Source organism: Molothrus ater, chromosome 4, assembly GCF_012460135.2.
Source record: "Molothrus ater isolate BHLD 08-10-18 breed brown headed cowbird chromosome 4, BPBGC_Mater_1.1, whole genome shotgun sequence".
NCBI lineage: Eukaryota > Metazoa > Chordata > Aves > Passeriformes > Icteridae > Molothrus > Molothrus ater.
Window position 1 is genome coordinate 45,664,681 of NC_050481.2, and position 60,948 is coordinate 45,725,628.

Here is a 60,948-nt window from a genome sequence, read left to right on the forward strand (position 1 = left end):
CCCGCCTTTCTCTCCTCGGCCCCAGAGGGCAGGGGCGTGAAGCCTCTCTCCGGAGACCGGCTCGCAGCCAGGGAGCTCACATTTGCGGGCTGACCGCGGGCTGAGGAGAGGGAAGGCAGCTTCTTCCCTTTCCCCGCAGATGCAGATCCCCGGTGCCCTTCCCTTCCGTGAGAGATTTCCTTTGCCTCCATCCCTGGTCATAAATTACCCCACCTAGAACTTGGCACGGCAACCCCCTTCCCCCTCCAGGAAACGGGGCCGTTTCCGAGGGAATGAAGGGGCACTCCTGAACTCAGGAGGGACAGGGCCCCGGCTGCCCTGCCTGGGACTGCCAGCCCCTCTTGCCCCAGTGCCCTCTCGCACCTCCTGGAGTAGGGGTGGTGGCGGATGGCGGGACACGGAGCTCCAGCTGGAGCGGGAGTGGCCACCTCTCTCTAGGAAGAAACCTGCTACCTCTTTCAACCCCTTCCAGCTCTTGGAGAGATGATGCTACTCCACGCTGTTGGTGCTGTACACAAAGTTACTCATTCGCACGATTAATAGCAAATTTCTACATGAGTCCTCCAGGGCAACTATGATCCCATATGTTTGACTGAGAGTTTTCAAAGCGCTCCAACAGCAGCCTTCATCCACTCTTCAGTGCCTTTTGCTTTCACCTGCAGGCCCACAGACACAACTGTCTTTCATGTAAAGAGCACCCAGAAGGCTTAATTCTGTTATGTATTTTATTTGGGGGGGGAAATTCACGAGGCTCTTCCTAAGTCAATCAGGTCTGCTCATATATATGCAGATGTAGGCCTTAATTCTCTTCCTCTTCCACCCTCTTAAAAAGAGTGTTAGCACTTTGATGGGTTCCCTTCAGTGTCTGGAAACAAAAATCTTTTGTCTGCATCTCCTCACCAGAGCGCCCTTCTACAAGAGATCATGTGAAGGAGCCTGAATAAGAAAATACCCAGTGAGATTGTTATCCACAGTCTTGTCTGATATTTCTCTGAGTCTGCCATGTTTCTAGTACTCTTCAGGTATGGGGCAGCATCAGGCCAGACACTACAGGGGGTCTGGGCCCTGGTTTCATTAATGGCTGTTGTTTACAGCTCTAACAGCTAAAGTTGCTAGCTGCTACACATGATATATGTGAGAGAAAGCTGTGATGGTGTATCTTTAAAGGGAATAAAGTCAAACCCCTGCAGCAGCCTCAGTGAAGTTTTATGTTGGGAGATGGAGATGAAACCCCAAGGTTATATGAGTCAGAACAAGGATTCAAAATGCTGCTGTGGACTCTTGAACACACCAGCCACGATCTGTTTTGGTTGTACAGTGATGCACCACAAATCAACACAAGAGTGATACTTTGTAGTGACACAGGCCCCAGTCCAACAAAGAACATGAGATTCTGTGTAATACTAAGCATGCCACTCCATTTCTCTCCTTGAAATTCAGACCTCATGAATTTTGATCCTCAGGTGTCACGGTTAGGTTGAAGCATTCTGCCTAATAGTGACCAAGAAGCAGTCTTTTGAATTTTCTACCAGAGGAAGTACCACATTTTTAAAAGGCAGGGTTAGCAGGAATGGACATTCAATGCTGCTGTGAGAAAAATGAAGAGGTCATCAAACATATCATCATATTGTAGGAGCTAACTATTTCACAGTCAGAAAACTGTAAATTTTGACTTTAATTCACGCAACCTAAACAAATAAAATGGTTTTAATTTCTTTATTTTTCCTGTAATGAAAGTATGGATGTGGTATAGAGACCTGTAGCTTGATGAAGGAATTATCTAAGGAGAGATGATACCACTCCTCCAAATTCAGAAAGCAGAGAGGAATAGAGTTATGATGGAGTTCTTCAAGGATAAGTCTCAGAAGCAGTTGAATTACCTTGTTAATTTGTTTCCTTGCCACAGCCAATAGGACTTCACTATTCATAGGAAAGAGGTGAAGTCAGTACCTGTGGAGGCTGGAGTGCCATACTGGGAGAAGTGCAGTGACAAACAACAAGCTAGGAGCTCCACGGCTGAATGTGACATTAACGACCCAGACACATCTATCCATGTTTACAAAGCGTCTCTGTGGTGTGGTCAGGTGACAGGCATGACAGAGGTCAGGTGACAGGCAAGGCCACTGCACTAAGCAGACAGAAATACTGTGCCTGTGGACTCTGGAGCACGTCAACCATACACAGAGAAACCCATATAGGTGGTCAAAGCCTATGACATTGTGTGTGGAGAAACCTCATCAGTGATGGCTGACAGATTTCCATGTCCATCTCAGAAAAAATTAAATCAGAGCACATCCAGTGAACAGCTTTAGAAGTATAGCATCAGAGGAACATGGAACCCCATGAGAAGAGAAGACTCAGAGAGAGGAGACATGATTTTTGTTTATACCAGTGAGGTAAATATCCGAAAGAGAGAAGAGCTACTCCATACAAAGAAGAGTATCATCATAAAAACAGGTGGATATACTCTGGCCATTTAGAAATTTAGCAAGAAAAAAAAAGCAAAAATCCCCTTCTAACTATGAGAGAAATGAGGTTCTGGAACTCCTTGTGGGATCTAACAATGGGAATATGAAATAGAAGTAATTCTAAGAGAAAACTTGACACATTTCTGACTCTTATGTAACAGTCTCTGACTTTACATGATTTTTTCTGAAGACACATACAAAATCTGCTTAACATCCATTTTGAAACAGTACTGACTTAATTTTTATTTGTTCATTATTTCAGGAAATGTGTTATCTAAAAAATATGCTGGATTTGTACTCCTAAAAACTAAGGTTCAGAGAGCACCTAGAGCAAGTGTGGAAGTAGTGCTCTGCTGCATCCTTCCTGTCCTCTACCCTATACCATCCCTGCTCATTGCCTCTTCAGTGTTCTGCCTCTGCTCCAACAGGAACTGTTGCTTTTGTTTGGTCTTTTTCTGTTTCTACACTTGTTGTTACGACATGTAATAAAAGCCATATGTGCCAAAATGGTCAGAGATTTTCATATGTTAGAATAAACTTTGGTCTGATTTTGATACAATCTGTAAAGCTCTACAAGAAACTAATCCTCTCCTTTCTTCAGTTCTATTTTCACAATATAGTCCTAGCTTTGCCTGAGCAGCTGTTATGTGAAAACAAATATCTAATGCCTGTAGCTGGAAGCAGCCCTTTATCACATTCATCTTTTTACATGTATTTTTAGCCTCAATTTAAAATACAGGAACATACCCAAAAGTTTCAGGAAGCAGAGTCTGAGTGAAATACAGGCTAGAGGTACCCCACTCCTGCTTTCCTATGAAGAATGTAACATATTGAAGAAGGACACAATATGAGCACGTCCAAATGAAACCAAGATGAGGGTTTTTATTAAAAAAATACAAAAAGGTTTTGCGAAGTCTGCCTCTTCTTATTTCTCATGAATACATTGTCTAAGCTTGTATTTGAAGCTTTCTATTTGAAAAATCATGGAAACAAAATAATTTCACATGTTTTATGACCTTGTCTAAGTATATTAGTTCAAAGCTTACTTAATATGCTATAATATTGAGGCTATGTCAAAATATAATCAAAAGAAAATTATAGAAGTCTTAAAAATCATTTTATAAAGTTAGGAAAAAGACGCCAGCACATTAAAATGAAATAAACTCCCCAAAATCAACCAAATAATCTAAAACAGTATGAAGCCTCTGAAGAAAGAAGTAGTACTGGAACCTAAGCTGGTAGAAGATGTAACCATGAAGGTATAAGTCACAAATTTATTGTGCAAAAAAATTACTATGATACATAGACCAGATGAAAAAACATCAGCCAAAAAGGAGTCCAAAGTTTTATGAGTACTTCAGACACAACTCTGTCCACATTAACAGTCTGTGTTCTCTCACTCTTACACTTCAGCTGAGCCAAGGAATGAATATTCCTATTAAAACATGCATGTGTCTAGAATACAAGCAACACTACAGTGTATAAGAGGTGTGGCTGTCTGCACTCTCAGACGTACTAAGACAGACTAGTACAAGTCAGAAGATGGAAACCCTTGGGTAAAATACTACTCTCAGTTCAGAGCTGTAAGACAGAATAACTCTTCAGCTATTTTGAATGGTGCAGTGGGAGTAGAATTTGGCCTGGTGTTTTCAAAGGTTAGTTAAACAAAATATGACCTTTTTCAGGCTAGGGGAACAAAAGAGGTCAGCTCATTCTCCAGAGCTACAAAAGGTCTTTCAAGGATACCAAAGAAATAAAAATAAAAGCCATGATCACACTTCCTAGATGCACACATAGAAACAACACTTGTACGTTAAGATATTATCCAGTGGAAAAACCCCTGGGAGTGTTCCAATTAATAAAGAGTCCTGCCAGTAATTCACCTACTGTGGGAAAGGTGTACATAATCAAACAATTTATTTTGTCCAAGGTGCCAGAGCAAGACAGTTGCAGAACTGAGATTTCACCCAAAATCTCCTATTTTTCAGCATCTTGCAGTATTTTACAGTGCTTCATAAGGCACCTTGAAGAATTGCAAAGAGTCTGCTGAATCTGATTGTACTTTAATAACTCGTTGGGCAGAGGTAGCCTAATGCAGCTTTCCCATTCCTTTGTGGGTAAGAACTGACATGGGTTATCCTCCTGCTTGCAAGGACATTCTGGTACAAGTTGGCCATTGTGTACAAACAGATAAGTTACCCAAACTTCACTGATTTAATTCTCTGCTGCAGGATGGAATTCATACTCTAGTCTCTTTGAGGGGAGCAAAACTCTGCTCCAATGTCTTAAAGGATTCCCCTGCAGTGAATCTGATTACAAAGTACCTTTGAATCAGATGTGCAACTTTTTCCTCTGCTGCTTCTTCACATGCATATCAAGAAACTGTAGCACTCACATAGTGATGGAATAAAGCACAGACTTGCACTGAGCTGCATCAGGCAATGCTTAGGGTGAGACTGCCAGCAGTCAAAAATGAAGGATCTGGATGCTGAGAAAGGATATCCTTCCCCAATGTCTCTCTTGGTTTGAAAGGAAAGTAAGTTTCCTTTGAAGTTGCAGATTATTCCCCTCTCTCATGCTTTGCCACAGAGGTTGGAATTGTTATTTGTTCTCTACCTTCCTCGAGGAAATCATGCTCTAGGAATGTAATATATTCCAGCATACATTAATTTTTCACACTTTAAACAACTCATAATAATAATAACGACTATTTTTTCATTATTTAAGGATATGCCCAATACTGTCAGAGAGAAAAAATATCTACTTGGAAGCAGAAAGGAAGCTATTTTAAAGATTTTCAAAAGAAAATAAAAATTGACATTTTTGAAAGAGACTGATGCTAGAAATTTCTCTTTGCTTATATGCAATAGGAATGAGCATTTTAGCATTCCCAAATATAAGTGAACTTGAAAGTATTCAGAGGAAATCTCAATTGTTCATGTTTTGATCATTTTAAATTAAAGATATCCTTCCCTGTTCTCTTTAGATCCACATTTGTCACAGTAACTAATGAGGAAGTAATTATAATGTAATTTATCAGAATAATCTGACAGGCAAAGAATTATGTTCTCAATCCTAAAGGACTACATAGTTCTAGTTTTCCAACAGATTGGGTACATGTGGGTGGCATAGCAGAGGGTATTTGTCTTTAAGCAGGATAAAAACTTTAGCACTTTCTATTCTCAAGCAAAAATGGACAAAGGCATTGTCTAATTCTCTAAAATATGTTACATGAAGGCATTTCACCTTAATACAGATTAGTAGATCTTATTTTAACAATTTCATCATATAAAACCTGCTTCTTTTTACAGTGACTTTGAGATTTACAGTTCAGTTGCAGTAGTTAAGTAGTCACCCACTGTTTCTTTAAGGCAGTAAGTAAACAATTTAGTCATTCAGTCATACTTGCTAAGAGGAAAATAGCTGTCCTCAGAATAAATATAAACTACAAGAAGGCACTGAAGGAGGGAAAAACAAATAAACAAGAAAAAATAAAGACATTAGTTTAAAATCTGTGCTGGTATTCAGGGAGGTGTGATTGTTCACTCCAATAGCAGCTGGGGGAGGCCTGCATTTGCCATTGACCATTTTGGTGTGGGGCATATTTTAGTTCAATTTTTTAGAATAGAAGTTGACCACAGCTTTATCCAAGTTACAGTATCTGTATCTCTGATACATACAGCAGAGGACTCAGCCCACATTACTCCTTTATACTTGTTTTCAGCACTTCCAGCAGATACTGTTCTTAAAGGTGACTTTCTGAAGAAAGGATTTATATTGTACATCTGCTGTTTTAAGAATGTCTTTAAAACCTAGAACTTGCTGTTCCATTTGCATGTTTATATAATTTCGTTTATATTTTGCTTTAGTGGACTTTATGCTTTTGGTCTCCCAGCACTGAATAAAACCCCATCAGTTTCAATGCTAAATTAATCTTAAATCAAATACAAAAATGTTTGTGTGTTTCTGTTCAATTGATGTGATTATAGGAAAAAAAAAACAAGCAGCATGTTGTATTAGATTCTAATATTGATAGACAGAGAAGAAACAAATTGCCAGGTATGTTTCATGTCAATGAGTCTTCCAAGAAGAAAACAAAACCCAGTGTAATGCCTAAAAACAGCCAAGAGTTTATCCTGCCTGTAGGTTATGTGAAGCACAAGTAGGTCTTTAAGTCAAGCATATCACAAATTCTTTATGGATTTGGAGATTCTGCCTTCAGAAATGTGTAGTCATTTGGTCCTTGAAAGATCAGGAGTATCCAACCCCACCCATCCACAGTTTTAACAGATTTGAAACTACAAGGACTCCATTCTTCGTTTTGTTTTATGTTATGGGAATTATGAAAAGGAAGCATCTGCTTTTCTCTTTACATGCAATCTATGCTTTCTGTACTTTATTTATGATATAAAGAGTCTCTTTCAGAAATACTATCTTCTATATAGAGGTATCTTTTGAACTCCTCTCATTAACATTGTGCAATATAGGAAGCTGGACCAAAAGGAAAATAAAATAAATTGAAGGAGGAAGGAAAAAAAGACTAATAAAAAAGGACATGAATTGGAGCGATTCAACATACCTTTTTACTCTAGGAGCTCACTCAATCCTGCATCATAAATTCAGAAACGGGAATATGACTTACCATAATGGTCTGGTGCCAAGATTTCCCTCTGATTTTTGCACAGAAAATCTTGGTTTGTTTATTTGGGGTTTACAGGGATTTTGCAAAATAATCAGTTAATCAGCAAGAAATGACATAATGAAATTGGTCAGACAAACAAATACAATGCCGTGACAAACAGTAAGTTCTGTTGTGTGAGTTTTAGCTATGTGCCCGTTCCTGACTTTGCCTTTCTATGTTTCTGCAATACTGTGAATAATTTTTTTAGAAATTCTTTTGATTTACCATTAGCAGAAACATGTACATTATCAGATACACTTTATCCAGATTTGTCAGGAGCAATGGGACATTTAAGCAGGACAGAGTAGACAAGCCAGAGGTGAGCAGCTCTGTGTCAAGAGAAGGGACTGATGACCAGGTCCCAGAGCAGACCAGGTCACCAAGAAAAGCACAGCCTGATGTGGGTGCCCTTGGAGGTTTGCTGTAAATGGCTGGTTTGCTACAGGTCTGTAGCTTTGTTAAACTCCCTCTGCAGTGTACATTATTTCTATCTCCTGGCTTCTGTACCATCCCTGCTTGCCCCCTTCCCTTGCTGTCACCACCCACTCTTGTTTTCCTTCTGGCTACCTCTCTTCTCCTAATTAATCAGGGAAAGAGATGCTGTTCCTGCCAGCTTTGCTTTGCTATTGAGTAGTGGTAGGAGTTCAAAGAACAAGGTTACGCCTGCACCTGCTGCTTGTTCTTTGATGCCCTGTTGCGTGAAACAATTTCCTTCAGAAGTTCCAACAATGTACTAATTAACCAAGGGAAAGACAGGGAGAAACAAGACAAAGACTGTGAGAGGAATGAGGTGAGTAACAACTGCAAGATGTCAGAGGAAAGCAGGGGAAAGAAGCAATTACAAAGGGGGAGCTGGGATAGAAACACAGAAAAAAGGAGAGGGACAAACAATAAAGGAAAGGAAAGTTAAAAAAAAGCAGAAATCAGAAGATGGGGAACTGGAATAAAGAGTTGCATAAAAAGAAATTATTTAAAGTCTCCTTTAGATTACAGTATGCAATTCTTACAGAGCAACTCTGAGGACAGTGAGTACTTCTGATAGAGACAGTACATGGTATCAGTTCTCCCCTAATGCAGTAAGGAAATACACTGGGGAGGGAGGGCATTCCTACCTGGAACAACAGCACAATGCTTCCCCATCTGGACTCTAAGCCTAACATCTTTATTTAGATATAATGAGAGTTAAGTTGCTTAAAAATTTAATCAGTATGAGCCTGGCATTACTCTCACTGTTTCCAAAGAAAAGATAATGAACTGTAAGTGGGAGTCCCACAGTGCCAGGTCAGAGTAGACACCAAAAGAGTCACAAGCAAACTCTGTGATGTGAAGGCATGGACTTGGAAGTACGTGGCTGGTGGCAGGGCTGGCACATAGCAAGGACACATCAGCAGTGGAGAAGTGACAGCTCACTGATACTTCTTGAAACAAAGGAGAGGTCTGCCTTCTTAAGTGCAGGTGGCAGAACAAGCTGCACAAAATGAGGAGTCTCCTTGCAGCCTCTAAGGGCAGTCCAGTACTGCTGAGTCCAGTGCTGAGGGCTTTGAGCACAGGTGCTATGAACACACGCTGAAGCATCATGGGAACCTCAGCCTAGAACCATAGAACTTCCACATCATGCCTGCCACAGCTCTTCATCTATGAAATGCTGCCACGTACTGAACACCTGGAAACTGCAGACTGTGGAACTGGCATTTGCTAGGCAAGTAATGTACACCTAAATCGAGATCGAGAGGCTTGGGACTTTCTTTCTCCTGTCTTATCTCAAATCCATCAAGTGAGCTAACCAAGCCTGTCATGCCACATAGCACAGGGATCTGGGACCTCCAACATTTCCTGGTCCCTGCAGCACTGCTCCAAGGGCTTAAGTGTGATGTAGGCAAGCCCATCCCTTCAATGTCATTTCCCAGACTTCCAGCATGGTGATGCTGTGCTGCACAGCATTAAGCCTGATTATCCATCTGCTACTGTAAAACAGGTATCTGAAAACAAACTGGTTACCAAATTCATCTGCAGAGTGAGGTAGAACAAGGAGGCATAGCTTCATTGAAACCACTGGGTTTTCTTTTGCTTTTGCCAGTATTAAATTTAGTCCACTTACTCAATTTCAGGACTGTTAGTTGTAATTAATGAGCCATCTGTCCTGCTAAATGCAATTTCTGTGTGAGACATATAAGAAGAGTAACTAAGTAAAAACCCCATGAGTTAAACATACTAGTATGAAAGTGCATTATTACTCAGGTGAATTCTGTGTTATTCTGTAAATTATATTATTTAGGACGTGAAACCTGCTACAAGAAGCTCATGATAGAAATATTGTCACATTTTTCTAGTGTGACAGCACAAAATGCTGCTTTTGCCTTTGCAGCAAAGCCAGTGTCATGGATTCTCTCACAACCACACTGCTTCTACCCTGGTTTTACACAGAGCAGTAAGCATCATCACATCTTTGTGTACACTCTACACCTGAGGAATACACCATGAGGATCTTTATGAGTAATGGAGAGTGAGTGGCAATGTAGTCTTTCAGAAAATAAACTGATCAGTATAACAAATCCAGGGGAGGGCCACAAAGATGACTGGAGGGATTGAGCACCTCTCCATTGAAAGTAGGTTGGGAGAGTTGGGGTTGTTCAGCCTGGAGAAGGCTCTGTAGAGAGCTCACATCAGCCTTCCAGTACCTAAAGGGAGCCTACAAAAGGCTGGAGAGGAAGGTTTTATCACTACAGGGGCCTGTAGTGATAGGAGAAGGGGAAATGGCCTTAAATTGCAACATTATAGGTTTAGATTTGGATGTTAGTAAGAAATTCTTTCCTTTGAGGGTAGTGAAGCACTGGAATGTGCTGCCCTAAGAAGTTGTGGGTACTCTCTTTAGAAGTGTTCAAGGGTAATTTGGATGGGTCTTTGAGTGATCTGGTCTAGTGGAAGTTTCCCTGCCTATGGCAGGAGAATTGGATGATATTTAAGGTCCCTTTTGACTCAAACATTCTATGATTCTATGATATACTGAAACAAGCTAGGAAAAAAACCCTGCAGGTTTCAAAGCAAAAATTATAATGTGAGAAGGAGGCTATTGTAAATAAGATATATGAAGTACTAGGAAAATAAAGAGGAATGCAGAATTCCTTTCACACTCATGAAAGTGGACAAGGGGAGTGCTACAGATGACATTTATCTGGACTTCTGTAAAGCCTGTGAAAGCTCACAACATCCTTTTCTCTTAACTGCAGAGAGATGGAATTAAGGAGTAGGCTGCGAGGTGGATAAGAAAGTGGTTGGATGGTTACATCCAGAGGGTGGAGGCCAAAAGCTCCCGATGGACATCAGTGGTAAGTGATATCCCTCAGGGGTCTGTATTGGGACCAGCACTGTTTAATATCTTCATCAGTGACGTAGACAAAGGGATCTAATGCACCTCTGGCAAATTTGCAGGTGACACTAAGCTGAGAAGTGGGGTTGACACACCTGGAGAGTGGGATTCCATCCAGAGGGACTTGGACAAGCATTAGAAGTGGGCATATAGGAATCTCCAGATTTTTAACAAGACCAAGCACAAGGTGCTGCACCTGGGTTGGGGCAGCCCCAGCATGAACACAGGCTGGGGATGAAAAGATCCAGAGCAGCCCTGCTGAGAGGGACTTGAGGGTGCTGTGAGAGGCTGGACATGACCCAGCCATGGGCACTCACAGCCCAGGAAGCCAAACGTGTCCTGGCTGCATCCAGAGCCCCGTGGGCAGCAGGGGAGGGAGGGGATTCTGCCCCTCTGCTCTGCTCTGGTGACACCCCACCTGGAAGGAACTTTGTGTCCAACTCTGGAGTCCCCAACACAGGAAGGATATGGAGCTGCTGGAGTGAGTCCAGAGAAGGGCCACCAAGTTGATTAGAGGGGTGGAAAACCTCTGCTAGGAAGAAATGCTGAGAGAATTGGAGTTGTTCAGCCTGGAGAAGAGAAAGCTTCCAGGTGACCTGAAGGTGGCCTTGCATACCTGAAGGAGGCCTACATGAAAGATGGAGAGGGACTTTCTACAAAGACATGTATTAGACTTTAGCAAGAAATTATTTACTGTGAGAGAAAGACACAATTTTTACATTTTTTGTGAGGGTGAGACATTGGAACAGGCTGCCTGGAGAAGCTGTGGATGCTTCATCTTTGGAAGTGTCCAAGGCCAGGCTGGATAAAGCCTTGAGCAACCTGGTCTAGTGGAAGGTGTCTCTGCCCACAGCAGGGTAGGGTGGAACTTGATGATCTTTAACGTCCTGTCTAACCCAAGGCATTCTGTGATAAGCAGATTTGCCTTTTTTTTTTTTTTTTGACTGTTTCAGGCTGAACCCTCTGCCATTATATATTAGATACTGCTGCAAGTACATAATCTACCACTCCAGTCCACTCTGTCAAATAAAAAAGATCTGCTCCCCCTTTTTAAAATGTCATCCTACTAGTGCTATATCCCATGTCACACTGCCTTCCACTGTTGTCACAACAGCTGATGGCCTACCTGTTGCTGAGGCCATTATGCTCACACTGGCATTTTCCAATCTTTATTTTAAGTTTTGGTTATGAAAAATACCAAAACTGCCAAGAGAGAAGAATCCCTGCCATTTTTCGTGTTTTCTGCTTAGCATTCATCAATGTAGTCCTAAAGGGGCTGTTCCTCTGCAAATTCATTGTTTGTCTGCTCTACAAACAGTGGCCTTAGCATGATCCTTTCCATGGAGGATCCAAGGCTGCCGCAGGAATGGCAGATCCAGGAACTGACAGCACCAAAGGACATGCAGACACCTGGTCTCAGCCTCCATATGAGCAGGTCAGCCTTGGCCAGGGGCTCCCTGCACATCTCCCTGCACTAAGCCAGAGGGACTGGTGGGCAACCCCTCAGCTCACAGCAGATGTCCAAACACACCATCCACACCACCCCCGCCCTCAGCCGTGGGCTTCATAGATGCCCAAAAAAGGGTTAAAGTCTTGTGGTCCATAAGGCCTACGGTATTCTAGGCTGCATTGGGAAGGGCAGGCTGAGGGAGGTGATCCTGCCCCTCTACTCAGCCCTGGTGAGGGCACATCAGGAGTGCTGTGCCCAGCTCTGGGCTCCTCAGGACAAGAGAGACAAGGAGCTCCTGGAGCAGGTACAGTGGAGGGCAACAAAGATGAGTGAGGGATTGGAGAGGGATTCCTCTCTCTTGTGAGGAAAGGTTGAGGGAGCTGGGCCTGTTCAGCATTGAGAAGAGATGTCTGAGAGGGGACCTAATCAGCATCTATCAGAATCTTCAGGGAGCATGTCAGACGATGGAGTCAAGTTCTTCTCAGGTGTGCCAAGCAATAGGAAACGGGACAACGGCCAGGAACCGATGTATAGGAAGTTCCACCGCAGTGTGGAAGGAGGAAGAACTTCTTTACTGTGCAGGTGACCACACTCCAGAACACATTATCCAGAGAGGCTGTGGAGTCTCCATCACCGGAGGCACTCAGGAACCGTCTGGACACCGTCTGGACACAACCCCACGCCCTGTGCTTTAGGAAGACCCTGCTCGAGCAGGGGGTTGGACCCGATGACCGCTGTGGGGTCGCCCCCAGTCGTTCCGTGCCCCTGGGAGCACCGCACTCCCGGACCCCCCTCACACCACGGCGGCCGCCAGCCCGCCCCCGGCCCGCCCCGGCCGGCGCGGCCCCGTGCGGGGCGGGGCGGGGCCGGGGCCGGATGTTGTTGTTGTTGTTCCTGCCCCGCCCCTCGCCCCCTCCCCCCGCGGAGGGTGACGGGCGCTTCCCCGCCCGGAGCCGCCGCCGCTTCAGCCGCTACCGCGGCCCCGCTGCCGCCCGGCCCGGCCTGGCCCGGCCGGACCCTCCTGTGTGCCTCCCTGGCCGGCTCCCGTCGCGTCGCCCCGGCTCCTGTGGCTCATCGGACGCCCCGGCCCGGCCATGGCGGACTTCGATGAGATCTACGAAGAGGAGGAGGACGAGGAACGGGCGCTGGAGGAGCAGCTCCTGAAGTACTCCCCCGACCCGGTGGTGGTGCGCGGCTCTGGCCATGTCACCGTGTAAGGGCCGCGCCGGGGCCTGCGCGGCCGGGGCGGGCGGCGGAGGAGGCCCGGGCGGCGGGACGGGGGCGGCTGGGAGCGCCGAGCTCGGGGGTACAACTTGGGGCAAGTCGGGGGGTAGGCGTGGGCAGCACCGGCCGGGGCTGCTGCCCTTCCCCTGCGTCCGTGAGGCTGCGAGAGGGCTCTTGTCGGCCCCACTGGGCAGCCGGGAGCCGCCTGGAAACTCGCAGGCGGGTGCCAAACCTCTAACTAGGGCTGAGGAAACAAGACTAGCTTGGGCTGTGACTGGCAGAGGAATGTGAAGTATTTGTCCAAAATGATGAGCTGTCAGGAAGTAAGGTGCCTCAGTTCCTCTGTGTAACAGGTGTCTGCCGGCACATGACCGGCTGGACTATTGAACAAGGTTGTTTATGTGCCTGTTACCCACTCCCATTTAACTTGTGGCTGCTAATATACCTCTGAGGACTTTAACAAAGAGAAGGCATCAGTTATTCAGATAGCTATATGTAAAATTATGTTGTGATTGGTGTGTGTTGTTCGCTGTGTTTGACATGGAAGCAACTTTGTGTTGTGTGTGTTTGGTATCTGCGTCTAGCAGCAAGCGACCATGAGCTTGTGTAGTACTTCTCAATAATGTAAGACATGAGGGTATCATTCCTTCCATCAGTTCTGTCAGGCTCACTCCCTTGAAGTGTAGTAGTTGTCAGTTACAATGTATAATGTCAGAAGCTGAAATACAAACCTGGAGACAAGGCACAGTAGTACGAACTTTTGGTTTCTTTTGTATTCAGTGTTCAGCAGAACTAGGTTTGTAGTGCAGACATGAAAGCTGAAGATACAGTGGTTGGCTTCTCTGAGTCTCATAAACTCTATCGATTTTCAGATACCGACTTGATAAGTTTTTTTGGCACTTGAGTATATTGTTGCTTTATTATTAGGTTGACACAAGTGCTAATAGCTGGGCAGTGCAGTTAGCTGTCTAGTTAAAAACAAGGAGTTATGGATAGACTGAGAGAGATTTGGAAAGCTATAAGGACATAGATGGGGCTGGAGGCCAAGGAGGCCCTGTGAAAGAGTAGAAGCATGTAGTCAATGTGTTCAGCTTATGGATGTTTATTGTGAATAGAAGCTGTACCAGTGATTCACTGAAAATAAGCCAGTAGCCTAGTCTGTTTCTGAAAAACAGAGCAAAACCACAATTAAATAGTTTTCATATTAGCAAATGAAAAGTACAAATAACCGAAACAGAGGCAAACACTGGTTTCTTCTCCAATACTTGAAGGTAAGTTGTGCAAGACAAGATGCAGGCCAGTTAGTGGAATGTTGGGGAAGCTTGTGAGGCATTGGCTGTGACTAGTAAGGGCCTTGTGGTTGAATGATGGCTAACTTGATAATTGTTCATTAATAGTTACTAGCTCATTATTACTTTAAGATCTTCCTTAAAGTACTTGTTCTTTAGGTTTTGAATGAGCAATGAAATACCAGTGTGCACCTCCAAAATTAGGCAATTGATCTTCATCTACTTTCTTCACTGTGCCAAGTGTTAACAGTAAACTACATAGCATCAGCCACTTTTACCTTTGTACAGCCTATAATTTTTTTGGTCATTGATCCAGAAGGTTATTATTAAAAGCTAGATCCCTTTTAGAACATTCATTTGGTGAATATAAGGAATAGGTCCTGTGTACATGATGAATTAGTCTTGCTAGCATAAAAGCATGTGTGCATTTTGAAGGTCTGACAGAAATGATCAGCAGCTAAGCAAATACTGGGTTGATCTTTCCCTGGCTCTGCAGTTTGAAGAGTTGCTGACTGCTTCTGCTGTGTGTATTTAAACAGAAGCTCTCTTTTCATAGTCTGTTGTCATATCCTTTCTGATCTTACATAGGAGTCATAAAGTTGAGTTTGAAATATGTCAATTCTATGAGTACATCAGAAAGACATTTACCATTACTTGATTTCATCCAACAGAGAATGGAAGTGTGTGAGTCTTTTCTAAGCTGAGTAATTAAAATCAGTCAAAGGAAAGCAGTTAAATATTATCCAAATAAAACATATGAACTCTTTGCCTTTTGAGGATGTGGAGCTTTTGGTTAGCACTAAGTTTTCTCCTTTAACTCACTGTTTGAAGCAGGCGGCCGGCAATGCTAATATTTTTTTTAACATTGTTTTTTAAATATTCAGTTAAACTGTTTTCACACCAGCAGAGTTTTGATAGCTTGGTAGACAGGAGTAACATCACCTGGCTGCTGAAAATTTAGGTTCTCTCTTGTAATGGCAAAAATTTGAAAGCACTGTGAAAATAGAGATCCTTACTTAAAACTGAACTGAAAGTCCAAGGTGTTTCATATTTGTTTCTGAAATCTGTATTATGGTAGGAATGGAGGTACATTATATGTTTGACATCCTGAAGAGAATATTTATGATAGGTGCCTGATAGTGTTTTCCAGTCTGTTTCCCAGTGACTGTTTTCCTGTTCCTCAACCAGTTGAGACATGTATCATATATATAGCACACTGTATTAACTAGTAATACTGGATTTGTTCTTGCAGTGCTGGAATGGTGGTGAGCTATTGGGATGTGCTGATGAATGCCTTTCTGTGCTGTTGTTACAGCACCTTATATCTTAATGCAAGATAACTTTTTGTGGGAGGAAAAAGAACTTATAAAAATGTATTTATGCAAGTAAGTTCTTTATTATTAAACTGAAGTCTGCTAATGTATTTTTCAACCTGACTCTGTATCAAGGACATGTGAGAGTGAAAACAGGGCTATGTGAGAATCATGTAGCATGTTAAGATTTGTGAAATGTATATTCATTTGTTAAGGGTTGGGAACATGTGGACCTAAAGAGTAGAGTTAAGGCAGTGAAAAAATGGTTTAGTGTCCCCATAAGAGAAGAACAAGGAGGAAGAGGATAGCATGTGTCAATTTTTTTTTGTTAGGGCGATCTGAGCTGCATGCTGGAAAAGGTTCCAAATTGTCAGTGTCCTAAACTGTAAACTTCCGTACTTTAAAGTTTCCACCTCTCACCATTTCTTTCTCCACTGTATACAAGGGCAGGAATTTATCTGTAGCTTTGAAGTGGAGTCAGTTTCCAGAAATGCTTGTTCAAGTCCAGGAAGGGTAAAGAAAGTACTCATGCATGAGATGAGCGTGGATCTGTTGAGGACATGATGTAAAGTGGGAAGGCATAGAGCAAGCAGAGAAGGGTGTGTGTCCCTGGAGATGCAGTATTGTACTAAAGAAAGCTAATAGGACAGCTGTCTGAGGAAATGCATCTCCATAACATTGATTTCCAATATTTTATTTTAAGGCTTACTTTTGCTATTTTTTTGGTCAGAGCAGTTATGTATTTACATTGAATGTGTAGGAGTGTTCTGTGGAGTTTCTAATACTTTAATTTCCAAATTTCAGCTTGCAGTCAGGAGTGAAAATTCTGAGATCACATAACTACTTACAATGTATGGTATGCTTTTTTACTACCTGCTTATGGTGACAAGACTCTGATGTGTCAAGCTCAACATTATGCTGGTAACTGAGTTAGTTTCAGCTTTGCTACCCTGCCATGTATTAAACATTACCACAAGCTTTGAGTACAGGCTCAGTCTCTTTGCTTGTAACTGCATTGGTTTGACGTTTCTGTGCCTTACTCTGCCTCAGTGTTTGTAATTTCAGGTAGCTGTAGAGCTTTTCCAGTGGGAATTGCTTTTGTCAGCCATGACTTTTATGAGCTTTATGAATATTTGTGTTTGATGGAGCTGTCAACATTTGAATACTTCACAAATACTGATTTAATAAGCTAATTATATAGTAAAGTGGCATTACCTTTTAGTTTTGAGACTTGGGATGGCACCTGTGTATCTTGAGCTCAGAGTCATTCTCCAGGCTTGGTTGCTTCTAAAATGTATGTGAATGCAAGGTTTTTTTCAGCCTTGGGTTTCCACTTCAACTTACTAGCAGTTTTAAGTAGGGCATGACACTTAACTGATAGGGCATGACTCTGACATTTATATAACTTTTGCCTCAGTGCTTTCTTTCACTCAGCAGTTTGCAGAAAGGGTGGATGGTCCTCCTGTCATGGAGTATTCAGCAAGATTTTCAATGCTAGCAATGTTTCCAGTAAGTTAAGTTTCCTTTGTTCTGTGTTGAAATAGTAAACTTGCCACAGGTGTTTCTCTGTAACAATTCTCATTTGTTATTTCACCGATTTTGAGAGACTTACAGGCTTGCAGAGCTACTATTCTAGTTAGAAATACTAAAATATGGTAGATAACTTCTGTGTAAATAAGAAGAGATCCTGTGAGATCTTATTGCAGCCTTTCAGAATGCAAAAGAGGCTTATAAGAAGGGTGGAGAAAGACTTTTTGCCTGGGCCTATGGTGACAGGACTATGGGAAATAGTTTTAAACAGAAAGAGCATAGGTTTAGTTTGGATATAAGGATGAAGGTGATGAGACACTGGAACAGGTTTCCCAGAGAAGGTGTGGATGCACCACCATTGGAAGTATTCAATGGAACACTTGGTTCATTGGAAGTGTTGGTTAGATGCAGCTTTGAGCAGCCTGATCTAGTGACAGGGAGATTAGGCTAGATGATTTTTGGTTCTTCTAACACAAATAATTTTATATTTGTATGATTCTAATGCCTGTAATCACTGATAGGAAAATTACCTGCTTACTTTGCCTTAAGACCTTATGAGAAGGTCACCTGCATCCTCCAGCTACATAGCCCAGTGTGCTGCTGCAAATTTTGGCAGCAGGTATTACTGTGTATGGACTGCATGTAAGTCTGGCTGTTCCTGGTGTCCAGTCTGGTACTCCCTGGCATCGGCAGCTATGTGAGTGAATGATACTTCAGCATTGTCTTTGCTTTAGTGTGTTTGTCAGGGAACTTGTGTAATCTTGCTTCAGATCTTTTGGCACTGTTTGCATCAGTAATGTCAAGTGGAAACAAACCCAGAACTTAGCTACTTGCAATTATTTTTAGCTGCACTTTCTTTTAACTGTTTTAAACCAATTTCTGGCTAATTTCAGTCAACATGCTCTGTTGTGGGATTTGTGAATGAGCACTCCCCTTACCATTGCCTTCCTGAAACTTTGCACTTTAATCATGTGTCCCTCTCAGCCTTCTCTTTTCCAGCTTAATGTCAGCCTTAGTCTATTGAGGCAGCTGCTTTATTCCCTTTATTATGCCAGCCTTCCTTCTCTCTGTCTTTTTCTAGCTCCAGATCCTTCATGAAATGTGGATACCAGAGCTGCACCAGAGCCGAATATGTGGGTTTCATGGAGAGTCAAAATTGTTAATCCCTTTCCCAGTGGTTCCCAGTATTTTATTGCTATTTCTGGTGACTGGTGCTTGCATTGAGGTGATGTTTAAGAGAATCATGAGTGGTGATAAAAGATCTGTCCTGTGAGCTGTACCTGTCAAACTTTAGTGGAGTGTCACATAAGCATAGTTTAAGAATCTCAAAATTCACCACCTTTTATGTATCTACAAAGAAACTCATCTGCCACTTTTTGTCCACTGGCTTTCCACAATAGCTTACTACATAACTGCCTATTTGATTACTTGGACAAAGTTGTCCATTGGCATGCAGATCATTCAGTTCAGTAAGAAAAAGAAAAACAACTCTAAAACTCTGGGAAGTACCTAGCTGCTCGATAGCATATTGTGAAAGCAAATTGTGTGTTTAAAGTCTTCAGCTGTCAAGGCTCAGGTAAGCTTTTCTGCATACAATGCAGCAATGTGTGATAGGTGTTGCTGCCAATATTTCAAGTCTTGAGTAGTTTAGTTTCTGATTTTTGTTTGTAGTATCTGATAGACTGCTCTGTCTATATATTCAGAATTTTTTAAATTACAACTTAAATTTTACCCTGACTGCTGTATACCAAATTAGTAGCCCATCACATTAATGATTTTATAGTCTGTATAGTCTCTACTTGAAGTTATTGTCCAGCCCAGATGCCAGAAAATAATAGGATTTTCTTTGAGATTCATCTATTTGTGAACCCAACCAAACAACTGTAAGGTAGAAAACGTTTTTAATAGATAAGCTGACACTCTTCTGACCTTTAAGTCTTGTAAAACCCAGTAGATCCAGTACCTCCAGCTCATTTCAAACTGCTTTACACCTTCACATTTATAGTTAGTTATTGTTTAAGCCTTGTTTTGTTACTTAGCATTTTGTGTTTTGAAACTTATTATGTATTTCTTTTCTGAAAATCAAGCTGGTGTTTATTCCATTTTTATGCTTGGAACAGTTATTTAGCACTGGATGAGCTTTTCTTCAAGATACATCTGTACTGGTGCAGGAGAGAGGTAGTTCCAACTGGGCCTTAAATTGCTTCCCTTTCCCCTTAAGTACTTCACTTAGCTCACTTGCCACTATTGCTTATAGGTTTTGCTGACTTTGGGGAAGAGTCAGTAATATCAAGAGAACTTAAGAAGATACTATGGGCAAGATGGTTTTTAGTCTGTGTACAATGGTATTTTTGTTTGTTAGTATAATTTTAAGAATTACTCTTAATAACAACCAGTGTTTTCCTGAAATTAATGCTGTTACTGCTACAGACCCTGAGAGTATTATGAGATGCTTGTAATTTGTGGCATGGCTTAGGGTTATTTATAATTTTGCTACAATCTAAATTTTGTTTTTGCAGGTTTGGACTAAGTAACAAATTTGAAGCAGAATTTCCTTCATCTTTAACTGGAAAGGTGAGTATCTTTGAATAGAAGTTTGGAATTGAAGCTCAGGTTTCATTACACAAACAAGTGTTACAAGTATAGAGTACTGTAAAAGTAATAAAGTACAATGCTGTACTACTAATTTGTTTCTTCTTTTTCATTTCCCTTGTAGGTTGCACCTGAGGAATTCAAAGCCAGCATCAGTAGAGTTAACAGTTGTCTTAAGAAGAATCTTCCAGTTAATGTGCGATGGCTACTATGTGGATGCCTTTGCTGCTGCTGCACTTTAGGTTGTAGTATGTGGCCAGTTATCTGCCTCAGTAAAAGAGTAAGTTGAATTATTAATATAATTTTGATAGTTAGAATTGTACTGGTTTTGTTCTCATTTTGGTTTTTTAGGTTTTTTTTCTCCTTCACCATTAAAAACTGTTACTAGAACTTACTTAAATCACTTTTATTTTGTACATTTTGCTATCAGTTGTCAGCTGTACTGGTTAAAGTTACAGGAGATACCAGCCAGGACTTTGAGCTTGTAACTCAATGAGAGGTAGTATAGCTGAATGCCTCCTAGAGCCATTTATAAAGCTGCTATTGTTATTGAACCAACTTTCAATATACTCTTTAATAGCTGAATCTTCTCTGTGATACCTTGAGATGATCAGAATTTGCCAGTGAATGAGTGGCAGTTTGTTTTTGAGGAGCTTCTGATTACACTGTGGCCCTAAAGAACCACATGGTTTTTTGTTAAAAGAGCAGTTTTTAAAAAGAATAGTTGATTTTTCTTTTTAAATTTTCTTCTAAGCTTAGATGAGTAAGATGCCTTTTTTTTTCTTTTTACATGAAGAACTTGAAAATAGCCTTTTGTCTATGTACTCTTGGCACTTAGAGCATTGTTCACAACAGAAGCTCATTACACATGCCTGGTTTTCATTTCCTTTTCTCAGTGCAGTTAATTAGACTATCCTCCCACCTTTTCTGTGTGTGTAAAAATTGTCTTTGGCTAGTTCTATTTCACTACTGTGCAAGAAGTCTCTGTGCCTCATCATCTCCTCACTATTTAGTACTGTTAATCTTTGCATTTCATGTCATGCCTTGTATATGTTCTCTTGTGTTATCCCTCATAATGCTACAACTTGGGTACAAGTCAGTATATGAACATTGTCATCATTTTCTTTATCAAAATCATAATTTTTTAGACTTAATGAGTAAAGGCATTCTAAAAAAAGATTTATGGGATGAACATTGATTATAGCAAAACCAGTATGCATTTTTGTATCATCTGACTATCTGTGTTAAGATCTTAAGGCTTAGTCCCTTTAAGAGATTACTTAAGGCTAATTTTAATTGTATACAAAATAAAGTAGAAAAGCCTCCTGGTAACGTTGGAATCTGTGGAGAAATGAACCAAAACAAAAATATTGGTGTCAGTGTGAATTATATCAAACCCTAAGTTTATCTTCAAGCTGTTGCAAACTGGTAAGTATCCTGTAGCACGATCATATATCCTTAGCCCAAAAATCTGCTAGAAGAAATTAGAATCTGGTGATTGCTTCTACAGAAAAGCAGGTGACTTCACTAGCTTGTAGAGAAGTCCTTTATCATTCAAGGCCTAGCGCTGTAGGTAGCAAACACAAGAGAAGCATCCATTGCTATGATGCCGATTTTTGGCATCATTTTTTTACAGGATGTAACTTGGTAGGGGCTGATGTCACAAGCTCTCATCATCTAGACTGGGTCCTATAATCAACTTTTTATACAGTGTCAAACAGTGTCAGAAAAAATACAAGGGCTTCTAGCATCTGGAGTCAGAAAACAGTTTGAAGCTGAGGAGAGAGGTTCTGTGTGGGAACCTGGTCAAGCAACAGTTAGAGAAGATAAAAAGGTAAGCTCTTTCCAAAAGAATAAATCTGGAAAAAAAAACCCCAACCACAGATACTTTGTTCAGAGGATGCTGGAAAGAGGATAATGGTATCATTGTTGCTTTTATATAGAATGCATAATGAGAGAAGAGTTCTGGAAATAATATGAACAGCAGGAGCATGGACACAGATTTGTGACTGAACTTGTCTAAGTCATCCTAGAGTGTGGCCCAGACTATCAGTGAATGTTGCATTTTTCCTGTTAAAGTTGGCACCAGAAGACATTTATGGACTTTTGCATCTTTTTCTGCGCTTGGATGTCCAGCATTAGTGCAACTTAGGACTCAGCTGCCTAAACAAAGTATCTCTTGCCACTGTAGATGGCACAATGGCACTAGACACTGATAACAGTTTGATTATTCTTCCAGAGTAAAAGTAATTTAAATCAATGTGGAGATTTTGGATCAGCATCACTTGTCCATGTCAGCAGCTTGCCAAATGAATGTGTCTTTACAGGGTTGTTTCTCAGATAGAGAACTCAGAACTTGGTGCCTGTTGGACATCTGAAGAATGTATATAGAGAATTAATTAACTTGTGTTCTAAAAGGGAAAGGGGAGAGTCTGCTTTCCCAAGCTCCTAACTCTTCATCCTGGAAATGGCTGAGAAGGAACATTTTTCTGTGGTGGAGGAGTTTAGAGGGGAAAACTGTGGAATATTTTTCAAGGACATGTTTGGAAATTCTAGCGTAGGAAACAAGCAGAAGAATTTTTAATGATTCTAGCCAGGGCTCCTACTTTTACTTACAGAAAAATGGTGAAAAGTTACTGCCATTTGGGTTGCTTGTACAGATATGGGTGGATTTAACTTTGTCTTGGTAGATCTAGAGCAGGAAAATATGGAGTAATACAAATCCCTCTTACCTGGAATTACAGGGTTTGAACCCTGTAATAATAATCCAGTCAGTATTGAATTGTATCCACAAGCTTCTGCATAAAGAAAAAATCTTAGGACTTTCTATCAGTTTATGTCAAAGTGCTGTGACAAGAGCAGGAAACTAACATTACATACTTTCCTAGAAGTGTAGAAATAAGAGAAACTGCATTGTGAATTACCTGGAGCTGCTCAGCAAAAACATCAGTTGTAAAAAATACCAGTTGTAAAAAATACATTCATCTAGGTTCCAGTCTGTTATTTGCTCAGTAGATTCCAATAGAACTGTGACAAAAAACAACTTCATATTCTCCCACTATCAGCTTGGTTTGCTCCTAGTTTTGCTGATACATAAGACTAATGTGTTTGGTGTGAACTGCTCACATTTGAACTCTCAAACTGCTTGTGTCAGACTTTACCTGTGTCTTGCAAGAGGGTTGTGTTGATCAAATTATCTTCCATGCTTTGACTTCTTTAGCTATCCTTTGCCTGACTGGACTCAGCCACAAGTCACAACAGCCAGGATTCTTGAGGAAACAGGGGTCCATGATGATGTATGCTTATTTCTTCCCTTTAATTTCTAGATACCATCAATTATTTCCCACTTGTACTCATACTGTAAAACAAGTATAATAAATGATCAATAAATAAAAGGCTGCTTCTTTTGCATTACTTGCACTTCTCTGAGAGATGTTACCCTGAGAGCTTTGCTAGCTCAGCCCTGTTCTAAGTGATTCCCAGAGAAAGAACAGTTACTTAGAGCTGACTTCTGTTATATCCTTTGCTGCAATGATCACAGTAGACTCCCAAGACTTTACAATTAGAGAGTTTGATTTCTGAAAGCATGATGGGAGTGTTCCCAACCTGAAATTTGTTCAGATCGTGTTTTAATTTCATAACAAAAATATACAAGTCTTCATATTTGCCCTTTTCTACTGAAACAGAAGACTAAATAATTTGTTTTGTTGAATTACAGATATAGTGAGCTAACAAGTGGGAGGGTTTCTCAAGGATTTTATTAAATGAAACAACAGTTTTAATATGGAAGAGAAATTTTTCTCAGAATAACCAATTAAGAAATGTCTGTTTTGATGAGTCGGAACCAATCTACCCTGGTGTTGAATTGCTGGTATAGTTTGTGGCTCTTTTTCAGAGAAAGGTTTTCTTTGTAATGGTTCATGTAGAGAAAATGTAAATTGCAGCTTCAGAGTTAGAATAATTTTCTTAGTGCTTCTCTTCATTCTGTATTTTTACTGTCTTTCATTGACTTTTTGAGTTTTAACATGAGAAAGTTATCACAAATGTAAGTACAAATTGTGAAATTACTGAAATTTTGTGTATAATGGGAATACATGCTTCATTTCATGTAGTGAAAAATAAGGTAATGGTTTGTCTCCTTAAATCAACAGGTGCTTCAAACTAGGAATTAATTAAGCAACAAATGTTTGTAAGTTTAATTGTTAATTATGTAATTTTAATTTGTTTCTATGCAGTGAAAGCTTTCCCTTCACTGAATTTTTATTTTCAGTGCTGGTTTCGGAGTCCTTGCATAGTGTTGTTTCCTTTCTCCGTTTGCACTGAGATATTTGGAAGAAGCCTTCTACTCTTCAGCAGTAAAATAAGTGTTTTGTTTGAGTCAGTATCTTATTGCTTCTCTCCTTTTATGTGGTCTTAATTCGGTTTTAATGAATAAAAGCTGCAAAAAAGTTGCAGGAAGTACAGTCCGTCATTTGCAGATCTGGATCATAAATGATCTTAAGCAGTTTTACTCATAGAATTCACCATCTTTTCTGGGACAAATTCCAGGTTGTACAAATGAACATTTAGTCTTTAAGTTGTTGTTATTTAAATAAAAAGAATGACATAGTGAATTATAATTCAAAAAGCACTGCAGGCTGATGTGCCCATTTGAAGCCACTTTTTCAAATGAATTGGCACTCATTTTCAGTATTAACTAAATGCTGTAGTTCCTGATGGGTAAATAGGATATATAATTTCAACAGAAACAGTAACAATGAAAGCTATGATAGCATTGCAGTACTGCTAGATTTCTTAAAAGCTGGTATTGTACAAGTAAATTGCATGTTTCAAATGATTCATGGGCAATCTTTTAAAATGAATAGAATTAGATATTTAGCAGTGTGATCTGTCCTAATACTTTCAAGAGTGATTTGTTTGTTTGTGAATTCACACAAAGCTGATGAATGCTGCTTAAGCCTCATCATTAGTTGTCACTTTCATAGCAGTTCACATCTTCAAATTGCTGTATAAACATAGCTAATTACAACTTCCAAAGTATAAATTAAATATGTGGTGCAGGAGCTGGAATGAATTTTCTTAAATTTTATAGTCTTGTTTGTCAGTGGATGACACTAATGTTAAAAGACATTAGACCAGTTTATTGAATTTATGAATACATTACATTTATTATCAAAACTGAAGAAAATATATGTTTTTCTCCGGTGCCCATCTGCAAGGGACTTTGCACTGTAGGTACTCTTAATGGTACCTTAATGCTTTTCTGAGGAGTTCCACAAGGCAATTACTTAAGACAAAAGGTGCCTTGTTTTTGAAGTGTTTAGACAGTTTATATTATAGTTCAGTTTGGAAGAATCTTTAAAATTATAATGTATTTATTATGGTTATCCTAACCAGAGCACGTAAAATTTCTTGTGTTGGCTCTAGACAACTTAGTAAAACTTTTTTTTAAAGTGGAACTTGTATATATCAAATTCTTGACCGTTGTTTTCAAATGTATTTGGAGGGTTTTTTTTTCAAGTGTTAACTATGAAAGGAAACTTAAAAAATCAGAAGATTCAGGCCTGGTGTATTTTGCTTTAGATGTTTTTAACCATAATTTTGGTCAGAAGAGTCACTAAGTCATCCATATGCTCAAGCAGCTCAGCTTGTAGAACAAATAAATGTGAAATCATGATGTGTATAGCTGTGTGGTTATTTTTTTTTTTCTGTATCTGAAATCAGATTTCATTTCCTTCGCAGCAACCTACAAAAGCTTACCAGGTTTTCATGTGCTTTCCTGGTGCACAGTGGGGTGTGGGAGCAGCTAGTTTACCATGTCTTTTAATTTGCAGACTTGCTTGGTGGAGGACAGGGCAATAAGATTGGCATGAAGCATACTTACAGATAATAGGCGGTCACAGAATACTAATTTGGTTCTTTATAGATCAAATACAAACCTTTTAATAGTTCAAAAATATGTATTCTGAAGTTAAATTTGTGATTTTGTTTTTTCTTGATTTTATATAAATCCTAAATATTGTGCATCTCTGGGATGTATCATGAATATTCTAAATGCTATTTAAAATTTATTTGCATTTGTAATTAGAATGTCTCTGAACATTTTAATATTAATCAAAACAATCTGGGTATAATTAACATTTCTGTGTTACAGCCTCTTTTATATTGTGATGGCTAAGGTATATAAAGGGATCATGCAGTTACTTGGGTTTAGTGTTGCTTTTGATATTGCTTTTCCTGTCCATGTTGATGTGTTCCTGAAACTACAAGCATGAGTTGGGTGAAATTTGCATAGAGCTATTTTGAAAGAGCGTGCTAAAATGATCTAGTTAGTTGTAAGATTTGGAAATCAGTTTAAAAAGGAACATTTTTAGGGTTCTGTGTTATGCAACTTAAATATAATCCCAAATAAGGAACATATGCAAACACTGTTGAGCAAAGTAGTAGAACACAAAATTACCTGAAACTTATATGATAAAATGAAACTGAGTGGAAAGCACTTGACAGAACTTAACTTTGCTTGTTAGACTTTACTGTAAAACATAAAACCAGAATGGAGTTCTGGCAAGTGTGAAGTACTGACACACTTCTGTGCCTCCCTGGCAGGCTCTGGGTCTGTATTGTGTAACAATTCATAGGCATTATCAGAATGCTTCAGGCACTATGAGTGGTTTGGAGGTTATGAAAACTTACTGATAGAGATGTAAGCTGTTCCCTGCCACCTGGCTTGAAATGAATGAGAGTGTTTCTGGGCACAGTTTCATTTCTTAATAGAGATGTAACCAGAGATTCTTTAGCTTCTCAACCTACATTGGTCTTGAACTATTTTCTGTGGCATACTCCTGGATATTTTGGAAATAAATGACAGGGACCAAAATGAACATCTCTCTAACCTTAAAAGAGGAGATGGAGGTGGAATTTTCATTCATGTTCAGTGTAAAGTTTCCCACAGAGAATGACACCTGATGAGTTCCTTGGTGGACATTTGATCCTATTTTCATCCCTGTTATGGTCAATTCCATTTTACATGTTCATTTTCTGTGGCCTTTTTGGTGGGAATGTCTTTCAGCAGGAGGTAGATGCTTTAGATTGTCATGTCTAGATTTGAATAATTTCCTTGGTGGGATCAGAGCTTCATGGGTTTTGTTTCGTTATGATGACAGAATCAGGCCTTCTTAAGAGAAGTGTGTTATTTTTACCAAGGTCAAGACTATTTCTGCTACAAGGCTTCTCCATATTATGAAATTCTCACTAATGGTTGCCTCTAGTCAGTGTTACCTCCTTATAGAAAGTAGCTAGGAATGCTTAGTTGGTGACTTAGCTCTTGTAGGACAGCTAAAATATCTAGTGGCTAAAATATCAGTTAGCATATTGAATCTTTTGGATTTTGTGTATTTCAGAGGAAACTTACAGAAGACTTTAATCAACTTCTAGGAACTTTCTTTGATACTTTCTCTCTGCTGAGGGTTTCTACTGCAGACCAAAATGCCTTTGGAAAATACTTGTTCAGTATCTGTCAGTTAGTACATGGGTGATGATTCAATACCCTCTCCATTTTACTCCTGGGTAATGTACATGGGCTGTATGTTTCTGCACACCTTCTCTATCCTGCACATGTTTAATGGCTTTACTACTTTCTTTAAACACTCCAGGAATTTGACAATCAAGGCAACCAGGGTAACTGAGGAATCATCTTGAGTTTAGATATTAAAAAGTGTTACCTGCAGTAGTGTTAAATAACACTGAGCTTCTCTTTGTGTTAGCAAATAGTTTGGTGGAAGAGACCTTTCCAGAAAGTAATTGGTGTGATTTGGTTCACTAAACTTTAAGTTAATCTCTTTGTGATGTACCAACCCACAGTTGAGACCTGTACAAACTAGTTAGTTTATGGATCGTGTGAGACCATATCCTCAGGGCTGTCTTCCAGAACGTGAAGTTTCATGAAGTCAACTTGATGTCATCAGTTCTGCTCCAAAATTCTGTTGATTGTATTTCTCTCTGTGTGTTATGGAGTTTTGATCTGTGCTTTAGGCTGACTCGCCTTCTGCACAAAGCAATCAATCTAGTAAGGCAAATGCAGCAATAGCAATCTTGTTGGACAAGGCAATTTTTCAAGATCCTGTAAAAAGCACCAGACTGCTGCATTTATTTCCAGATAGTCTTCATTCTATTCAGTATAGATTTCACTTGCTTTCTTGCATGGATGCTGGAGTGGCTTCTGGGATGAGCACTCTTACAATGGTCTAAAATAAGAAATATCCTAGCTACTAATAGGAGAAAGTATTCAAGATCTCCACATTCACCTATGTAGTAGAACAGACACCTTTTCAAACTACTGTGCACTAAAGCAGATAGTTCAGATGCCAGGATCTGAAATCAAGTCAGATTTCACCTTTGTGATTTTCTCCCTTCACAAATGGAGAATTCCTTAGCAACATGGCAGTCTTACCAATTTGCAGTTTATATTGGTTTACTTGAGGTATAGTGTTCAAGATGAGGACATTCTCAGCACAGATGTACATCATTCAGTTAAGTGTGTGTTGTGTACTGCTTTGGCATTTTTGTGGTACCAGTATGGGCCTCAAAATTGGCTTGGGGGATGTTCTGGCATGTTGAAAGTGAGCATATGTGACTCTGTTGTCATCCAACTTTCTATTTCACCATTTGTGGTGATAGCTGAATTACTTGGGTATAAATTTTGTAGTCAGAATGAATAGAAATTCCTGCTTCTGTAATTTCTCTGTTTGACTGAGTGGAATGTAGTGATACTATAGCTCCCACCTCTGTCAGGATCCGTTGACTTTTTTCTGTGGTAGATAATACAAATTCTGGCCATGTGAGAAGCTAACAAAAGTCTGCCTAGTGTTGTCTCTTTGTATGTTGAGATTTAAGCATAAAGTATATTTGTTCAGGGTGATATTCAAAACCAATAATACTTGATTGTGGTAAAGTTTTGTATGAAGGAGTTTGAAAATCTCATGCTATTTATTGGGCTAATAGTGCACAAGGTATACATATGTATGTTTTCAGATGAGAAGTCAAAGATCAAATGCACATGGGGAGAGTCTTTGGTTTTTCCCAAACAACTACAAATACAATTGTTAGTGGAGGATCAAGTTGTTGCTATCCATGTTGTTTCCCCACATAATAAAGACAAAGGGAGGTTCTCCAATTAGCACCATTTTGGGAGTCATGTAAGATCCTTTTGTTTAATATTGTACCAGTCATTCACTGATTTACAGCAGGACTTGAGGGGCCTTGGCCCATTTGCTAGTGCGGTTTAGTGCAGTGTGCGTTCCTGGCTGTGCACTGCCAGAGGGGTCCTGTTGCTGCACAGCCTTCCTGTCCAGATCAGAATTCCATCTGGACCTAACTGGATAGACCCTGCAAAGGTGTAACAGAAGTGTCTTGCAGTTGGTAATATATTCAGTGCTATCCTTGTTTCTGCATGGAAAGTTCATATCTAGGCTTAGATTTTTTTTTTTCCTTCTATGTTTGAGAGAAAAACTTTATTTTACTGAATCAGGAGTGATAAGCATTAGTGAAAGTGTACTCTGTGCTAGAGTTTTTTGGGAGTCTGATTCTTCAAAAGACACTGTTAGACATTAATATTCTTAAAGAATCAGTTATTTTACAAAAAATATTTCATTAAACATTGCATCTAGACAGTTGAAGAGGCTATCTCACAAAATTCTGTGGATAGCATTGAAGACTGTTTTTTTCATAAAATATACTACAAAGCATATTTTCTTATCCTTGGTATGCTGAAAAAGTGTACTTGAATTGCAGGTTTTTTCTTTGCTTAAATATTGGACTGGGTTTTTAAGAAAAAAAAAAATGAAAAGCTGGATAGTATTAAATCTTCCTAATAAGCAAGTCTCTCTTCCACTTAATTTGTGCTTTTGTTGTGGCTAACAAATAATTTGCTGTATGGGTTTTTCTGTACACCATTGATAGAATATACAAGCTTGTCATCCTAGTGTGCTGGAAATGCTACACTCAAATCAAGTGTTCCTTTCTGGTTTTGTATATCCTCACCTGCTCCTCACTGTAAATCATTGAGATGTCAAGAGCAGTGATTAATTAAGCTGCACGTGCAAGTGCTTTTTTTCACCTGTCAAGTAGGAAGAAAACTTACTATAGTGAATTGTGTGATGCTGTTTAATGAATTTCTTTTTTATTCCAAGCTCTGAGGTTTGGAGAAATATTTTACAGTCTGATTTTCATTAACATTTCTGTATTAGTGATATGGTGTGTTTGGGAGCTATGACTATTCCAGATTATGCTATAGGAAGGGTAAGTAGTATTTAAGGCCCTGGGAAGATAAAGAATCATGGTCTCGAGTCTGCATGTATTTTTATCTCATGCTAGTCAAATGACTTTAAGCTGTCCTTTTGTTTGAATAAACCAATTAATAGTACCTATCAATTTCTTATTTATATTTATGTATTGTAATATAGATGTAATTTTATTGGAATTTGAAAAGCTTGGATGTTTTTCACAGTCTTTAGGGCAAACAATGAAATTAAATTGTATAGTGATCTTAATCTATTATTAAAAGGTCCTGGAAAGGAAGATTACAAGGTAGATTCAGGTTTTGAATCAGTTTTGCCATTGGTTTAGCAGCGGGTGGGCAGGCAGATGCCTGCTCAGAGTAGAACCTATTGCCATTTTTCACCATTGATAGAGTAGCCTTTCAGAGTCAATGAGCTCTGTCAATGTGAGCTTGTCAAGGCTACAACTTCATAGACCTGAGAGGCGGTTTGAGAGGTCAGCCCTTTTCAGGTTTGCTGTGATGCAAATGAACTTTAATGCTTAAACAACTATTGGAATTTTTATGTCTGCTCCTTGTTCTTTTTTCTTCACAAAGTCATTGACGAGACATTCAGTGCTTTTTAAATTGGAAGTTGCATTGTGCTAAAGACCTAGTACAGATTTACGGAGGGCTGAAAGCAGTTAGATCATGTTCTTTTCATGGTGCGATTAGAATCAAATCGATTTCCCTACAGCCTTCAGCATTCAGATGGCAATTTTAACAAAGCTTGGGGGCTAGACAAGGGACAAAACGACTGAACTGAATGTTAATTACACTCTGCAGCCTTATTTTCTTTTGATTTGGAGCTGACTGGCAACTAAATTAACAAAAGTGTGACCATAACTGCTGCCCTATTTTCATTTAAAAGGAGAGCAGACTCTAAAAGGCTATCTTTACAAAGAAACAAGTGAGGTCTACTGATTATTGTTAAAGGGCACTGTCTTTAAAAACGTAATAATAAGAATAACCCCAAAAATACTCAATTTCCAATTGATGTGATAAATTAGTCACTGGTATGTCCACCTTTTGATAATTCCTTGGCTTGTGATTTTGAAATAAAACATAATAAAAAAATTGCTGTAATGAATGCTGATAGCAATGATCTAATTTTTAATCATGTGACCACAGTACATGCTTAGCTGTGTTTCCCTACCACTGCTTCAGTATTAAACTAGTGGATGTTTGAAAACCAAGATGTTAATATTTGTGGGGAAATGAACAATTTGCTGTCTAATTTTTATTTTACTCAGATATTTTTGTTTCTCAGACAGCATTTAGTTTGGTTTGTTAAGGTCCATTTACTGTATTTTGTAGCAATAACAGCAAGATGCTTTCTCATCCTTTCCCCTGACCTCTCTCCGCCTTGTGAGGAAGCTGCAGCTGCACTAAGTTGTATTTGATCCTTGTCATTGCTCCGTCCTTTTGCACCTGCAGCTCTGTTGGTCTCATCTTAACACCTGGCACCATGAATTATCCTCTTTTTATTCACTGTCTGTAGCAAATCCCATTTAGAGCTAAGCAGTATATATTCTGGCAGTCAAATGACCATAAATGTCAGTATGTATTTCTCAAATGTAAATATAACTGAATAATTATACTCAAAATGCTGTGAAACTTTGCAGCACAGAACGTCCTTTAATTCTAGCATGCGTAATCTTAAAAAGCTGTGCAGAACAGCTTTCTGGATTCTCTGTCTGAAATGTCAAGTGTGGATGACACAGGCAGTAAACCTTTCCTTTAGAATCCTAAATACTGGATTTGCTCTATACAGATCACAAACTTACTAATGCTTATTTGTGGAATATACTGTAACTTTCTGCGTTTGCTTTCTTACTCTCTAAAATCTGGATGTAAATGTAACAAAAATTCCTCATTTACTTAGAGTACTGTGTATTTGCACTTGACATACAGCACTGCAAAATAGTTTGCAACATTTGTGAGTTTATATGCTGACCTTAGAAGCAGTACATTTAGATCACTGATCATGGGGGAGCAGTGTTCCTGCTTTTTATACTTAGATCACTTTGAAGTTTCTGTGAATTTAAAGTTAAAACTGCCATAAGAACCAGAGAACATACATATCAACAGTTTTTGTTCCAAAGTGATTGAAGGTACTTACTCAGCTATCACAAAAAGTTGTTTCTGTTCTAGATACTATTTAATACCAGACAAGTTTTGATCATACTACAGACCACCTTGTACTCAGTCACTGTCCTGTACCTCTCTCCTTTTCACACAAAAGCAGCTGCAAAACAAAGTTTTTCTAAAACCAGTCAAGAGTAAAATTCTTTCTCATTTGTCTTCCAGACACGAAGATCGATTGAGAAGTTATTAGAATGGGAAAACAATAGGTTATACCACAAGGTGAGTGCCGCAGGGAGCAGCTTCGTACTGTTGGAGTTTGAATTGCACAGTATGGAAACAGATGCTTTTGTTGAACGAAAAATATGAAAGGTGAACAAATGGGCTAGTCTGTGTGCTGCAATAAAATACAGCTCATTTTTCTTCTTTTTCTTTCCTCCTTGTCTAGCTGTGCTTGCATTGGAGACTAAGCAAAAGGAAATGTGAAACGAATAACATGATGGAATATGTAAGTTAAAGGGCTGTTTTGTGAGTTTCTCTATTAAATGATCATTTATTTTGCTTCTGATCTTATTCTTTTCATGATTATTAATCAGTAAAGGTGTCAGGAGCTTAATCGCCTGAGTGCAAGGATTTTCTACGGTTCACAGATGCATGGTTTCATGTGCAGGACTGATTTATAAAGTTATGAATGACTTGAAAACAACGCTTCACTGTGTTCTGAAAAATAATAAATTAATTGCCAAGATAAAATAGCTTGAACATGTGCTGATGGAGTGTGAAATTTTAGATGCTGTATAAAGAATAACCACAACTTTGGTTACGCAGCAAGTCAGATATGGCTATTTTATATAATGCTAATCAAGTCCAAAAGTATGGAAGAAGACCTTTCAACTAAGCTGTTGGAGCTTAAGAAACCTTTAGCTCCTTTTTAAGATTTTAACCTTTAAACCTTTTTTAGATTTTAACTGCCCCTTACCTCAACTATTTTGAAAGTATCTTTATCTCCAATTGGTGTCACTAAAATATTTTCAAGTCAGTCTCTGGAATTTTAATATGCTTTAGTCTTTGGCTGAGACTCCATAAGCCCATCTTGGAAATATACAGTGAGAAGTTGTGTGGTTTAAAATGAACGATGTGTAGGATTTCAGTTTGTTTAGCTTGCAACTTGTTCTTTTTGGTGCTGTTCTTATTTCCATTTTCAATATATTTTGGATGTACATAGGATAGGATGAAATTAATCTGATAAAATGTAAACAACATTAGAATTTCCATAATTTCTTTTAATGCTTTAGTAGTTACTAAAGGCTGTAGGAAGGTTAGCTTTTTAAAAATAAAGATTAGCTTTGGAGAAACATCCTACTGCATTAGGTCTAACTTATCTGTGATCTTCCATTACACAGGACTTTGTCTGTTCTATAAAATAACAAATCTAAAATGCCTATAAAAATTTTAAATGTGATTCAAAATTCAAAATTATATTAAAATTATCTTTATCTTCTAGTCTTCTCCTTTTCCCTGTCCCTCAACTAGATCTTACCTCTTGCTTGAAATACAAGGTCTTCAAAAAGCGTTTTTTACAGAATGACTCTATTCAGTTCACTGAATAAATACTTTTTTGTAAAATTTATTCTACTGAATCTTTTAGGTTAGATATATGGGTGTGATTGAAAATGGAATAAATCAAATTTCAGAAAATAGACCTAAGCTTTGCCTAAATGAAGCATTCGTATTTTGCTGAAAACTTCATTTTTCTACAGGAAACATTGTCAAACCCAATGTTCTGCAGATTCAATTGGAAAAAACATAATGTGAGTTTGTAAATACTATGGATGCCCCAGCAACATTTACAGATGAATATTCATTCTATCAAATATAATTTCAAATCAGTTGACCTGCTTACTATAATAATATATGCATGGGCATATAGTTTCACAGGATAAAGGTCAAAGATTTTATTTTCAATTTGTGAAATGTCAGATATCTTTGGGTATATTAATGAGAAAATTTTTACAAAACCTCAGTGTGACATTTTCTCGCTTTCAGTGAACTGATTTGCTAGTGTCTTTAAAAACTGCCCCTAATACGCTTGTGATTTAATTTTAAATAATAGATGCCTATCCTCAACTTTTTGCTAAACAGATGATTAAAATTAGACTTTTGTACCCAAAACTTGGTACTTCACCAAAATGAGGTTTGAAATCCACTGTAGTAGATGACAAATCAAATAAATAATTAATTAAATTAAGAAAGACAAGATAGTCTTATACTTTTGGCATAAAGACAGTGCTTCTGCTTTACCTCTTGCTCCCTTTTTGAAAACTTGCCTGAAAATCAGAAGCCCTGGTATGTCTACAGAATCCAGTGGTTGACTCAGGTCAGTGATCAGTGGATTTTCAGCAGTTTGCATTACTTCTGAAGATAAGTCACTTCCGAATATCTCAAAAAATAAACTTATCTACCTAATTTCAGGATTTATAATTCCAAAAGTACTTGCCTTAGAAATAAGATTGGAGACTTACTTTTATTTTCTGAGGCTTTGTATGCTTGCAGAGATAGAAGTCTTTATTTTCTAAGCAGCTAAGTTGTATTCTCCTTTACAATCACAAACATTGAGAAATAATTTTTAACTTCTTAAAAAGGTGAGTTTCCCTTACAAGTAAATAAAATCCTTATTTATGTTCCAGATGCATTTATTTGTTTATAAATCAGATCATGCTGCTGTGTTATGACTGTCTCCGAAGAAAGAATGTGCACAAGTGAACATTTTCTTCAAGCTTCCTATTTAAAGAGGATAAATACTTGGATTGTGTTCTGGAGTGAGCCCTATAGTGTACTTAGCTGGGAAAAATGCAGTTTAAATTTGAATTGAGACCATAAGAATAATCACACAAAACCATTAGTCAAGTTCTTGTTAACTACTTGAACATTTGTAGATATGGGAGCTTTGCAAAAGTTGATACATTTTTTTACACAGGTATTGAACTATAAACATGATTTAGAATCCTATATTAAGTGGCAACAATTCTGAATTAAGTGAAATTGCAATTGAAAACTAACTTTTCATGCATTGTGCATTCAGGATTTGTTAGTTTATTTTTTTTAGTGAATGCATTTATCTCTTTTGTAATTTTCCCCCAATAAATAAATGACTGTATAATAATTCTTTAACATAATTAGCTTACTTCAGTTTATGTGTTTCATATCAGTAGGCAAACTTTTCCAGTTTTATTCCATAAGTATTGGTTTTCAACCCCAAACCAATTATCATACATGACTTCTCTAATGGTCTCCTACCTGAGACAAGTGCCATGATTTTTGTTTTTCATCACAACTTGATATGCTAATTAAAAAAAAACCAAACCCAAAACCATGTGAATTATAATTGTGATAGATAATAGGATTGCTGCCATCTTTAATACATTTTTGTTTTCTTTTTATACAGGTCATCCTTATAGAATTTTTACCAAAGACACCGATTTTTCGACCGGATTAGCATTCAGTTTATTTATAGAGACTTATTCAAGTATGTTGTCTTTCCAATGGTGCCTTGCTTGGTGCTCTCCTGATAGTGACATAACTTTGGTTCTACAGAATCTTGTGGTGGTTTCATTTGTTTTTTGTTTGTTTGTTTTGGGTTTTCATGTTTGTTTGTTTTGGTTTATTTTTTGTTGGTTAGTTGTTTTCTGTGTTCTTTTTTTTAATAAGAGTATGTTCTAAGTGTATTTGGTCAAACTCTGCAAAGTAATTTCACACAAATGTTAATTACTACTTAAGTTATTTTTACTTTTGCTACTTCTGTTTATTAATGTATCTTGGTTTTCAAAGGAGTCTTTTATATGTGTGTGCGCGCGTGTGTACATATATATATTATATAAATACACAGCTGAAAATGATATACAAGTGAACAGGTATTTTTTTATCCCTATATGATACAACTGGTTGACTGTACCTTGTGTAAATTCCTTTAGTCATTCTGAAGTTGCTGAAGTTCCGTCGAATATATTTGGAAGCTTCTGTCAGTGACTAGTCAATTGTAAATACTTTTATTTCTTTTTGGGATGTTGACTAGTCTCTTCCAGCAAAAGGAGACAAAGTTCTTTTTGAAACTGTGATTTTTTTGGAATCCAGATATTGTTAGTAGAAATCTCTATACTTTTCATGAAGAAGTCCTGTCAACTGATTCTGAAAAAGTTTGGCTTTAAAAAATTAAAAAAAAATAAGGCAGCCAAGTGGAATTATTTTACTCCGACTAGAAGAATCACTGAGAGCTTTGCATGTGTCTGGTTAGTAGAACTCAAGATCACAAAAGTATATTATTACTGCATTTTATAATGTAGCTGTTTTAATTCAGTCAATTGCCATGTGCCAGCTTTATTCATACTGTTTACCAGATCTTGTACACAGGGGTGCAGAAGGACTTGTTTTAGTAAAACTTAATTGCCCAAGAAAACCTTTCATGGTTGTTTTTGTTTATTTTAAAGCCACAGACGCAGGAAAAAAGTTACTTATTTCTTGAACAGTGCAGTTCCAGATGCAAATGCCATATATTAAAGTAATCAAAGTAAGGTGCACTGGGCAACAGTGTATGTTTAAATGTGTTAGGCAATTATTTATTGCACCCTTTCTTTTGCCCATTTTGGTTTACAAGGTTTATTTTCTGCACAAGTATAAGACTTTTTTTAACTGGATATATGATGTATGCTTGGGTCAGGCCAGTTGTATTTCATTTCTTCTGATTATACTTTAATTTTACATATCTTCATACATAATTTTTGGGGTTTTTTACTTGCAACTCTCATAACTGTAAAATTTACTTAGGTGTCTGAAATTACTGTACACAAAATTGATGTAAGTTAAGAACATGTTCCTTGTACAGTTGTGTTAGCAAGCAATAATGTGAATATATTAAAAAAACAGATATACTCTGCTTAATATTTGTATGAATGAAAAGTTGATACCACTACAAGAATAGTCTTCTCTTTTTAATCTTTTAAATACAAGTTTTATTTCAAGGTAATGTATTACAGGTACCTTGATGCTGTGAACTATTTTTCTATGTCTTCAAATATTTATTCTCTGTAAAATATTCCCTAGTGAGTATTATATTCCTAAATTGTCCATAGCGGGAGTGGTCTAGGAAGTTTTAAGTTTTCTTAAATCTAAGCCTTCTGAATCTGTTACCAAAATTCATCTTTTGCACAGCTTTCATCTGTAGATTCCTACTGTTCACTTTGAGAATAGCTCAGCTATGCTTTTCATATGAGCCTACAAGGATGTTTCTTTGACTTGACAGAATATGATTTTTCATTAACAAATTCCAGTTTTGTGCTGGCCTCAGTTGTCTGAGTGCCACTCATGCTTTCTCTACAAAGTAAATGCTTATAATTTTCTAAAAATCAATTTCAACCTCTTCTTCAGTACAAATCTGGGTCTGCTGCCCTCCTCTCACCCAGAAGTATCAATTGTAACCTCAGACTAGTTTCAGCCTGTGGGAGACAGAAACCTAACATTGATGGCAGCAGAGACAGGGGGGTTGGAGGTGCAGAGGAGAGGTTGGATTTGAACAGAAGTGATAACTGGTGATAAATACTTATGACCAGAAATATAATTGATTTCTTTTGTGTCAGTTTTCAATAAAATGAATACTGGATCATGTGAGGCCTAGATTTTATAAAAAATTTCATTTGACTATAATTTGTGTCATGGATGCAGTTTTCCACTGAAGTGGAAACCTGTCCCTTCACTCTAGTGGAGGATATGGCTTCTGATTTGTTCATAGCAGCTATTTTCCTTAGTTTACTTCTCAAACTTGCCATACTGTGTTCTGTCCTCATCCACCGCTACCTTTCCAGCAGCACCCAAACCCAGGGACAGTAAAGCTGCTTCAGGTGTGATGTGTGCTGAGACCAGAGCAGTGAACAGTGTGGCTTACAGGTTTACAGAGTATCCCATTAGTAAAGCTTCCACATCAACAGTAGTGATGCTTAAGATCTTGTCTACTTCTAGGTGCATCAGCAGAGGCAATTCTATATTATACCTGTGACTTTTTCTTTAAGAAATAATATAGAGATCCAAAGTAGAGCTCCGAGCAACTAAAACGTTAAATCCCTTTGTAAGGAGGCCAGACTTACTTACTCCCTCAAAAAGTATTTTGGATATTTTATTAATACAATGTCTCTGACTTAAAATATAATCAGGAAATTTGAGAAAATGCCTATATTGAGAGATGAATTTTATCTCAGAAGTGGTACTCTCCTAAAGAAGTAGTACACTCACCTAGTAAGAGTGTTACAAAACATTTTCATACAATCCTTTTCAATTCATTAATTATAGTGATGGAAATTGAAGATGGCAGGAGCTTTAATCAACTGTTTAATGCCTGCGGCAGTTGTCAGGATTTTCTTTTGATGTTGCTTCTGAAATACTAAATCTATTTATTTTGATTGCTAGTGAGAAGACATATATTACCTTTTTGTCACTTGGTAAAGAACAAAATTGCACAGTTTGAGCAGACCAGAAGCTATAGTAGGACTTCCAGGACACAGCCTACTCTTTGCTAAAATAACTATTACATTATACTAACTTGTTTAGCTTCTTGCAACTCATCAGTTCCTACAAATAATCTTATCTATTTCAAATTTCCTTGAACAGTTAAGTTAGGTATCAAGTTGATAATAATAATTTAGCAAATTATGCCTGTTTCATCTTTACCCTGCTGAACTAATGGTGAAGGCATCAATGAATCTCCATGAGAGCTAATTATTAGTTTTAGATATAGTTGCCTTTAACTGGTGAATAAAGATTTCTTACTGTCATATAATAGAAACAAATTCTTTTAAATTTTTTAGTCATAGGTGGAAATAAGTTCTGAGGGAGGAGGACTTTCTCTCTGACCCTATATGAAGAATTCTGAAGAGCTCATCTGCTGTTAAATAGTTGTGACTCAAAGTTTATATTGGGATTGACAAACTTCACCAGAAATGAAAATGTGTATGGAGATACAGGAAGTCAGTACATTTTTTGTAATAGGTCAGTAAGAGTAATTTTAATAAACTATTTATGCAAGTCCAGAATTCCCCATGGTACTTAAACCCAAGAAAAATAGTTTGTAAAAACTTTCTACAGTACTTAGATGTAAATTATAATCTCTGAATCAATTTGTTAAATTATGTTTTTGTAATTCTCAAGACCATGATGTTTAAATGTAATACACTGTCTCTCAGACACAGGCTTATTTAAAAGTCAGTTTTAATTTTTTTTTTTTCTAAAAGTCATTATTTAGCCCCAAAGATTGTGGGAAGAGCTTTAAAATACAATCTGTACCTGCTTAGAAGCCAGGAGCCAAGGAAAAAGAACTTGTCTTTTTTCCCTTCCCTCCACCCCCTACCCTAAAGTCTTAATTTTAAATTGGTCCCCTTGTTTTGTAGCCCTAGTTTATGGGTTTTGAGCAGCTGGCAATAATGCAAATTGTCCACCAAAACCCCCATTTGAATTCTGAACAGTTTAAAGAGATCACTTTAATTGAAGAGGTGAAAGACTTGTTAAGCAAAGAAAATCCATGGTTCTTTTAAGTTCTCCCAGCACTGCTGTTGAGTAATTAAAATAAGGATCATGATGACCCTACATTAGGTCAAAATCCAGATGATTTTGTGTAAAAGAAGCACTCAATTAGAGAGATCTCAGAGCCTCAAATGTCTTGGATTCATAGTAGTGACTTATTAAGGATAAGTGGCGCTGGCTACTTTTGTACCTGTGACTAAAATAATTTATGTTGCTCTTCAGCAACCTTACTTATGAAAAGAAAGCATTTCAGAAATCTGTATTGATCACTGCTAATTTGCTGTAATTTCTGTGCTTCTCCCTACAGCCATGTTGCATTTCCATGACAAACAGCTAAGTGTATGATCATTATAATGCCTTTAATAGCCATATTGTAGGTAGAAATATTAACTTCTCAGGGACTAATAGGAAATACAAACTTGGAATTAATGAGCTGAATGCCTATCTGCATGAAGGCTTATTTTGCAAATATCACCCTAGAAACTTGATTGTAATATGCATGACCATTATGAATGTTATCAATATAAAGTTAAGAAAGCTTCTTTTACCCTGAATTACTAGGCTGCTAAATGACAAAGTATGTTGGATAAGGATAAATGAAGGGGTTTTTTTTGGATTTGGATGGAGTGATTATTTCTAATGGTGCTACCTTCTTAACTCCTGTGTTTATTCTTTGTAAAGTTTTCTCTGTAGGCTGGGTGAATCAGGGGATACTGGTGTACTAAGAAAACAGTATTATTCTTCTTAAGAAAGTAGAATAATTTCAAGGGGCAAAGTACTCTAGAATTGAAAAAAAGTCACTGCTAAAACCATGCATTTATTCTTAATGAGATATCCATTTGGACTGTTTTTTTGCTAACAGTACTTTGCAGTTCATTACTTTTTGAACTTTCATCTTTCTGATAGCCAGTGTAGGCTGAATTAGAAACCATGTTTGAAAAATTAAAACCCCCTGATTCCTTGCATGAAAGGTCATATGTTGACACTTGTGCTGATGTATGTATGTGTCCCTACCACATAACACCTGGGTAATATACATTTTTAGGAAACTACATTTTACTGGTTTCATGGAAGTTGTCCTTTAAAAGAAGTCTTCTGGTTTGTTTAGCTCATTAATATTTCATTAAAATTTATTTTCTTGAAAAAGGGTTCATAAATGCTTGGCTCTTCAAAATACAACAGACCAGTAGGAACAACTTAGTGAAGCAAAAGATGAAACATAAGAATTAGGAGAAGCAACACTGAAAAGATTGGATTTGAAGATTAGGTTTAGAGTTCTGTGAGTATGGCAGAAAATAGTTTTGAACTGAATGAAATTATATTGAATGGTGCAAGTTAAGCAAAAGCTAGCAGTCCATTTCAGTAGTTATGTAGACTGTGTATTAACTTCTGTTCTCTTTTTTTATTTTGGTGTGTGATTGATTTATTTTGGTTATGCTCTAGTTGATAGACAATTCTGCTATCATGCAGAATAATAATGCAGAAGGTAAGCTTCCTTCTAAACTCAGCATCTCTTCATTTAAAGTAGCCAGACCAAAATGGAATTGCTGATGAGAGCTGCGCTGAGTGCAGAACAGTCTTTTCCTAAGCTGGAGCCTGTAATGCATGACTAATTGTTTCCAAAGAAAATTCTTGACCTGTCCAGACAGCTCCTGTCATGTGACAGTATATCTAAGGCCCACAAATAGGATCCAGTTAGTACAATTTATGTTCAGGTAAGTAAGACTTTTGTAGTTAATTGTAGTTTTTATGGAGAAGGGAACCATTGACAAATGCTCACTTTGAGAGAACAAATAGATTTTTATAATGTTTATTGAAACATGCTTTTTTCTTGTTGTTTGCTCCTCATTTATAGCTTAATAAATGAAAGTTATTTTGCTTCATGTTGAAAACTAGACTTAGTAGTCAGCTGAAGACTTTTTTTTGTTACAGTATTTTAGGTTTATGAATACATTTTTTAAGTCATGTTTAGAAATGTTTCAAAAAGTCATATCCTGATGCAATGTAACTGATATTTTTAGTGGCTGTATGTTTAAACTGGTTTCATTGTGCTGATATAAATATCTAACTCATCCACTCCAAGTGTGTATCTCTGATCCTTTTATGCTAGCAATAGGCTTTCTAACTTGTTAGGATATGCAGTGTACTGGTGAATATTGTCAATGAACAGTTTGGTTCAGTGAGATAACAGGGAATGTGAAAGTAGTTTGATTTGAAAAGTCTGACCCTGATTTGAAAAGTCTAACCCAGACTCTTGTTTTCATAAAGGATGGAGTCTGGCAATCAGAATATGAACTTATTCCAAACATAAATTTGAAAGAGAATAGTAAACTACAGAACAGTGCCTAAATGTTGTGTGCTAAATTAGACCATGTGTAACTCATGTTGCAGAGAATTTAAAAGAATTTGCAGAGACTTGCATTGGACTGCGTGTGTTTAGGAAAGACCTGTTAAATGTATGAAGCAGTAATGGTCAATAAGTCACTGAAAAAATGTTGCCATCAAGAGGGAAAACTTAAACCCCAATATTTTGGAGTATGTTAAAAATCCATTTCAAGCAGAAAACATGTAAGCAATAATTTAACCTAAAACTGGAAATTAAAGAAGCTGCTACTTATTGAGAGACTTGATGTTAATTTTGCCTGTTGGGCATCTATCCTCTCACAGAGTTTAGAAAGATAGATTTGCTGTGATTTCCACTATTGTAACATTCCTCTTCAAGTATCCTAAGTCCAGATGAGAGACACAAAGCTTAGAAGCCAGCACTGTGTTCACAGGGTACACAGCTTTGGGAGAAGATAGGAATTAAAGGACTTTTTTAAGGCTGCACAATTGTATATATGCATATTTAAGAATATTTAACCATGTCTGCTAAATTACTGAGGCTAATCTATTGTTGAATTATAGAATAATATTTAATACATCAACATTGGTTTTTCCTGACCTGACCCGGAATTGGAAAGGACTCCAATATAACTTTTTTTAAGGCATTTCTTAAGTTGTATGTATTATAAACTAATAAAATAATTGTTTAACATATCTTCTAAGCCTTATAGTTTTTCATCTGTGTTGGGGGGAGGGTGTGGTAGGAAGAGGAAGAAAAGGAAAAACTTGAGAAACTGCTGTATTGTGCAATGGTCTTATCTTCCAGTTGATACTTTTAGTCTAAAGGCGGGGGGGTGGGTGAGAGGGGAGAGAAAACGATTTTGGTCATTTAGGTGGCTCTAGGACTGGAGTTACCTGGAGTTCCCTGCTGTAAGTGTTTCAAACTGGTTTTTCATTAGGTCCACATTTGGAGTTCTTTAAGCTTTTCAAGCCATAATGATAGTAGGATTTATTAAATGTACTATCATTATGGTTGAATGGTGATTTTGAAGCTGTGTCTTTTTTTGAAGCTTTTATGTTTTATTCACGTGTGCTCTCAAGATAGGGTTTCCATCTAGTTGGGGCAGACCCCACCTATTCAGAAAGGAATCATTCCCATCCATGCAATTCATGTGTTTTTCAGACCATTCAATATGAAATGCTGGTTAACCTGAACCTTATGAACAAAAATGAAGTCTGTGCTCTCCGCCATGCCGAGGATGGCCTTGGTTCTCATCAGCCGGCAGCTTTTCCTTGCATGAAACGTTTTAAGCTCGTTGGTTACTCTAGTATGGCAGTCTTGGCAGTCCCTTTATAAAGTGCATGTGTATAATGTCTCTAGCATGTATGAGAGGTGTGTTAGACATGCTCATGTCCCAACGTGCGGGTGGGGAGGGGTGCTCCTGCCCGGCACTGTGAAGCATTCCGGGTGTTGTAATGTGGCTTGCAAAGCGGTAGATACAATGTTGCTGAGCAGAAAAGCGCACGATAGATTTAATGTAGCCAATTGTGTACTTTGAAAAAAAAGAGTAACTGTTCAGTGTGAGTTAATTTTGGATTTTTTCAGCATCTCTCTTTTAGGCTTTGTGCGGCATTCTTCTAGACAAATGCGTATTCCATGTGGGCCACTGTTCTGCTAAATGCTCTCAGTTCTCCTTTTGCAATCAAGATTATGTTGCTAAGGAGATTTTGCTTTTATTGGTGCCATTGATTTGTGTTAATACGTTTTGAATACCTCTCGGTATTCTTCCGTAGACAAGGCCAAAAGAAAAACTTCCCTGAGTTTCCCGATTTACATCACAAATGGAGCGGTGGTGTAATGAAGCCGATATAAAGTGGGCAGTTGAAAGGGAACTAAAGAAGGGCACTCAAGTGAGAAATGAAGAAATGTGCCGAGAGCGGTCTGCGGGCCGCCTCCGGCCCAGCTGCGGGAGCGGGCCGGGCCCGGCGCCGGGGCAGGGGGACAGCCCGCGCCTCCGGCCGCCCGGACCACCCACTCGCCGCGCCCCGGCCCCGCGGATTACCCGGGTAGTGCTGCTGCTGTTTCCGACCGCCCGGCCGCCGGGGGCACGGCGGGCCCTCCCGGCCGCCCGGGGCACGGCGGGCTCGGCCTCCGCAGCCATGTCCGCACCGCCCGTCTTCCCCGTGCCCTCCGGGCCGCACTCTGTGCCCCGGCTCCCCGCGGCTCTCGGATGGGGCACAGAGAAGCTGCGGGCCCCGCTCTATCCGTGCACCTGCCACGGGCAGGCTGAGCTGGGAGCCTGCACTCTGGTACTAGCGCTTTGCGGCGCCCTTGGCGAAGGGCTGGTGGCCCTTTTTGGGCACTGCCTCATCCCTGCGAGCCTGCCTGTCCTTTAAAAGGAAACAAACAGAATACTGCCGCCCTGAAAAAGCAACTCCGCCAGAAAAAAAAACCCCAAAATCCCCCAAACTAGGCACAAGAGTTTAAAATAAACAGATTAGCTTTAAACTACCCCAAGCCTTTTAATCTCATGTCCATAGATGGCTCCACTGAAGCCTCAGGAGGACATTAGGTCTTCTGCCCTCATGTACAAGGACAAGGACCTCCATTGCCTGCTCTGGCTCTTCTGCATTACATAGATAAGCTCCTGAATGACCCAAAGTCCAGATAGCTTATTTATATGAGAAGATTATTCAGAGAACATTGACACCAACAGGCCAAAGAGCATTCCCATATTCCAGGGTTTGCCATCAGAGAAATCTGCTGCTGTAAAACTCCTTCCCTGTTTGTTGCCAGGAGAGTAGGGAAGGTCTGTGTCTGTCCACAGACAAGGTAAAGGAGCAGTGTTTATATGTGCAAAGCACAATGGTGGTTGCACATGTTCAAAGATGAGGATTTCTCTTATGCAGCCCCCTAGTGAGATGGGAGGCAGTGTGAGCACTGTGCTGTGTGCTAGTGGATGCACTGGGCTGGTAACTGGTGTCACACACCTCATTTAGATTTTGGTCTTCACCAAGATAGAGGTGACCCAAAGTTGCAGATTCACGTGGCTTCTGATCCAGAGGAGCGAAAGTGATTTATATTTAGAAAGGGTTGCTCTGTCTTCTGTGTCAGGACCAGCAGTCTCCTTTATGATATATATTGCTTACTGTGAAAATGTCCCATTGCATTTGTGAAGGCTCAGCTTGCTTTTTCACATTGGTCAAGCCAGAAGTCTTTATTCGGAGTGTATTGATCATGTTGCATGTAGAATAAACTTTGTCTTGCATTTTTGCTCTCTGCAGTATTAAGCTCCTGCCAGGAGGATGAGAACAGAGGCTTGCTGAATGGATGGGAGTAGAAGAACTCAGCCTCTTTACTCATTTTTGAGGGGACCTTTTGCAGACTCCAGGTGTTAAGTGACTTCTTCCTGTTTGTGTGCCTTTGAAGATCTGGATCTTGAGTAGTTTTTAATAAAATGAGAGAAATAAATAAGATAACTATTCTTTCTGAATGATGCAAAAATCATTTTATCAGTGAGTCTTCCTCAGGATTTTATGCCATTCTGGTTTAATTTCACAGTTCTAAGTGAAATACTTCATCATGTTTCCATAGTGTGTGCAAAAATGCATCTCTAGTTTGTTTTTTTCATAGTTTTTGCAACATACGCTATGGAAAGGGCCTGTTTTTATATGAGATAATGAGTTTTGAGGTTAATGAGGATAAGGCCCAGAATTCGTACTGTATTGTGTGCCATTGAATATACAGTAGAAACAAATTGAGAAGCAGACACTGTTTTAAAATCCTCTTTCATTTAGGCATTTTGTTTAGCATTCAGAACACAGCCACATTACATGATTAGCTGATTTTAATGACTGTCCTCTAATCAGTTAAATGGAACTATGTGAAAAACTCAAAAAGATTATATTTATGGAGACAGCCTGTTTACATTGTTACACCTCAGCTAAAAGGATATTTGGCATGTATGATAGAGCTAAGAGAAAAATGTGAAAGGCTAAGGAAAACTTGAAGACAATTGGATCCAGCCCATTCTTTCTCTCCCCACAATGCAAGCTCTGATGACTTAGTATTTTAATTAATGTCAACCCTTACCATCAGTGCTCATGGGAACAATCATTAAACCAACACAAAAACATTTTAAATGGCTGGCAACCTACCAGATACTGAGCTAAGCATTCCCATGGTAGAGTGGATGGTTTCTTAGCCAATTCTGCACTGGATGAAATAAGTACTCTAACAGTACTGGCTCGAAAGGCTATTATTTTCATATTAAACAGTGCAGTATGGTTTCTAAATTCTGTTATAAAATGTTTTATATTTACTTCCCAACACTAATATCAATGTTATTTATATGGATGCGGTTGAACTTTACTCTTTGTTGTTACTAAAACTGTTTTTTTTCTTTTTCCTTCTGTTCCCCCCTTTTTTGGTTTCCTTGCTGCTAAACCAAAACCATATATGTTTTATTTTTTCTCTCTTATAATGCACATGATCAGATACAATCTAAACCAATAACTGATTTCCAATGTAGCTTAAAAAATTGCTGGCCAAATGAATTTTAAAACTGGACAAACTGTAAATTTTTGGTTTTGTATTATGTTATTTTTGCATGGTAGGAACTGGGTCGTGTCTCTACCTGACAGATACTCCGTTGTCCTCACCGCTGCAATATTTGCTTGTCAAGTGTACTAAGTAGCCTGATCTTGCTTATTCCTCGAAGGTCTTTTTCCCTCCTCCCATCCTCTGTTTGCTGTTTGCTCAAATTGTTTAAACGTGGAGCTCAATGACAGGCTATTAGCGCTGACTGGAGCCACACATAATGTGGCCACATGTTGTGTAAGCTTCACAACTTGTCTGCTAATTCGCCTCAGGCCTGACCTGAAATACCCTTGCTATTCTAGCTCTTAGCCCTTCCCCAGCACAGACAGACACTCATGCTAACTCGTAGGACACACTGGTGAGGTCTTTGATGTAAGGCCAAATCCTGCCTCGCTTTCTGCCAAAGGTTGTGCAGCGGCAGTCGGTGAATCTCCCCGAAGAGGAGAAGAGGACAGAGCCAGCTGTGCTGTAAGGATGGGGATGAGGATAACTCTTCCTCCTCAGGAGAGGCAGCCCATAGCTGAAGAACATTGGGCGGGCAGTCCAAGAGGCACTGCCCTCCTCTGCCCATGGCTCTGTGAATCCCACTGATGGATCGCTAGGGAAAATACAATTTCCATAGGAAGTCCACAAGCTGTGAGGGAATAACATGGCAGGAGGAGCCCAGGCTGGCAAGCAGATGGTGCTCTCTCTTTCGTGCTTGTCATTAGGCTCTCTGATGCCACTATGATGAGTACTAAAAGGGGGGAATATTTTAGTTAAATTGGGAGGGAAAAAAGAGGCAGTCCACGTAGGAAAAAAGATAAGGATAATGAAATACGTACTGAGGAGCTCAGAGAATGTAGTCATGAGAAGAGGAGCTTATTGGGCAGTAAATAGATGAACCTAGAAGGATCCAAGCCACAGAAAGTGAAAAGATTAATGCAGATGTATAGCACTGGTATCCAAAACGGAAATTAATTGGAGAAATGGATTTCAGGTTATGATATTGACTACAAAGAGGAGTGCTTGGTAAATTAAGCAATAGGACTGATGGGTTGATATGGCTGATTGGAAAATTAAAATATATATAGGAAGCCTTAAAAAGGCAATGGAATCCCCAGCAACAGCAACGGTGTTTAAATAGACTGTAAAGCAATAGCAGACTAGAAAAGGGGAATATGAAAGTTTTGGGAGTGTGGAATTTAGGAGGACATGGAAAGTATAGTTTAGTGAGAATTAGAAAATTATGAGCAAGGAGCACTGAAAGAAAAAGAATAAATTTGAAAGGCCAGAAAAGAAAGATTTTAGAAGTGAAAAGGGGAGAGTTCTCTGAATTAAAATAATGGGAAAAAAGTGACGTGGTAGCAGAGAAAAGTGGGGGGAAAGAGTGGGAGAAGTGTACACACAATGCGCAGTCTGTGTTCTTCTCTTTAGAAATACCTTTAAACCTTCCAAAATGTGGACACCTTTGGAAACTGCAAACCCCAGGATCACCAGCTCTGCTTTGGTGTATCCATCTTCATCCTATAGCATGAAAAATTGAGAAGATCTTTACCATTCCCATTTTGTGAATGCACTTTCCCACTCATGATTTTTAAGTTATAGGAAGAACTCGCACTCCATTTATTCTTCTTTCTGCAACCTGTCACCCTGAAATACTTCCAGTGTTCAGTCCCACATGTATCTCCAGGACTGAGACCCACAACACGCTATTTTCAGATCTTTGTTGAGCTTTTCCTCATTCACAACCTGAATTTCCTGACTCCAGGAGATACAAGTAGCAGGGGAGGCTACATTTTACCCCTAATAAGCTGCTGCAAACATCTTCCCCCATTAAACTGTGATTTTTTTTCCTAAAGATGAAGGGTTGTTTTCAGAAGCACTGTAATGATCTAAGGGGTTTTTTTTCCCACTTCAATTCAGTTTATGACCCATATTACAAATGTGGGCTGTAAAACCTTCAGTTGTTACAATGTCCAGATAGTTTCTGGCAAAATCATCATCTGTTTCATAAAGGTGAAATTTGCTGTGGACAGATGAATTGTTTTTCTAGCTGAAGCATATAATTAGACCAACAGAATTTTCATGTAAATTCCTCCCCTGGGAATAATGAACAAATATACAGAATGCCATGCCAGATCACGGGCTAAGGACAGATGTTCAAAGGATCTCAAAAAAATTGAAGCCAGGCATATAAAAACAATTTAAAGTTGATGTAAGCAAGTCTGTGACAAAGATTGTCTTTCCTTGAAATGTGTGTACAGAGTGTGCAGTGCTTTAATTTACATAGCAAATAGATGGTCTCGTTTATATAATAAAGCTTAAAAGTTTGAATTAGAAAAGTAAGCTTGTTTCCCTTTGTGCTGTACAAATATGTGCGCTAAAGATGGACCTTATTTCAAAGAATGTGCAAGTAGTTAAACAAGAGAGGCAAACAGAGAAGCTGAATACAAGCAAAATATCTTGTTAGTTCCCTTAGAAATAATGGTGCTTCTTCATCATTTCCCCCTACTCATTTCAGCCTTGCCAAAACGTGGCCTGGCTGTCACAACTGCATACCAAGCATCCTCTGTCACCCCCACAGCAACGGTTTAGTTGGGGGGGAGGTGTGTGTTAATCAACAGGATTCTTCTGGTTTTTTCCCCCTTCTGAAGAGCAATTGTCTTTCTCAGGTCTGGTATGAATAAAAAGAAGGAGTAAAATCAGCATAGCTGGCAGAAAAAAAACCCGACAAAAAAACCACTCCACCTAGAGACAGTTTGGGTTTCTTTCCAAAATACAAGGCATCTCACCCCTGAAAAGTTTTACTTCTGTCTAGTAGCATATAGATGTCTTGCTTTTTCCCATTCAGGTTAGTTGAATGTTAAAACTGATTTTAAAGATTCTCTTTCTTTCAGCAGAGAACTGACTCAGCATCCCAACAACAATGCATTTAGAGCAGGCATTAGTTTTGAAAATGTTGTTTCAACTCTGTGAGAGACCATGGCAACAAAGATAGGATGAAGACCTTTGAACAAATCTTTGAATACTGTTTAGAAGAAGGAGAATGGATAGGAAAAGAGAGGGAAAGAGAGTAGGATTCATTTGCTTCTTAGTGATGCTACCATTTTGAGGGGCAGTACTAATTCCTATAATAGATTTCACTCCTGGGCAAAGAATGCTATGGAATGAGTGCCACTTCCCATTGAGATAAAGTCTAGGCTTGTACTGAGGGTTTTTTAGCCCATGTTTGTTTTGACAAGTAGATTCTTTTGCTTTATCTCTCTTAAACAAGAGAAGTTTTAAGGCTGAAAGATTTGAGCCCTCTGAGAAATCAAAACTTCAGTCTTTGAGATTGTGCTAAGTATATTTACTCAAGATTTATGACAAATCCCACAGAAGTAAGGAGAATGCTTAATACAATTCAAATAGGCTGGAACTTACCATCTAAATAAGGACTAATCTACTGCCTGCCTGTGCTTCTCTAGGAAGGGACACCACCACTCCCAGTGTAAAACAAAAGAGGACTTTAGGGAAATAGAAAGTCTGAAAATCCTCATAGTCTATTCATGGGTTGTCTCCTTTTAACTGACATTTCAAAAGTTATGCCCGCTCATGACAAATGCACTTTTCAGGTTTTGCATTCTTTTTATGATTTTCAGTCTGTGCTAAGAAAATCCTATAATACTTCTTGCTCTAGCTATAAACATGGAAGAATTCTGATCAAAGGAGGCTGTTTCAACAGCTGTGTTTCAAGGCAACATGTGCAACTCTCTTGGCAGCTTCAGCTTGTAAGGTTCGAAGAAAGCAGAAGTATTTGCATGTTTGAATTGTCAAAAATATTGAATATATTGTCTTTGCTTGGTGCTTTGTGGGATCTCAGAGCCATAGTCAGGCAAGAAAAAAGCCCTGCAGCAGGAACCTTTAATTAGTTCAAAGAAATCAGAATGATTGCTTTTGTGATTTGAGGTTTTTTGTTGTTTTGGTTTTGGTTTGTTTGGTTTTTTTTTTTTTTTTAGTGAACATAATCTGCCTTATCCAGCTATTTGTCATCAGAAATAAAATTTTATTTTCTTGGATAAATGGTCTCAGATTAGTTACAGGAGAAAAGGAGGGACTGTTGCTCTTTTTTCCTAAACAGGGAAGAGGGACTCCCCTCCCATTACTTTTTCACAGCCAGGGAAATGAACACTTCCATTATGCTGGACAATGTGGAGCAGAAGTAGCAGGTGGTGATTGCTACTAATCAGGAAGTTAAGTAATAGCCATACTTGAGCCCTTTCTAAAGGATTACTGTTTATGGGAAGATTTGTCCCCTATCTGGGCACCACTGGAAAGAAAACAGAGTGAGAAAGAGAAGATGCCCATTAGTTTCAGATTTTCCATCTGCTCCCCAGCTCCCCATACACTACACACACTGCCAGCTGCCTTCCCTTCACTGCCCAACCTGTCCAAATGATTCCAGCAGACAACCAATAAATCCATAAAAATAGATCCTTCACTGAATCCTGTCCCTGCTCCTCCATTCGTGCTGAAGGAAAGCCAGCCTTTGGCACAGCATACTGGCTGGTGCCCCTGGGAGCTGCTACTTGGCTGATCAAAAGGGACATTGATTCCCCTGGACTAGGCTTATAAACTGAATCTTCTTTTTTTTAACAGCTTGCATTGTCAGGAAAGGGAAAGGAAGCTTTTCCTAGAGTAAAAGAGCCACTTTTACTCTAGGAATTAGTCCTTTATTGTCTGACAGATGCCAATAATTGCCTTGGATTTGCCAAAGGAGTGTATCCCTATGTCACAAACCCTTCACCATAAGGTACCACAGAGTTCATCCTCCAACACAGAAAAGTCACAGAATGCTTTGGGTTGTAAGGGACCTTCAAAAATCCATCCCTTCTTACAGGATGGACAGGGTGATCATGTTTCACTAGATCAGATTGCTCAAAGCTCTGTGAAATGGCATTGAACACTTCCAGTGATGGGGCATCCACAGTTTCTTTGGGTAGCATGTTCCAGGGTCTCACCACTCTCACAAAACAAATTCTTCCTTATATTTACCTTCTTTCGCACTGGTCCCACTGATCACCAAATCTTGTTGTGCAGACAGGACAAATCTTCTGAATCCTCAGATAGCTGAGAGTTTGAGTGGTGTTGTTACACACCTCTAGTTTTTCTGTCTCTGACACTTTTCTCTAACATCAACAACGACATGTCATCCAGATCCAAAAGTAGATCAAATTTGATATAAAAAATTCACGACCCAGTACTGCAGAAGCCATGAGCTTCTTCAATCTCCTAGCATGTCACAGGTTGCCCTCAGGACACAGGGGAGATTAGGAAGCCAAGCACTTTGGTGAGCCAGAACCCAGCAGCCATCCCATTAAGTTCACTGCTTTTCTTTCAGGGAGGATGGTAAATGATAGATACAGAGTGATTCAGCACTGCCCCACACCTTGCCAAGGGGAGGCTAACTTACATGTGTTTTATATGCCTTCTTGAATTCGTCCAAAAGTCAAAGCCACCTCAGACTGGTGACACCTAAAACACTCTGCTAATTAGGTCTGACATTTAAAACTTTTTGGATCAATACAGGACATATCATTCTTCTATGCTATGAGCTGCAGATTTTCAGGTCTCCCCTTTGGACTAATGGAATTTATACAAATCAGGTATGACCCCTGGACTTTGTTGTACTGCCAGCATATCCTGGAAGCATAAAAGGATATCCTAAAGATCACCAAGTACAGAGCCCTCTGAATTTTCTGTAATTCCTCCAGGACAAAACCTTCTTTAAATACTGTTTGTTCCAGTCATTCAGTACCACTGTTTGCTTTCTTATCTGTTGACATGGAGGCTTAGCTTCCTCAGAACATTTTTGTCTGAAAGATCATTATTTTCTTTTCCAAGCATCCCATGAACAGACCAATTGTACTTCATCAATTTTAAATTTTGACTGTCTGCCAACTGCTTTCAAATCTAAAGCCAATCAAAATTTAAGGAGATTCAGAAAACACAGAAAGAGGAGTATATCCACTTCAAAAAGGTTACCCAACTGTTTGTTGTTACATTTTGTCTCAGGCTTTATAATGATGGCTTTCAGCATTTTGGCTCTGTTTATGTATCCTTGTTTAAAAGTCAGGGCTGTGCCTGCCCTTCCTGAGGCTACAGACACACAGTGAGCTGCTGTGCAGTTCATCATTCACATTCAAGCCTCTGCTGACTCCAGAGTCCAGTCTGACAAATTGCCAAGAAAGATGCCTTCTGCATTTACTTGGAGGGACTTCACTTTCACAGCTGCTGTTTATCATAAGTAATGTATCTTGGAATCAGTGGGTTTTTATGGGCATCAAATTTTGCTTAACAGACTACAGATAAGCCTCATATAATTATATCTGTTGGTTACAGATATAATTATGAGTAAGACTCTAACCCAGCTGTATGTCAGGGAAATAATAAATACTGTCAGTACCTAGAATACCCAATGCTACTTAGCTTCTCAGATATGAGATGATCCATGCTGTAACACCTCTGACATCAGCATGACCCCAGAAGGATGAGTTTGCTGAAAGTTTTCTCCTAAAATTTGGAAAATTCTACCGATATCATATGAAACTATGTAAAAAGCAACAGCTGTATCTCAGTTTTTTTACTGACCACAGGGTCTATATCTTCTGAGGCCATCACCTTCAGGAGCAGGCCTGCCACCCTTCATGGTGATTGGAAAACTTTCTACCAGTAGGAGGCGGGGGCAGATAGCTTCCTGCCTTATAGTGACACCTTGATTTCTGTGTTCTATCAGATTGGCATCCTACAGAGAATTTGAAAAATCAGTGCTTCCCTGCAATGACCTGTGGTCCTTTTCATTATCCAAACTAAGACAAAAACATATAATATGGACAGAAAAATACTGGGGTTTGAATATTTGAAGAGTTACTTTGCTTCTCCTGTCAATGTTAGGAATGCTTTGGAAGATATTTTGTCTGTGATAGAAAAACAAAGAGTGAAAAGTTATCACAACTCATGTAATCATGACAGACTTTTGCCCCATTCTTCATGTTTAATAAAAGAGTGTGAGAACAGACAGAAGACTGACATTACTGGAGGTTTACTTATGAATAGTACAAAAAATGAATGCTGCCTTTGCTACAGTAGTCAAAGGTGACAACACACTTATGGGGTTTCTTTTTGGGGCCCTAGAAAAGAAAAAGTAACCAAAGCAAATATGTTCATTCTGTGCCCCATGTATTTGGGTAGTGGCAAGGCAATAAGGAGGGCTAGGAGACAGTCTCAGATGTGGTAAATCAGGTTTTGTATGCAGGAGGCAGGCATGTATGCTGAAAGAGTGGAATCAAAGTAGAAAATTACTTTTCAGAAGTTGGCTTAAGCAGTGAGATTGTATCTTGGGAAGGAAAGAAGAACCACAATCCGCTGCTCTTCTTCTGCCAAATTTGAAATGAGAAATGTTGCCGGGAGCCAGTGTCTTGGGGAGAGTTTCTGGGCCGTGAAACTCAGCCTCAGAGAGAGGAGATTAACTCAAGCTGCAAGGAAGAGTCAATGTCTCAGAGATGGCTGAATTACAACCATATTCCTCTCTCTGTGTTCCCAGGGTGTTGAGTTCAGCTTCTCTCCAGTCAGTCTGCTCAAAGTTGCAACTCCCATTCAGGTACTCCTAATTCTCCCTTTACAATGTATTACATTCTTTTCTGCTGGGACTATGGTGTCTAACTCAGGAATTTAACTCTGGAAAACATAAGCTGAAAGTTATAAGTGACAATGAAGAATATAAGTTTTGTGGTTCAGGCTATAAGCTGATGTAGATCTGCTGTGACTGTAGACCATTCATTTGCCTAAGAAATCAGTCTAACTCTTTTCCTTAGTGTTGAAAAGAGAAATTGTGGAAAAGTATAAAATATCTAGGAAAGTGAAGGGCATTTGATTTTAGTTATAGGTCAATTTTTAGTATAATAAATGAAATTGGAATGACTGTAAAGTACCTCCTAAGTAAGTATTCCTGTATTTAAGCTGATAGTTTGTAGGATGCCATTTTGAAGTGCTAAGTTGTAAAGTGCTCAAAACAGTGATTTATAGAAATCTAAACAACACCCAGAAGGAGAGCTTTTTTTCCCCTAGAATTAATGGACTTTGTTTGGTGATAAAGAAAGCTTTCTTTCTCTTCAAGAAGCTTTGTGTAATGTGAACAGATTCTGTATAGATGAGGCAGAATGCTGGAGGAACAGAAAGGTTTGGTTTGTTTTCTTCGGAAGTCAGCTTTAGCCTTCTTCCAACAGAAAACCACCAGATTGTTTGGGCTCTTGTTTGCTTACTTCAGTGCTGGGTTTCTATACTCTTGTCCTCCTGGGAGATTCCTTGTTCACTTCCTTATTCCTGTCTCTTAGAATCTTGGTAGCATCCTCAAATGCTGTAACATGGTTTAGACAAAAGAGCAGTGAAGCACCAATTGCAGAAAAAAAATCACATATGATTTTGTAGTGTGCAGTGCAGGGTTCCTGTCTAACTGCATGGCCAAACTAACCAATAAGATATAAAATATTATTTTATCTTTTAATTTTTAAATGCAGGGCTCTTTTAATCAATATTCAGTGTATTCTTGTTAAATGATGTTTTGCATATGTACCATCTAAAGGGTGTATTATAAACACATTAACTGTAGAAGAAAGCTTAGCTTAGCATTTTATGTTTGTGGGAAGTAAAAAATGTAAATTTGCATGTGGTTTAGGTAGTTGAGAGCACAGCATATCTGATGGTGATGTGCAATGGGAGAAGCTCTCTGTCACACATCACAAAAAAAGTGTGAAACCTACACCTACAATCTTAATTGAAGCTAAGGTTTGCTAGCCTGTGTGGACCACCAGCATCATCTAAAGAAGAAAAAGAAACAAATGTTTAAGTCATTGAGCATCCCACCCACGCTCCTGCCCATTAGTTCCACCCAGGCTGTACTAACACTGAGGTTGTGCACCAGCAGCATGCTCCGACTATCTGGCTAACCCCAGAGACACATGTGGGCAGCTTATCTTCAGAGATCAATGCCAGCTTTTAGCCACAGCACTAACAGCTGTATCAAGCCAGAGAATGGAGTATAGATCTCCCAAGTTCCTCTTTTTCCATAAAAGACCAAATGACCCGGGGTTGACAGCGTTATTTTAAGTGAAGACTCTTGGTCAGATTTGCCTATACATTGCCTGTTTCTTTGTAAAATGTGCTGTACAGCTGATTATAGTTAAAGAGCATCAACTATGGTGTGAATCTCTGGTATATATTAGCAGGTTAATATTTTTAACTTGCTTAGAGGAAATGAGGAATATAGATATAAAAAAATGGGAAAATTACCCACAACAATTCTCATCATCTTTAGCATTCTATTCTTAGGAAATACTACTACAAACTGTTTGAAACTCATTATGGAGTTGTCTCCTTAACCTCTTGCAAGTGTACTTTTAAAACATTTTATAAAAATTCAGGACAGTGGGATAGAATATTTGTATTTCAGGTACCATGTAGCCCATCCAGCAATGAGAAGTGTTACATTGCTTCCTGCTTATCTGTTGTGAAACTAATGTTTACCAGAAAGGATAGAGTTACCTGCACATCCAAATTCCCACAAGGAACTGACCTGCTGGCAACGTTCTTCCTGATGCACCCCAGCATGCCACAATTCTCCTCATGAAAATGTAGGGTATAGAGATGCTGAATGCATAACTACCAGTCACAGAGAATAAGGATCACTAAGGAATAGTCATATTGGAAACAAAAGTAAAAATGCTTCTTTTTTAAAGGGGAGTCCCATTTACCTGCATGTGTGTGGCTGCAGTATCATATGAGTGAATCCTAAATAGCTCATAGTGCTGTGAGCTCACAGTGGTTTTACAACCACCTTATCAGCCTCCCTACAGAACCCTGTACTTGTAAATATATGTGTTCTCTGTATAAATGGTATTTCCAGTGACAAACTTACAAATGTATCATTATACAGGCAAGCTCAGTCCCTGCAAATAACCAAGAAAAACAAGAAGAACAGAGATAATACTTTGATAAGTGATTCTTTTCATCTTAACCCCTTCCTTTTTTTCAAAGCTCCATTTTTAGCCTTACACATGGCAACTACAGATATACGACCGTGTGCTTGGAAGATAAAGGGCAGGTAGAAAAAATTCCTCTGATCTTTTTTTTTCCCCTCCATCTGCAGGGTGCCCTGGAAGAAGCAGATGAAATAACAAAGTACACAGATCCACCTCCAGATTGTTTTTCCTCAGTCATGACTACCACCAGGCTCTTACTGATGTTTCCTAAAGAAACCCTGATTAACCCACACATCCACATTCAGTATCTCTACTCGGATAACACACTTCTCTTTTTAATTGAGGCTATACTCTCCCCCACACCACCAGTAACTAACCACAAGGCCCTCCAGACAGCTTGTCCAACTGCACACTAACAGGCTGTTAACCCTACACTTTCCCCAAGTATCACTTGTTCTTCCACCACTCCCAACCCACTTCATTGTATAAGACCCTCCCTCTCCTTGTTTGCTTTGTAAAGATCAGGAACTGAACCCAGCTGCTTCTTGTTTCTGAGGTAATTGCCAGCATTTCCACAGCTGCTTCAGGGATGGGTTGAGGTTTTAAGTGGCTGGGGTGGTTTTTCTTTTCCCTTGTGCTTAGTTTCTGACCTTGTACACTGATATCTGCTGGCAAAGAGATGAGTACCTCACTGATGTCAAAGTGCCTTGGTCCTAAGCAAGATTTTTCACAAAGCAGGAAGGCATTCATCACATCTGCAGAAGAAAAGGTACAGGTTAAAGTTTTATTGTGAGGTGTATATGCTGACTTGTAATCAGACACATGTGCCATGTTTCTTCAGCAGGTTAACTTGCAAGCGTTTCAGCAGGGTTTTGGTCACCACCTGGAAACAGAAGAAGCAATCAAACTTTACCTGAATAACACTGGGAAAATTGCACCCTGATTATCAATGTATACTGTGTGGTTTAAGTTGCATAAAATACACGGAAAGAATTACATCAAAACTGCAAAGCCAAGCAATCCAAAGATTGCCTAAAAATTGCATAATAGGGCTTCTAAGTGCATACTTGTTCTGGTGGTCTCTAGTGATTTATTGGTCCATATTGTTAATTTTTTTCTTCATCCTTGCTCAGAACACTCTAAAAATACTTTAGTCTGTTTAGCATAAAATCTTGTTTCATGTCAGAACTTTAGAGACAAAATCTGGTGTTCCCAGAAATATTCAGTAACTTCAACTGTACGACTGTCTTTGCTCTTGCACTTTTCATGTTTTTAAGAGCTACTTTACCTTGGGACTCTGGCATTGCTAGAAAGTGCATCCCATGCACTAGAGGAAGGGCAGAGTCCTATGGATTAAAAATAAAGACTGCAAATATGAATTTACTATGACAGGAAGATTAAAGCTTCTAAATGACTCTATTAGAAATGGCTTATGCTCTGCTGATTTAGAATATGGGCAGATCTGTTGTATGCCTCTGTATCCTTGCTCAGCAGAAATCTTGGCTAGGACAAGGACTACTGCAGGCCAGGCTGTGTGAAAAAGCTTTGCTTACTCAGAACTGCATGTACATCTGCAGCTGCTGGTTCTGTCTGTTTAGCTTTGTAAAAATAAAGATAAGCTTACCTTCATCTGCAGAGACATGAAAGACCTTCCCTTAGTCTTTCATTCTTGAAGTCTAGATGCCAAGGATGTCACAGTGTAAGAGCCACAGTCAGAAAAAAGCTTTTGTCAAGTTTTTGCACACTTGAGAAAAGTACAAGTGTGCCCAGTCTGAGGTACAGGCTGGTGTTTGCCTGTCTTGGGGCTGGGAAGGGGGAGAGCCATGAAGAGCAATGCTCCTGTGGTTCACTCGTCTGACACAGGGAGAATCAACTGTGTACCTTTGTTATTTCAGTTCTCACACTCTTCTGTCCTTGTTATTAAGAGAAAAAAAAAAAGCAGGGCATGTTTGATTGTTGGTATTAACTGTAAGGGAAGCATGCCCTGAGAAATGGTTTGAGGTTGAATACTAAAATAAAGAGTTACCATGGACAGTTTTGGGGAAAATTGATAGGCCATTTTCAGTCACAAATGCAAAAGCTCAGAGGAAGTCAGAAAGGTGCATTGAAGACCTGCTTGCCCCCTTTTGTCTGTTAACAGAAAGGTGTTTGATATACTCAGTTTTTGTGGCACTGGCAGGATGAACGGGGGCATGAGTTTAAATATCACAGCAGGATCATCTGACTGCTGATTCTACCAGTCTGAGAAGTAATCCCTGATAGAGAAGTGCAGTGAGTTTAGTGAGAAAGGAGAAGATAAGAGAAGGTGGGGTTTTTTTTCCTCTCTTTTAAAATACCTAAGTCTTTTGCCTTGTGATCTCTCTCCCTCTCTTAGTAGTTCTGTGTATTGGTTTGTCTGCTTTGAAAAACGGAAGGGTAAAATGCATGTTTGTAAATGTAATTTCTCTCAAACACTTCTATTGACTTTAAATTATTATTATCAATTTTCTATGCATGGACTTCTGTGGCCTTAGAAAGGAATATTTTCTGCAGATCCTTTACTTCTCAGGGGCTTGTGACTGTGAAATTTTGTTGTCTTTTCACAACAGAACATGAACTTGATATTGAACTCCCGATATTTGTTGAACTGACTCATTGGTACCTTTTTGTACTGGAAGGTTTTCCAGGAACCATTCTTGTGTCAGCTGAAGCATTTCTGGAAATAATAGAAACTACCTGACTTTTTTAATTGATCCAGAAATGGTCTGACTAGCATTGTGGGCTGGTGCCTTACCCTCTATTATTTGAGGAAAAAAAGGACTTTATGTACTGTCTGGTTATAGGATGACATCTTTTTAGCTTTCACATCCCTCATGTTTTTTTGGGTTTTTTTTCCCTTATGGTGGCTGGGAACATAATCTAGCAGTGTTTTAGTCACTGTCTGTGAGCTTGCTGCTTTGGGATACTTTAACAGATAAAGGAGAAGAAAATCTACAGTAGGTGAATTGGTGCTCTCTATGAAGTAAATCTATGAAAAATTGCTTTCATTTCTAGGTAATTTAAGCAAAACTTGGTAATTTATGTGTAAAATTTGGTGTAAAAAATGGTAATTTAATTTTATAGTTATGTAAACAATCTATGTCACAGTATAATTTAGTGCTCAAGTTTCCCTTCTATTTGATTATTTTTAAAGACTCCAGCTACTTTCAGGTCTTAAAAGTTACTTTTCAAACAATGCTTCAACAGTGTAGTTTTACACTGTTTGAAACTTTACCCAATTAGTGTCAATATGAGAAAAAACTAGTGATCATGTATTACTCTTACTTATAAGCACAGGGCAAAGTAAATTCATAGGGATATCTAGTGCAACTTGTCACCTGGTGTCCATGCATCTGTGTGAATCACTCTGCTTGAAGTCAAAGGCTTTCTTTCTATAGACATATGCAAATTCACCACTGGGGAGAAAAGGGAATTAATCTCCAATACCAAAACCTCAGTAGATGTACTCTTAAGCACAATGTACATCTGTCTACAGAGTAATTTTTAGGTAAATGCCTACTTGGGAATAGTGCAGAAAAAGGCCCTTCAAAAAAAAAAAACCCCTATGAACTGTGTAAATTTACTCAGCCTCTCCTATTTTTGAAATAAATTGCTTCCATGTGTGTTCTACCATTTCTAGGTGGACCTCCTGAAGCTATTCCAGTATAATTCACTTCCAACTTATATAATAGAGTAAAAATATCTCATCTGCTAGTATATGTCCAAACTGACCCAGAATTGCACATTCAGGACCACTTTATAAGGAAATCTTGGTTGAGCAAAGAGAAACAGATGTTTCCTGCCTAGTAGCATGAAGTGAGTTAGTGTGTTGGACGGACATCCAGGATTGCAGTTGCTATGATATTCTCTCCAAGCAGCTTCAGCACTAAAGATTTTGATTTTCAGCAGCTTTAAGAGGGGGCCAGCATCCACTGTGGCTGCAATTGCCAAAGCAGAATGTGGGAGGGGAGACAAGGATTACTAGGTGAGGAATCAGCAATGAGTGACTGGGTACATGGAGGTTTTGGTCTCAGTGTCAGCCCCTGGGGTGGCCACCTCAGCACACTCTGGGGTGGGCTCTCGGGGGGCACCGAAGCTTCAAGCACAGTGGCTCAGGACTAAAGCACCCCTTG

At 38.9% G+C, this 60,948-nt stretch overlaps 1 protein-coding gene across 1 annotated transcript; it reads left to right on the plus strand.

Moving 5' to 3' along the window:
* The first annotated feature begins 12,898 nt into the window (after positions 1-12,898).
* CHIC2 (cysteine rich hydrophobic domain 2) lies at positions 12,899-42,913 on the plus strand. Its single transcript, XM_036382498.2, has 6 exons — positions 12,899-13,179; positions 19,842-19,896; positions 20,039-20,194; positions 32,537-32,593; positions 32,760-32,819; positions 35,757-42,913. Exons 1-6 carry the CDS (start codon positions 13,061-13,063, stop codon positions 35,805-35,807), a joined length of 498 nt encoding a protein of 165 aa, XP_036238391.1. The 5' UTR covers positions 12,899-13,060; the 3' UTR covers positions 35,808-42,913.
* Positions 42,914-60,948: the final 18,035 nt, after the last annotated feature.

Bases quoted from the DNA above. Each gene is read 5' to 3' on its own strand.
- CHIC2 (XM_036382498.2), top strand. From the start codon at position 13,061: ATGGCGGACTTCGATGAGATCTACGAAGAGGAGGAGGACGAGGAACGG. The intron at 13,180-19,841 runs GTAAGGGCCGCG...TTGTTTTTGCAG, and splicing joins GGCTCTGGCCATGTCACCGT to GTTTGGACTAAGTAACAAAT. The intron at 19,897-20,038 runs GTGAGTATCTTT...TTTCCCTTGTAG, and splicing joins CTTCATCTTTAACTGGAAAG to GTTGCACCTGAGGAATTCAA.